Source organism: Sciurus carolinensis, chromosome 16 (assembly GCF_902686445.1).
Source record: "Sciurus carolinensis chromosome 16, mSciCar1.2, whole genome shotgun sequence".
NCBI classification, from domain to species: Eukaryota; Metazoa; Chordata; class Mammalia; order Rodentia; family Sciuridae; genus Sciurus; species Sciurus carolinensis.
The window spans coordinates 67,791,751-67,863,839 of NC_062228.1; the positions used below are offsets into that span (position 1 = coordinate 67,791,751).

The 72,089-nt window shown below is 43.9% G+C and overlaps 3 protein-coding genes and 1 non-coding gene across 4 annotated transcripts; 2 read left to right on the forward strand and 2 right to left on the reverse strand.

Annotated features, from left to right (window-relative positions):
* Positions 1–13,471: 13,471 nt before the first annotated feature.
* Positions 13,472–24,462, forward strand: LOC124967431 (MORC family CW-type zinc finger protein 3-like). The gene is given in 4 exon segments (XM_047529721.1): positions 13,472–13,715; positions 13,779–13,993; positions 13,996–15,795; positions 23,890–24,462. Coding segments are annotated over 4 exon segments (2,832 nt in total).
* LOC124967650 (U6 spliceosomal RNA) lies at positions 23,786–23,892 on the reverse strand. Its single transcript, XR_007105572.1, has one exon. It is a non-coding gene; the product is annotated as a U6 spliceosomal RNA (small nuclear RNA).
* A 16,122-nt stretch (positions 24,463–40,584) lies between the features above and the next one.
* On the forward strand, positions 40,585–41,454 carry LOC124966261 (vomeronasal type-1 receptor 1-like). Its single transcript, XM_047527292.1, has one exon. The coding sequence runs from the start codon at positions 40,585–40,587 to the stop codon at positions 41,452–41,454; it is 870 nt and encodes a 289-aa protein (XP_047383248.1).
* A 13,682-nt stretch (positions 41,455–55,136) lies between these two features.
* LOC124966262 (vomeronasal type-1 receptor 4-like) lies at positions 55,137–56,078 on the reverse strand. Its single transcript, XM_047527293.1, has one exon. It carries the CDS (start codon positions 56,076–56,078, stop codon positions 55,137–55,139), a length of 942 nt encoding a protein of 313 aa, XP_047383249.1.
* Positions 56,079–72,089: the final 16,011 nt, after the last annotated feature.

Below are 72,089 nucleotides of genomic sequence, written 5' to 3' on the forward strand. Positions count from 1 at the left end.
GGTCAGTTGCCGTCCTAGAGGTTCCCCTCAATCTACAACTACCACCTGGGCTGGGCTGTCTTCCTCTGCAATGATCCCAGGGGCCCGGACCTACGTCCTGGGCCTGGGAGCCTCACCCTTCGCAGGCGAGTCTCCTTAGGCTGCCTCTCCCAGAGAATCTGCCTGCCGCCCTGGAAACTTTGCTCCGCCCCTAGGCGTGTCTCTGTACGGCTCTTCCAGCAAGAAGCCACCTAGCTCCTGGGACCCTGCTCTGCACCAATCGCCTGGCTATGCAGGCCCTCCTCTGAACCACCACCTGGAGCCCCGTACAATAGCTCAGAGACCCAGAGACCCTCCACACACCTCCTCCTCTGGACAGCCACCCGGTTTCCGACGCAGTCACTAGGAGTCCAAACAACTCACTTCGGGTCTCCTCCTCCCGCCAACCACCCGTAACCCTAGGCAGTCACTCCAAGTCCATGTGACCCGCCCTGTTCCTCCTCCTCCTTCTTGGGGTAGCCCCCCAGGTGTTCAGGAGCGGTGGCTCCGAGACCAAGTGACTCACCACACTCCTCCTCCAAGCAGGCCACCAGTGTTCAGGAGCGGTTGCTTTTAGTCCAATCAACTCACCACTCGCCTCCTCCTCTGGCAACCACCTGTGGCTCTGATGCAGTCACTCCTAGACCAAGCGTCCCACCACTCTCCTCCTCCAGGCAGGCCACCAGTGTTCTGGAGCAGTTGTTCTGAGTTCAAACAGCTCGCCATGCAGCTCCTCCTCTGGCAACTCCCTGTGGCTCTGATGCAGTCACTCCTAGGTCAAGCAACACGCCGCACTTCTCCTCTTCCTCTGGGCAACCTCCCGGTGCTCAGGAGCGCTCGCTCTGAGTTCAAACAGCTCACCACGCAGCTCCTCCTCTGGCAACCACCTGTGGCTCTGATGCAGTCACTGGTAGACCAAACGACCTGCTGGGCTTCTCCTCTTCCTCCGGACAACTCCCCGGTGTTCAGAAGCAGTCGTTCTAGGTCTAAACAGCTCGCCACGCAGCTCCTCCTCAGGCAGCCGCCCGGAGCCCCAGTGGTTGCTTGAGTCCAAGCGCTGTGCTGAGCCGCCTCCTCTACGATGATCCCAGTTGTCCGTGTTTACCGCTCCAGCGGGGGGAGGGGCATCTTGCCGAGCAACTCCACTTCACAAATTCCCTGCGTTCCGGGGCTACCGCCCCATCTGGGACGCCTCCCCAACAGGAGAGACTCACCCGGCGGCTTTGAGTAGGTCCCAAGTCTCTCACTGTCTCCTCTTTTGAATCTTGCGTCCTGGAGCAACGTGAAATGCAGCCGCCCTCTAGTCTGCCATCTTGGCCCGCCCCTGTATTTCTTTTTAAATCCAAGTATGACTGTGTTTCAGTTATACCTGTTTTTCCTAGGTGTTCAAGATCAAGCTGGTGAAGTTGACCTTGTTCCTATCTGCTGCTAAGAGCCAGGTGATTTCCCACATGGGTTACTCTTGGGGAACTTGAGACCAGCTTCTTACCTCTTGTAGTGCCATCTGCAATGTAGGGTCTCCTTGATGATGTGGCTTCCCTTGGAAGCATCAGGGATGTCTCCCATTTCCAATGGCCTTTCTCTTTGCAGCAGGTGCACTGATTGTCTTTCTATTCTCCAGCAGTCTTATAAATCTCCCTGAGAGGGAGGTCATGTGACCGAGAGTTGTAAAGCTCCTTAGAGAAGTTCTCACATTCCCTAGATCAGGCTGACTCAGAGGCAAAAGACAAATACTGACTTTCTTGGCCCTTTTGTGTTAATCTAGATCTTAAACTTGATCTTAAACATCCAGAAAAGCAGTCTCACCAGTCTTAAAGGTACTGGGCTTCAACTTCAAGGTCTATAACCTTACAGTCATTTACCCTTTCATTTAACTGGAGTCTGTATTAGTACTGCAAGTTACCATTATGTACTATGTGTCCTGTAGGTGATGGCTTATTATCTCAAGTTAACCTAGGTTGTGTGTTCTGGAAGTAATGCCTCTGCAAATCATTAGCAGGTGACAGTTTTACAAAATGAAATTAGCAAGAATAAAATATATTCAGCTCCCTATTTGAGATTAGAACAAAAATAAATCTTTTGAATACTACTTTATGTGAGCTCGAGTCTCATCTACTTTGGAGTCATTTTAACATATAGTGAGGTGAGAGGCAGAGCCTTATCTCAGGTAAGGTGGGACTCCACAAATCTTAGGTAAATCATTCTAATTTTGAAGCTAATTCTCGCTTTTTTCTTAAATGTCATTTTTCAAGTTTACGTATATTGTCTCTTGAACCTATATGAACATTAACACAATTTAACATTACAATTAAAACACGAATCAAAGAAAGACTGAGAGAGCTTTTAGCTTTCTGTTTGTGTGTCAAGGTGGCAAAATGTTTTCCTGTTTCATGATATTAACCTTTAATCAGATCAGGCTCACATTAACTTTTAGAAATAGAATTACATTTTATCTCACTGCAGAAGGCAATATATAGCTCATGTCTAGTTACAGAACATTAAATGATATAAATAAATCCCCAATAAAATTTACTATTCTTACACATTTAAAATTACCATTACACAAAAGTTCAGTTTGGAGAATAGAAGGTTGATAAAAACATCCTTTAAAATTTTCTACCTTAAGGACCTTTATACCTGGAAGATATGAACACATTTAGTATGCCATACTGTTGTTTTTATATTGAACAAGCTTAATGTTTTTGAAGAATATGTTTAATTTATTAAAATAAGCAAATTGGAAATAAACATATTTTTTCATAATTTTAAATTGGATGAAATTTAAAATTTCATAGTATTTCATAGTATTTTTCATAGTATTTCATAGTAATTTCATAGTATTTTGGTGGAGAATAAAATTTTTTGCTCACTTGATGTTATAATGCAAAGTGAATAATTTAAAGGAAAGAGACAAAATCAAATTAGGAATTATTAACTGCAATACAAACTTGGAACAATGTGAAACAAAACAAAAACACACCATAAAATGTCACATAAACCCAGAACAATAACCAAGTCACCACCACCACGTGCCTGTGCTATAGAAACACTTGGAATAATAACAAAATAAACCAAGGACTAACATTCTGGGTGAATACTTAATTGTGGTAATGTAAGTGCAAGCAATTTTGAAGAAACTCATAAAAAAATCATTGGCGTTTCAACATAAGTAAGATTTTAATGCTTACTGAATTTCTTTGGTTTACTGGTAGAGAAAACTAATTTTGAGATTGAAAATGATTCTATTGTTTGAAAATGAGTTTCTCTTCCATTGAATAAATAAGTATAAGATACTGGACTATAGCAAACTGAGTCAAAAAGATTAATTTTTAAAGGAAAATTTAGCCTCTCTAATGTAATTTTTAATGGAAAATTTAGCCTCTCTAATGTAGCATAATACTCTTACCATTGTTGTTTAAGCATAATTGTACAAACCCTAATTTTTTTAAAGTACCTTTTTTTAAATTTTACTTTAATTTCTGAGGTAAAATACTTTTTTCTTTCAACTTCCATAACAAAATACAGAGCTATCAGATACCCCTGGGAAAAAAATATGTATATTACACATATATTTCTATAACATTACATCATATATATATAATATATATGCAAAAATTTGAAGACTTTATAGAAAGCGGAACATCTAAAAGGCACTGCACAATGGAGTTAAGATTACTTACATTTTATGTACATATACACATTTTATTCTGCTTAAGCGGATAACTATTGAAGTCATCTTTGACACGTGAATGTCTCATCCACAAATCCCTGCATCACAATTTTATAACTCAAAGAATGCCTAAATATTTCAAAACAAATTAACTGGTAACTTCTCCCCCACCCCCAAGAAGAAACTAAAAATGGAACAGTTCTTGAAAGACTGAATCAAGGTTTTCTTACAAAACACAGAAACATGTATGTTCCATTACTGCTTACGAAACAAAAAGCACAAATGTAATTATGGAATAAATAAATGACAAGAGATAAACAGCCTACTGATTCTAACCACTTGGTGAGAAGTGATGTACTTCAACTATTTTTTTAATGCTTCTGAAAGTTTCTTGGCCCATGGGTCACTAGGGTGCAATAATTCCCTATGTTAGTGAGCTGGGTTTAATGCAGCACAGCTGGATAATTAGGGTGGAGGGACTTGGTGAATGGTTTATATTTCACCCCTAACCATTCTTCAGGTTAAAAAAGGTGAGCTCAGCAAGGCTGGATGCCCTTAAGAGATCTCTACTGTTTTCTATAGCTACAAAAGCAATTTGTTTACATGAATAAGTTCTTAATGAAATTTCAATAGACTTATGTTTGTAGTTTTAAACATTTGGCACAGCAAAACTTGGAAAAAACAGGGGAGAGATGAAGTAGGTCTGGCTTTTGTCCCCCTTTCTTCCACCTGCTGTCGGTCAGTGATGAGATAGATGCTCATGGAAGAGAAAGGCCTGGCTTTGTACCAGGCGTGTGACAGGTGCTGCTAGGAGTGGGCTGGGGAGGAGAAAAATTCTTACTCCTTTGCCCCAGGAAATATCAACAATCTCCACATTCCCTGGTCCACTTCTTAAGCAAGCCCAAGATCGGCTCTATATAAGGACCCTCCCCCCACCCTCAACCCCAGTGTGCAGTGCAAATCAATCAATAGTTACTGGTGGAATGGCAATCAAAGAAAACAGTTAAACACCAAACAACTTCTTAAAGCCAAAAAACATTTTTCATGGAGTTGAACATTTTTCAAGTATGATTTTTCAAGTGTAAAAGCAGTGACTTTTTGTTCAAACAGAAGCAGCATCTAGGAATTAATTCTGGCACTTGGGTTCTAGGGGGTTACAGGTATGCATCATTGATTTTTTTCCCTCTCTTATTTTAAAGGCCTCGTGTTTCTATTCCTGAGTTCATATCGACACCTGCTGGCCCTCCCCTGTAGTGGACAGTGGGTGGCCAGCGCCTCCCTGGTTAGATGGGGCAATGCCAAGCAGAGAGCCCTCATCCATCTGCTTTCAGATTCAGTGGTAAGTCGAGGTGCAGAGAAGGAAGCTGACAAAAACACAACCACCAAAGGCAGCCTGACTGGGGAGACCTTTGCAGCCTGACCAAAGCCTGAGTCGTTAGGGACCACTCTCTCAGTTCCTTTCCTGGGCAAAGATGAGTCACTCATGGAATTTGGATCAAGTTCGATTGCATGCCAAGAAATAGCACACCAGACTCAAGTCATCCCAGGCCATCTCATGTCTCTCTCACCTGCTCTAACCTTTCCTGAGTCCCTGTCTTGTGCACACACTCCAGTTTTAAAAAGGGAAAACATCCCACTGTTAAAAGACAACTCTCAAAGGTTCCCTAGTAAAGTCTCTCAGGCCAAGGGGAAGTCAGAATTTTCTCCAATTCCTAGACACCACTCCTTACCCTCAATAGACATGCCATTGATTCTCTCCCTCTGCTTGGCTGCTAGGTGGATCTGAGTCACAGCCAGAAGTTTATGTTCATGTACACTGAGGTACATGTGCACACACACAGAAGGTTGGCTGCTGTTACTTTCTCTCTGCCCCTAGTTTTTTCTTTTCTTCTTATTTTGGTGCTGGAGATCAAACCCAGGGCCCCGTGCATACTAGGCAAGTGCTGTACTAGAGAGTCACATCCCAGTCCTAGTCTTTTGCTTCACATAAGATCAATACTTTCCCATTCCTTTGAAGTTGTTGGAAAAGACTTTCCCACAGAGATAATTCCTGTCTATCAACTGGAGTCTCAGAAAGATAGTTGATCAGGAGACTCAGAACAATCTGGGTAAATGGGATGGCCAAGAATGGCACCATCATAGGACAGACACCAACTTTCATTCACACCAGGCCTTGTGGCCTCTGGCTGTCTTCTGTCTTCTTTCTACCTTTTCCTTTGCTCTTAACAAACATCTGCTTGTTCCCCCAGCTACTTTCTGTGTTTCCAGGTACCATCTGCCCTTAGCTCCCACAATCCTGCCTTTACAAACCCTAATTTTTAAGACTAATTGCTCTAAAGAGTAAAACTTCTAAATATATAATCAGGTCATCAGTGAACAGGGATAGTTTGAGTTCTTCTTTTCCTATTCATATCCCTTTAATTTCTTTGGTTTGTCTAATTGCTCTGGCTAGAGATTCAAGGACGATGTTGAGTAGAAGTGGTGAAAGAGGGCATCCCTGCCCTGTTCCAGTTTTTAGGGGGACTGCTTTCAGTTTTCACCATTTAGAATGATATTGCCCATGGGTTTATCATAGATGGCCTTTACAATGTTAAGTAAAGTTCCCACTATCCCTATTTTTTCTAGTGTTTAGAGCATGAAGGGATGTTGTATTTTATTGAATGCTTTTTCTGCATCTATTGAAATAATCATGTGATTCTTAACTTTAAGTCTGTTGATATAGTGAATGACATTTATTGATTTCCAGATTTTGAACCAACATTTCATCCCTGGGATGAAACCCACTTGATCATGGTGCACTACCTTTCTAATATATTTTTGTATGCGATTTGCTAAAATTTTGTTGAGAATGTTTGTGTCGATGTTCATTAAGGATATTGGTCTGAAATTTTCTTTCCTCGATGTGTCTCTGTCTGGTTTATGTATCAGGGTGATATTGGCTTCATAGAATGAGTTTGGGAGGGTTCCCTCCTCTTATATTTTGTGGAATACTTTGAGGAGTATTGTAATGAGCTCTCTTTAAAGGTTTTGTAGAACTCAGCTGAGAACCCATCTGTTCCCGAACTTTTCTTTGTTAGTAGGTTTTTTATGACCTGTTCTATTTCATTGCTTGAAATTGATTTATTTCAGTTGTGTATGTCCTCCTCGTTCAGTTTAGGTAATTCATATATCTCTAGAAAATTGTTGATGTCTTCGAGTTTTTCTGTTTTGTTGGAGTATAGATTTTCAAAGTAGCTTCTAATTATGTTTTGTATTTCACTCGTGTCTGTAGTGATATTTTCTTGTTCATCCTGAATACTAGTAATTTGAGTTTTCTCTCTTTCTCTTTGTTAGTGTGGCTAAGGGTTTATCAATTTTGTTTATTTTTTCAAAGAAACAACCCTTTATTTTGTTAATTTTTTTCATTGTTTCTTTTGTTTCAATTTCATTGATTTCTGCTCTGATTTTAACTATTTTGTGTCTTGTACTACTTTTGGTTTTGGTCTGCTCTTCTTTTTCTAGGGCTTTGTGATGTAGCGCTAAGTCATTTACTTGTTGATTTTTTTCTTCTTTTGTTGAATGTGCTCCATGAAGTAAATCTTCTTCTAAGTACTGCTTTCATAGTGTCCCAGAGATTTTGATATGATATGTCTTTATTCTCATACTTCTAAGAATTTTTTTATTTCCCTCCTAATGTCTTCTGTTATCCATTCACCATATAATAGCATATTATTTAACCTCCAAGTATTGGAGAATTTTCTGTTTTTTATTCTGTCGTTTATTTCTAATTTCAATTCATTATGATCTGATAGAATACAAGGGTAGTATCTCTATCTTCTTGTATTTGCTAACAGTAGCTTTGTGTCATAAAATATGGTCTATTTTAGAGAGGGATCCATGTGCTGCTGAGAAGAAAGTGTATTCGTTCTTGTTGGATGGCATATTCTATATATGTCCATTAAATCTAGATTGTTGTTTGTGTTATTGAGATCTATGGTTTCTTTACTCAATTTTTGTTTGTAAGATCCATGCAGTGGTGAGAGAGGTGTGTTAAAATCACCTAGTATTATTGTGTGTGGTCTATTTGATTTCTGAAATTGAGAAAGATTTCTCTGATGTACATGGATGAACCAGTGTTCGGGGTATAGATATTTATGATTGTTATGTCTTGCCGATTTATGCTTCCCTTAAGCAGTATGTAATGTCCTTCTTTATCCCTTCTGACTAGTTTTGGCTTGAAGTCCTCATTATCTGAAATAAGGGTGGATACTCCAGCTTTTTTGCTGTGTCCGTGTGTATGGTATGCTTTTTTCCCATCCTTTTACTTGTAGTCTGTGTGTATCTCTTTCTATGAGATGAGTCTCTTGCAGGCAGCATATTGTTGGATTTTTCTTTTTAATCCAATCTGCCAGTCTAGGTCTTTTGATTGATGAGTTCAGGCCATTAATATTCAGGATTCATGATTATATATTTAGAGTTCTAAACTTTTAGGACTCATAAATGAATTGAGTAAAGTAGCAGGTTACAAGATCAATACTCCTAAATCCAATGCATTTTTATACATGAGTGATGAATCTTCAGAAAGAGAAGTTAGGAAAACTACCCCATTCACAATAACCTCGAAAAAAATAAAATAATTGGGAATCAATCGAACAAAAGAGGTGAAAGACCTCTACAATGAGAACTACAGAACACTAAAGAAAGAAATTAAAGAAAATCTTAGAAGATGGAAAGATCTCCCATGTTCTTGCATAGGCAGAATTAATACTGTCAAAATGGCCATACTCCCAAATGTGCTATACAGATTCAATGCAATTCCACTTAAAATCCCAATGACGTACCTTACAGAAATAGAGAAAGGAATTATGAAATTAGTCTGGAAGAATAAGAAACCCAGAATAGCTAAAGGAATCCTTAGCAGAAAGAGTGAAGCAGGGGGTATCACAATACCAGACTTCAACTCTACTACAAAGCAATAGTAACAAAAATGGCATAGGATAGGTACCAAAATAGACAGGTAGATCAATGGTACAGAAGAGAGGACACAGACACAAACCCAAATAAATGCTATTTCCTCATACTAGACAAAGGTGTCAAAAACACACAATGGAGAAAAGATAGCCTCTTCAACAAATGGTGCTGGTAAAACTGGAAATCCATATGCAACAGAATAAAACTATACCCCTATCTCTCACCCTCCACAAAACTCAACTCAAAATGGATCAAGGACCTCGGAATCAGACCTGAGACCCTGCATCTTATAGAAGAAAAAGTAGGTCCAAATCTTCAACATGTCGTCTTAGGATCAGACTTTCTTAACAGGACTCCCATAGCACAAGAAATAAAACCAAGAATCAATAAGTGGGATAGATTCAAACTAAGTAGCTTTCTCCAGCAAAGGAAGCTATCAGTAATGTGAAGAGAGAGCCCACAGAGTGGAAGAAAATCTTTGCCAATCATACTTCAGATAGAGCACTAATTTCCAGAATATATAAAGAACTCAAACAACTCCACACCAAGAATACAAATAACCCAGTGAACAAATGTTTTCAGGAAACGAACAGACACTTCACAGAAGATCTACAAGAAATCAACAGATATATGAAAAAATGTCCAACATTCTAGTAATAAGAGAAATGGAAATCAAAACAACCCTAAGATTCCATCTCACCCCAATTAGAATGGCGATTATGAACAACATAAGCAACAATAGGTGTTGGCGAGGATGTGGGGAAAAAGGTAAACTCATACATTGCTGGTGGGGTTGCAAATTAGTGCAACCACTCTGGAAAGTAGTATGGAGATTCCTCAGTAAGCTAGGAATGGAAGCACCATTTGACCCAGCTATCCCACTCCTTGGCCTATACCCAAGGGACTTAAAATCAGCATACTACAGTGATACAGCCACATCAATGTTCATAGCTGCTCAATTCACAGTAGCCAGATTGTGGAATAACCCTAGATGCCCTTCAATTGATGAATGGATAAAGAAACTGTAGTATATATATACAATGGAATATTACTCAGCCATAAAGAATGATAAAATTATGGCATTTGCATGCAAATGGATGAAATTGGAGAAAATCATGCTAAGTGAGATAAGCCAATTTCATAAAACCAAAGGATGAATGATGTTGCTGATAAGCAGATGATGATACATAATGGGGGGTGGGGGGGTTAGTGTTAGGGTTAGGATTAGAGTTAGGGGGGAGGCAATAATGGATGAAGGAAGGACTGTATAGAGGGAAAAGAGGGGTGGGAGGGGTGGCAGGGGAAGGGAAAAAGTAACAGAATGAATCAAACAACATTTCCCTATGTAAATTTATGATTACACAAGTAGTATGCCTTTACTCCATGTACAGAGAAACAACATGTATCCCATTTGCTTACAACAAAAATAAATAAATAAAATAAAAATGTCAACTAACTATAAAAAAAGAATAAAACTAAGTACGCAATGTTAAGAGTAATTAGTGTACTTTAGAAATCCTTGTTAGTTTAACATATGAATTAAGTCTTGTTTCTTGTAAGTACATTAAGTATTTGACCTTAGGGAAGAAACTTAAATAGCTTTCACTGTTGTCTCACATACATATAATGAACTTAGTTACACACAAACTTGTTGGAAAATGCGCTTTACGTACACACAGGCATTCTTAGCATTCATTTAGACCCTCATGTCACCAATTTATGAAAACACAAACAATGTTCAAGTACGCCACCCATGGAATTTAGGAATTTAAGAGTATTTTGTTATATCTAACAGAATTTTAACTTTGTAAATTAATCAGATGTTTTTACTAAACACATTTATGAAAATTAGTTCCACATATGTCAAATCCAATTTACTGATTAACTATAAGAATTAGGGTATCAGACAAGTGTATTGGACAGCATTTACCTCTTCCATGTTGAAGAAAATTAAATAGCATGAGAGAGCGAGAAAGAGAGAGAAGGCACAGAGAGGGAGGGAGAGGGAGGGAGAGAGACACAGAGAGAAGACTCTGAAAACCATTTTTTCTGTATTGCCACCCACAAGAACTTTAAAATGGATACATTTTTCTTCAGTCATAGGTTGGTCACTCCCTGGACCTGCTGTATATTACAGTTTACATTCCAAAGCAGACATCACCAAGGCTAGGCAAGGGAAATTGCTGCCCAGGGCTTTTAACCCTTATTTACCTGGTTGGTAATCAGGTCAATTTTGCATGCAGAAAATTATGAGGCTTTACTTCCCATATTTTGAAGAATGGGGCTGTTATATCATATTCCTTACTGAGACATGCAATTGCCTTTTGGACTGGTTAGGGTTATTTTTCTCTCTCTCTCAGTGACATGCCGGTTAAATTTTTGCTCCATAGGTTAAGATGAGGGTAAGTGCTTGAAATAAAGATTTTTACATGATTTTGGGCTGGGAACTCACCTCATTTGCCATTTTGCAATAAATGACTTTTTAACTTTTTGCACAATTTCTTAATCAAAGTTTCCATATTTGGGTCATTGGTGCAGATTATCTCATTTGTACTGTGGCCATATTTGAGTGCTGACCTTAATGAAGCTTTCAATTTAGATAAATGACTGGATCATTCTCATATTGTGGAGGGGTGAAGGACTGGAACAGACCTGGAAGATTTGTCCCTACTTAGTGAAGGTCTGTCTGAGTGAGGGGATGAAGTTGTGACTGAGCAAGCAAAGAAGCAGAGGGTGGAGGTGGAGAAAGTGAAGAGTGATCATTTAGGTCAAAAGAGGAAAAGTCATTAGGATTGGGAGGTGAAAGTGTTAAGGGAGAGTGAGCAGGGAGGACCTGGGTGGGGAAGGAGGACTGACTTAAAGAGGGGTGAGAGTAAAGAAAAGAGAAGGCTTGCTGCTGTGACAGAAGTTGTATAAATTCTGTATAATGGTGGGATTGAAAGTCCCATTCTTTGGACTGAGGAGTCATTATCTAATTTATATTGGGGCCAAACTGTGTAGCAACAGAATATGAGCTTTTGAGGTTTGAGATCTGGAGTCAAATAGAGAGGCTGATGGTTTTTGAGGAGACAACAAGGGTGTGGGGTCACAGAGAATTTTAGATTGTGCGGAGTCCTTGGCTAAGAGTTCTCAGGAGCCCAGGGAAGGGAAACAGGAGTGAAAGGGGTGTCCCCACAACCTCTCTGACTTCCCACGTAGAAGCAGACCACCAGTGAGGGTTGTCACCATCCCTGACAGGTCTGCAGCCAAGGCCAAGGGAGAATCTGACCCAGTGCTGGGATTTTTGTAGAGAGAGAGAGAGAGCACTCAGGGCCTCCAGAAGAGTTCTGAGGACACACTGCCAGTAGAGGAAAGACTGACTAGAGTCAAATTCCGTGGTGAGCGAGAAGGTTGGAAACATCGATTCATGAACCCACTATTGTGGATATTGGCCAGGGATGAGGGGGCACTGTCAAGATGGCTCAGATCCTGGTAAAGGAAGAACCAGCAGGCAATGATCATGGATCCCGTCCTGTGTTTCAGTACCAGAATATTAGGGTAGCTTGCACAAAAATCCATTGCAGACATACCTCAGAGTTCAAGCAATGGTTTATTGACACAGACAGTCTGCCAGGCTGTCCCTCTGTGAGGAGATGTAGCCTGCAGAAAAAAAACTTCTAAACTATATAGTCATGTACATTGGAGTAGTTAAAAATAACCGGTCTGGCCCTGTAATTCTTACTTGATGTCTTTGGGGTGGTTCTGGTTATTGGGACTCCTTGTGAGTGGGCCTACCAGGAAGGTAATTCCTGGGTGGGCAGGTACTGACTTTCAAAAGGGAGTCACTTTGGCCCGAAGTCTAAACACAGGCTGCAGGTCATGTGCAGAAGCACCCTTGTTAGACTGCTACTGGGAGCTACAGTCTGCACATCTTCCCTGATACAACTGTCATTCCAGTGAGGGGCTGAACTCCAGAAGTAGCTTTGCTATACCTTGGCAGGTGGGCATTTATGAACCTGGGTTCCTCATATTTTGAGGTGCTTTGAAGATACAGCTCACCAATAGCTTCAAACCCTCTAAGGCCTGGACCTGACTTGGTGACACCTTCCTAGAGTAGAAGGAAGCAAAACTGCTTAGAGAACAGGCTGGTTCTTCCCAGGGCGAGGAAGTTACAAATGAAGTCTGGAATGTGTTGTCTCACTAGAAGGATGAGTGACCAAGGAGTAAGGATGCCATGATCAAAGGACAAAGAAATCCATTTGGAGAATCTGTCACAGACCAGTCTGTGAAAACTAGAGCATCAGAGAAAATAAAGACCACTCCAGATTATGGCCCATGAAAGCCATGAATTCTTGCATACATGAGAAATGGTTTAGAAAAGGAGTGAATAAGGAGAAATGGGAATGTCCCCCAGGTGGGAGGTTGAAGGGGAAGGAGCCTGAGAGCTAGGTAAACAGTGGTGGCCAAAACACAGGTGGAAGACGGATGTGCATCAGGATACATGGGTCAAACATGTCCAGAATGCTTACTGAAGGAGAAAATGGTAAGATTACAGTAACAAACTGTGAAAGAATTAGTTGGAATTGTCGCTGTGATGACCACTACCACGTGCATCCTGGTGCACTATAAGTGCATAATAGTCCACATCTGTGGTTTCCCAGTAAAAGATTTAGAACTTCAATCTTCTGGAAACATTAGCACTACAGAGGAAGATTTTTAAAATAACTGGCTTCTCATCTTAAAAAAATAAGAAGACAGGAGCTGGGCTGGGTCCCGCCACGGAAGTGGGTGGAACGTCGCATCCCGGAGTCGGGTTGCGCTGGAGGCCGGTCCTGGCTTTGTAGCTCCCTCAAGATGGCGGCACAGCCACCCAGCAGGATCCGCCTCAGCGTGCTTTGCCCGAAGTTTTTACATATAAATTCTACTAGTCATACTTGTCCATTCAGTGCAATTGCTGAATTAATAGATAATGCTTATGATCCTGATGTGAATGCTAAACAGATATGGATTGACAAAACAGTGATAAATGACTGTATATGCTTGACATTCACTGATAATGGGAATGGTATGACATCAGATAAGTTATACAAAATGCCAAGAGATGGGAAAACACATCAAGATAGATTTAAAGTAATTTATCCAAGATGATACAGCCAAGAAGGCTTTGGCTTCAGTGACAAAGTCACCATGAATGGTCATGTCCCAGTTGGATTGTATGGGAATGGCTTCAAGTCAGGTTCTATGCGTTTGGGTAAAGATGCCATTGTTTTTACCAAAAATGGAGAAACCATGAGTGTGGGCTTCTTGTCTCAGACCTACTTGGAAGTCATAAAAGCAGAACATGTTGTTGTTCCAATAGTGGCATTCAACAAGCACCACGTCAGATGATTAATTTTGCAGAATCAAAAGCCAGCCTTGCTGCAATTCTGGAAAATTCTCTGTTTTCTATGGAACAGAAATTACTGGCAGAACTTGATGCCATTATGGATAAGAAGGGGACAAGGATCATCATTTGGAATCTTAGAAGCTACAAAAATGCAACAGAGTTTGATTTTGAAAAGGATAAATATGATATCAGAATTCCTGAGGATTTAGATGAGGCAACGGGAAAGAAAGGGTACAAGAAGTAATAAAGAATGGACCAAATTGCCCCCAAGAGTGACTATTCCTTGAGGGCTTACTGCAGTATACTATATCTAAAGCCAAGAATGCAGATCATCTTACGTGGACAGAAAGTGAAGACACAGCTAGTTTCAAAGAGTCTTGCCTACATCGAACATGATGTTTATCGACCTAAATTTTTAACTAAAACAGTGAGAATTACTTTTGGATTCAACTGTAGAAATAAAGATCATTATGGCATAATGATGTATCACAGAAATAAACTCATCAAGGCTTATGAAAAAGTCGGATGTCACCTAAGGGCAAACAACATGGGTGTTGGAGTAGTTGGAATTATAGAATGTAATTTCCTTAAGCCAACTCATAATAAGCAAGATTTTGACTACATTAATGAGTACAGACTTACAGTAACAGTGCTAGGAGAAAAGCTGAATGATTACTGGAATGAAATGAAAGTGAAGAAAAATTCAGAATATCCTCTAAATTTGCCAGTTGAAGATATACAGAAACGTCCTGATCAAACGTGGGTTCAATGTGATTCCTGTCTAAAGTTGTGAAAATTACCAGATGGGGTAGATCAACTTCCAGAAAAATGGTATTGCTCCAATAACCCTGACCCACAGTTCAGAAACTGTGAAGTTCCAGAAGAACCCGAGGATGAAGATTTGGTACATCCCACTTATGAAAAAACCTACAAGAAGAACAACAAAGAAAATTTCAGAATCAAACAACCAGAAGTGATCCCACGGAGTAATACTGAACTGTTTCGGACGACCCCTATTTCAAGTAAGAACTTTTCTCCTATGAGGGAAAGCATTCCAAGAGGATATCATTCAGAAGTAACAAATTCTTATCCAACAAGACCTATAAATAATCATCGGGTTTCACCCCAGTCTGCACCTGAGAGCAACAGCCTAAAACGGAGACTTTCTACTCGTTCCTCAATTTTGAATGCAAAGAATCGGAGATTAAGTAATCAAGCATTTGAAAACTCAACTCATAAAGATGATGATGATGATGATGAAGATGTGATCATCTTGGAAGAAAACAGTACTCCCAAACCTGCAGTAGATCATGATATTGAAGTTAAACCAGAACAGAGTCACACTGAACAAAGTGGTGTTCACATTGAGCTTGTGGGCAGTGCTAAATCTTGTGGCCACACTAGTTCAACAAGCACTGCATCACCCAGGTGTGATCGGGGCACTACTGCAGCCACCCAGACAGAAGCACCAAATGTAGTTGTTAAAAAGGAAGAAATGATCAAAGATGAGGTAGATGTAAGAAATGATATAGCAATACTGCCCTCCTGTGTAGATGCTGAAGGAAAGATACAGGAAACCCAGGAAACCTTTTCTAAGGCTGCAGATGATGTTGGCTGCCAGTTACAAGAGCTGAGAAATGAACTACTTTTAGTCACTCAAGAAAAAGACAATTATAAGAGACAGTGTCATATGTTTACTGACCAAATCAAAGTATTACAACAGAGAATATTAGAAATGAATGACAAATACATGAAGAAGGAAACTTGCCATCAGTCTACTGAAACTGATAATGTATTTTTTTTAGATTTACTTTTTTTCTATTGTAAACAAATGGGATACATGTTGTTTCTCTGTTTGTACATGGTGTAAAGGCATACCATTTGTGTAATCATAAATTTACATAGGGTAATGTGTTTGATTCATTCTGTTATTTTTTTCCCTTCCCCCACCCCTCCCACCACTCTTTTCCCTCTATACAGTCCTTCCTTCCTCCATCTTGCCCCCCTCCCTAACCCTAACTCTAACCCTAACACTAACCCATCCCACCCCCATTATGTGTCATCATCAACTTATTAGCGATATCATTTGTCCTTTGATTTTCTGAGATTAGCTTATCTCACTTAGCATGATATTCTCCAGTTTCATCCATTTGCCTGCAAATACTATAATTTTATCATTCTTCATTGCGGAGTAATATTCCACTGTATATATATGCCACATTTTCTTTATCCATTCATTAACTGAAGGGCATCTAGGTTGGTTCCACAATCTGGCTATGGTGAATTGAGCAGCAGTGAACATTGATGTGACTGGATCTCTGTAGTATGCTGATTTTAAGTCCTTTGGGTATAGGCCAAGGAGTGGGATAGCTGGGTCAAATGGTGGTTCCATTTCAAGCTTTCTGAGGAATCTCCATACTGCTTTCCAGAGTGGCTGCACTAATTTGCAACCCCACTAGCAATGTATGAGTGTTCCTTTCTCACCACATCCATGCCAACACCTATTGTTGCTTGTGTTCTTGATAATCGCCATCCTAATTGGGGTGAGATGAAATCTTAGGGTAGTTTTGATTTGCATTTCCCTTATTACTAGGGTTGTTGAACATTTTTTCATATATCTGTGGATTGTTTGTACATCTTCTTCTGTGAAGTGTCTATTCATTTCCTTAGCCCATTGGCTGATTGGATTATTTGTATTCTTGGTGTAGAGCTTTTGTAGTTCTTTATAGATTCTGGAAATTTGCGCTCTATCTGAAGCATGGTTGGCAAAGATATTCTCCCACTCAGTAGGCTCTCTCTTCACATTGCTGAGAGTTTCCTTTGCTGAGAGAAAGCTTTTTAGGTTGAATCTATCCCAGTTATTGATTCTTGCTTTTATTTCTTGTGCTATGGGAGTCCTGTTAACGAAGTCTGATCCTAAGCCAACAAGTTGAAGATTTGGACCTACTTTTTCTTCTATAAGATGCAGGGTCTCTGGTCTGATTCAGAGGTCCTTAATTTATTTTGAGTTGATTTTTGTGTAGGATGAGAGATAGGGGTTTAATTTCATTCTGTTGCATACGGTTTTCCAGTTTTCCCAGCACCATTGGTTGAACAGACTATCTTTCCTCCATTGCATATTTTTGGACCCTTTGTCTGGTATGAGAAAATTGTATTTATTTGGGTTTGTGTGCATGTCCTCTATTCTGTACCATTGATCTACCTGTCTATTTTGGTACCAATACCATGCCGTTTTTGTTACTCTTGCTTTGTAGTAGAGTTCAAGATCTGGTATTGCAATACCCCCTTCTTCATTCTTGCTACTTAGGATTCCTTTAGCTATTCTAGGTTTTTTATTCTTCCAGATGAATTTCATAATTGCTTGCTCTATTTCTGCAGGGTACATCATTGGGATTTTAATTGGAATTGCATTGAATCTGTATAGCACTTTTGCTAGTATGGCCATTTTGACAATATTAATCTACCTATCCAGGAACATGGGAGATCTTTCCATCTTCTAAGATTTTCTTTAATTTCTTTCTTTAGTGTTCTGTAGTTCTCATTGTAGAGGTCTTTCATCTCTTTTGTGAGATTGATTCCCAAGTATTTTATTTTTTTTTTGATGCTATTGTGAATGCGGTAGTTTTCCTAATTTCTCTTTCTGAAGATTCATCACTTATGTATAAAAATGCATTGGATTTATGAGCATTGATTTTGTAACCTGCTACTTTACTGAATTCACTTATGAGTTCTAAAAGTTTTCTGGTGGAATTTCCAGGTTCCTCTAATTATATAATCATGTTGAGAGCAAACAGGGATAGTTTGAGTTCTTCTTTTCCAATTTGTATCCCTTTAATTTCTTTGGTATGTCTAATTGCTCTGGCTAGAGTCTCAACGATGATGTTGAATAGAAGTGGTAAAAGAGGGCATCCCTGCATTGTTCCAGTTTTTAGGGGGAAAGCTTTCAGTTTTTCACCATGTAGAATGATATTGGCCATGGGCTTAGCGTAGATGACCTTTATAATGTTAAGGAATGTTCCCACTACCCCAATTTTTTCTAGTGTTTTAAGCATGAAGGGATGCTGTATTTTATCGAATGCTTTTTCTGCATCTATTGAAATAATCTTGTGATTCTTGATTTTAAGTCTATTGATATGGTGAATGACATTTATTGATTTCCTGATGTTGAACCAAATTTGCATCCCTGGGATGAAACCCACTTGATCATGGTGCACTATCTTTTTATTATGTTTTTGTATGCGATTTGCTAAAATTTTGTTGAGAATTTTTGCATCGATGTTCATTAAGGATATTGGTCTGAAATTTTCTTTCCTCGATGTGTCTCTGTCTGGTTTAGGTATCAGGGTAATATTGGCTTCATAGAATGAGTTTGGGAGTGTTCCCTCCTCTTCTATTTTAATGAGCTCTTCTTTAAAGGTTTTGTAGAACTCGGCTGAGAACCCATCTGGTCCTGGACTTTTCTTTGTTGGTAGGCTATTGAATACTTCTTCTATTTCATTACTTCTAATTGATCTATTTAAATTGTGTATGTTCTCCTCGTTCAGTTTAGGCAATTCATATGTCTCTAGAAACCTGTTGATGTCTTTGAAATTTTCTATTTTGTTGGAGTATAGATTTTCACAGTAGCTTCTAATTATGTTTTGTATTTCAGTCGTGTCTCTTTTTGATATTTCCTTGTTCATCCCGAATTTTAGTGATTTAGGTTTTCTCTCGTCTTTTCTTTGTTAGTGTGGCTAAAGGTTCATCAATTTTGTTTATTTTTCCGAAGAACCAACTATTTATTTTGTCAATTTTTTGTATTGTTCTTTTGTTTCAATTTCATTGATTTCAGCCCTGAGTTTAACTATTTCCTGTCTTCTACTACTTTTGGTGTTGGTCTGTTCTTCTTTTTCTAGGGCTTTGAGCTGTAGTGTTAGGTCGTTTATTTGTTGAGTTTTACTTCTTTTATTAAATGCGCTCCATGAAATAAATCTTCCTCTATGTACTGCTTTCATAGTGTCCCAGAGATTTTGATATGATGTTTCTTTGTTCTCGTTTACTTCTAAGAATTTTTTTATTTCTCTCCTGATGTCTTCTGTTATCCATTCATCATATAATAGTGTATTATTTAATCTCTAGGTATTGGAGAAATTTCTGTTTTTTATTCTGTCACTTATTTCTAATTTCAATCCATTATGATCTGATAGAGTACAAGTTAGTATCTCTATCTTCTTGTACTTGCTAACAGTAGCATTGTGGCATAAAATATGGTCTATTTTAGAGAAGGATCCATGTGTTGCTGAGAAGAAAGTTTATTCGTTCTTTTTTGGATGGTATATTCTATATATGTCCATTAAGTCTAAATTGTTGATTGTGTTATTGAGATCTGTTGTTTCTTTGTTCAATTTTTGTTTGGACGACCTATCCAGTGGTGAGAGAGGTGTTTTAAAATCGCCTAGTATTATTGTGTTGTGGTCTATGTGATTTCTGGAATTGAGAAGGATTTGTTTGACGTATGTGGATGAGCCGCTGTTTGGGGCATAGATATTTATGATTGTTATGTGTTGCTGATTTATGATTCCCTTAAGCAGCATGTAATGTCCTTCTTTATCCCTTCTGACTACTTTTGGCTTGAAGTCCACATTATCTGAAATGAGGATGGATACTCCAGTTTTTTTGCTGTGTCCGTGTGCATGGTATGTTTTTCCCCATCCTTTCACCTTTAGTCTATGGGTATCTCTTTCTATGAGATGAGTCTCTTGCAGGCAGCATATTGTTGGATTATTCTTTTTAATCCAATCTGCCAGTCTATGTTTTGATTGATGAGTTCAGGCCATTGACATTCAGGGTTATTATTGTGATATGATTTGTATTCCCAGTCATTTGACTCATATTTGTTTTTTGACATGATTTGGTTTCTCCTTTATTTGGCTATTTCTTTAGGTTAGCGCCTCCTGTTGCTGATTTGCATCATTGTTTTTCATCTCTTCCTCATGGAATATTTTGCTGAGAATGTTCTGTAATGCTGGCTTTCTTTCTGTAAATTCCTTTAGCTTTTGTTTATCATGGAAGGATCTTATTTCATCATCAAATTTGAAGGTAAGTTTTGCTGGGTATGAGATTCTTGGTTGGCATCCATTTTCTTTCAGGGCTTGGTAAATGTTGTTCCAGACCCTTCTAGCTTTTAGGGTCTGGATTGAAAAATCTGCTGATATTCTTATTGGTTCCCCTCTGAATGTAATTTGATTCTTTTCTCTCGCGGCCTATAAAATTCTGCCTGTATTTTGTATGTTAGGTATTTTCATGATAATGTGCCTTGGTGTGGGCCTGTTGTAATTTTGTATATTTGGAGTTCTATAAGCTTCTTATACTTGTTTTTCCATTTCATTCTTCATATTTGGGAAATTTTCTGATATTATTTCATTGAATAGATTGTTCATTCCTTTGGTTTGTTTCTGTAAGCCTTCCTCAATCCCAATAATTCTTAAATTTGGCCTTTTCATGATATCCCATAATTCTCATAGATTCTGTTCATGATTTCTTACCATCTTCTCTGTTTGGCCAACTTTTTTTCAGGATTAAATAATTTGTCTTCAATGTCTGAGTTTCTGTCTTCCAGGTGTTCTATCCTATTGGTTATGCTTTCTATGGAGTTTTTAACTTGGTTTATTGTTTCCTTCATTTCAAGTATTTCAGTTTGTTTTTTTTTCAGTATCTCTAACTCTTTATTGAAATGATCTCTTGCTTCCCGTATTTGGTCTTTTAACTGTTGATTGGTGCGATCATTTAATGCCTGCATTTGCTCTTTCATCTCCTCCTTCAATGCCTGCATTTGCTCTTTTATCTCCTCATTTGCTTCTCTGATTGTTTTAATTATGTACATTCTGAATTCCCTTTCTGACATTTCTTCTGCTGTGCTGTCATTGGGTTTTATTGATGTAGTACCTAGGTTTGTTTGGGACATTTTCTTCCCTTGTTTTCTCATATTGGTCAGATGTCAGTGGGAATCTGAGATATTGCAGATTTCCTCTATTGGCTTATAGTGTCCCGGTAGATTTCCAGTGTATCACCCTCCAGCCTTCAGTAGCCTGAAGTCTTGGAGGAACTTGATAATGCAGTGCTTCCAAGGAAAGCTGCCCCTAGCCCCCTACTGGTTCCAGGGCTTGGAGCTGGTTTTGTGCGGAAAGGCTCTCACTGGGACCTGCACTGTACAGCTGGCCGTGTGGGAGGAGCCCACTGCCAGAGTGTGGAAGTCTACCTGGGGAAGACTCTAGCTGCCCTGCCCTGCTCTGATAAGCCACCCCTATCTGTGCCTGCTGCCCAGGCCAAGTTTCGCCCAGTGGGGGAGACTCACCCCGTCACTCTTTTTTTTTGTCCAAGTCTCTCAATGCCTCCTCTTCTTGAGTCCTGAGTTCTGGAGTGCCTGGAGAATCAGTCACCCTCTAGGCCGCCATCTTGGATCGCCCCGTGGAAAGAGCCTGTGGCCAGAGTGGGCCGAGTTGCCTAGAGAAGTCTCTGGCTGCCCTGCCCTGATCCCAGAGGCTGCTTGCAGATCGAAGCACTCTGTTGGCTCGGGGACTTGTGGCTGGCTCTATGTAGAAAGACTGTCACTGGGCGGTCTGTTCCGAGAAACTAGCCTTGAAAGGCGCCTCTCACCGCAGGGGGCCAGGCTGCTTGGGTAAGTCTGTGGCTGCCCTGTCCTGGTCCCTGAAGCCGCTTGCGGGCCAGAGTATGCCGTGCTGGCTCCGGGACTTGGAGCTTGTTCTGATCAGAGAGGCTCTCAGTAGGGGGCCTGCTCCAAGAACCTGGAGAAGCTGGGTGTGTGGGAGGGGCCCAGTGCCGGATTGTGCAGGGCTGCCTGTCGAAGACTCTAGCTGCCCTGCCCTGATCCGATTAGCCACCTCTATCTGGGCCTGCCACCCGGGCTGAGCTTTACCCAGTGGGCAGACTCACCCGTGGCTCTATTTTGGTCTGAGTCTCTCAATGCCTCCCCTTCTTAACTCCTGGGTTCTGGAGCGACTGGGGATGCAGTCCCCCTCTAGTCTGCCATCTTGGATCGCATATCATTGGAATGTTAATTGGAATTGCATTGAATCTTTATAGCACTTTTGGTAGTATGGCCATTTTGACAATATTAATTCTTCCTATCAAGAACATGGGAGATCTTTCCATCTTCTAAGGTTTTCTTTAATTTCTTTCTTTAGTGTTCTGTAGTTCTCATTGTAGAGGTCTTTTACCTCTTTTTTGAGATTGGTTCCCAATTATTTTATTTTTTTCGAAGTTAATGTGAATGGGGTAGTTTTCCTAATTTCTCTTTCTGAAGATTCATCGCTTATTTATAAAAATGCCTTAGATTTATGTGCATTGATCTTATATCCCGCTACTTTACTGAATTCACTAATGAGATCTAAAAGTTTTCTGGTGGAATTTCCTGGTTCCTCTAAGTATACAATCATATAATCAGCAAATAGGGATAGTTTGAGTTCTTCTTTTCGTATTCATATCCATTTAATTTCTTTGGTTTGTCTAATTACTCTGGATAGAGTTTCAAGGATGATATTGAAAAGAAGTGGTGAAAGAGGGCATCCCTGCCTTGTTCCAGTTTTTAGGGGGAATGATATTAGCTATGGGCTTAGCATAGATGGCCTTTACAATGTTAAGGAATGTTCCCACTATCCCTATTTTTTCTAGTGTTTTGAGCATGAGGGGATGCTGTATTTTATCAAATGCTTTCTCTGCATCTATTGAAATAATCATGTGATTCTTGACTTTAAGTCTGTTGATATGGTGAATGACATTTATTGATTTTCTGATGTTGAACCAACCTTTCATCCCTGGGATGAAACACACTTGATCATGGTGCACTATCTTTTTAATATGTTTTTGTATGTGATTTGCTAAAATTTTGTTGAGAATTTTTGCATCGATGTTCATTAAGTATATTGGTCTGAAATTTTCTTTCCTCGATGTGTCTCTGTCTGGTTTAGGTTATCAGGGTAATATTGGCTTCATAGAATGAGTTTGGGAGCGTTCCCTCCTCTTCTATTTTATGGAATACTTTGAGAAGTATTAGAATGAGCTCTTCCTTAAAGGTTTTGTAGAACTCGGCTGAGAACCCATCTGGTCCTGGACTTTTCTTTGTTGGTAGGCTTTTGATGACTTCTTCTATTTCATTACTTGAAATTGGTCTATTTAAATTGTGTATGTCCTCCTCATTCAGTTTAGGCAATTCATATGTCTCTAGAAACCTGTTGATGTCTTTGAAATTTTCTATTTTGTTGGAGTATAGATATTCAAAATAGCTTCTAATTATGTTTTGTATTTCAGTCATGTCTGTTTTGATATTTCTTTGTTCATTCCGAATTTTAGTGATTTGGGTTTTCTCTCGTCTTCTCTTTGTTAGTGTGGCTAAAGGTTCATCAATTTTGTTTATTTTTTCGTAGAACCAACTATTTATTTTGTCTCTTTTTTGTATTGTTTCTTTTGTTTCAATTTTGTTGATTTCAGTTCTGAGTTTAACTATTTCCTGTGTTCTACTACTTTTGATGTTGGTCTGTTCTTCTTTTTCTAGGGCTTTGAGCTGTAGTGTTAGGTCGTTTATTTGTTGAGTTTTACTTCTTTTATTAAATGTGCTCCACGAAATAAATTTTCCTCTAAGTACTGCTATCATAGTGTCCCAGAGGTTTTGATATGTTTCTTTGTTCTCATTTACCTCTAAGAATTTTTTAATTTCCTTCCTAATATCTTCTATTATCCATTCATCATATAATAGCATATTGTTTAATCTCCAGGTGTTGAAGTAGAAAAATATGGAATGCTTCACAAATTTGCATGTCATCCTTGCGTAGGGACCATGCTAATCTTCTCTGTATTGTTCCAATTTTAGTATATGTGCTGCCGAAGTAAGCAAGATAGCGTATTTTTAATTGAGAGTATTAAAGGCACATCTGAAAGTCGAGACCATGTGAAATCTCAGTATTGGCAAGCTTTGGAGAAAATAGAAAGGCTGAAAAAAGAGTGTAGTGCTTTGCAACATGTAAAGGCTGAATGTAGTCAGTGTTCTAATAGGGAGAGTAAAAGTGAAATAAATGAAATGGATGTGCAGCTTGACAGTGTGTTTAGACACTTGGACAAATGCAGTGTTGAGAGGGACCAGTACAAACGTGATGTTGAATTATTAGAAATGGAAAAATCACAGATTCGTTCTCAGTGTGAAGAGCTCAAAACTGAAATGGAACAGTTAAAATCTGCAAGTCCTGTGAGAGGAACAGATGCTTCAACTTCAAGTAATATTGAGGAGTCTGTAAATTACACAGATGGGGAAAGCCTCAAACTTCGATCTCTTCGAGTTAATGTGGGACAGCTGCAGGCCATGATTGTACCTGATCTTGATCTTCAGCAAGTGAATTATGACGTTGATGTAGTTGATGAGATTTTAGGGCAAGTTGTTGAACAAATGAGTGAAATCAGTAGTACTTAAAGTATGTATCATGAATTAATAAAATACTTGCTCAGTTCTTTTCATTGTCTGGCTTTCAAAATATAAACAGTTTCATTCTATAATTTCGATAGGTAACAGACTGAAGAACCATTATTTTACTGTATTCTATGCATTCAATATTCAATATTCAATTACTATTTATTTTTACTTTTGTTTCTGAAAATTCAATACATATTCTTTTTGTATGTATGCTTAATTACATGTCTCTCATATAATATTGGATTTCTATTGTATTATTTCCTTCTTTTCCTTCTGAAAAGAGCAAATAAATGAAGATTGTTTTTATTTGTTTGATAAAGTAAATGAAAGTGTATTTTTGGTATGAAACTGGTTTTCTGTCTCAATTGTAACTGCCCAAATTTTTAAAATATATTGTAAAAAATACATTATCTCTAACTCTTCAAAAAAAATATAAGAAGACAAGACCAAGGTACCCAATGGAAGGCTGAGCAACTGTTTATCAGAGAAATCCACAGAGACGTGGAAACTAAATGCAAGGTTGTCATTGGTCCTGCACATTGAAAATGCCAAGGATAAATTGGGAGCAGTGGTTTCCAGGCATCACACACGGTTTACATAAAGATTCCCACCCATATAAAAATTTCTGATTTATGATAATACTGTCATTATATAAGAACCTACATTCTTTGGAATTGTGCACTGAGGTACTTATGGGTATACTCCCATGTTATACTCAAATTATTCAGTAAAATATTTTATGTATATACAAACTGTTGATTGTGTGCACACAGATGCTCACACATACATGTATATAGTACCTGTGTAGAGATGGAAGGGAAACGTAAAGAATAAATAAGTGAATGAAGCAAAAGTTAAACAATTGCTTTTCAAGTTTGCAAGTATATCCTTTTCTATTTTGCAAATTTTCTGTAAAATTAAAATGACATCAAGAAACTAAAATACAAAAATTAGTTGACACATTTCACTGCTTATTAGAAAAATGAGACATATCACATGGTCATTTAAATTAGTAAAAACAATTAGGGGATAGTAGGAACATTCTTCAACAGTGTAGAGGCTATCTATGCTATGCCTACAGTCAAAAACCTGAAAGCATTACCCCAAAACTCTGGAGCAAGGCAGGGATGCCCTCTTTTGCCACCTCTATTCAACATTGTTCTTGAAATTCTAGTCACAGCAATTAGACAGACCAAAGAAATTAAAGGGATATGAATAGGAAAAGATAAACTCAAATTATCCCTATTTCCTGATGACTTCATTCTATATTTAGAGGAACCAAAAAATTCCAACAGAAAACTTCTAGAACTCATAAATCAATTCAGTAATGTAGCAGGATATAAAATCAATGCTCATAAATCTAATGCTTTTCTACTCATAAGTGATTAATCCTCTGAAAGAGAATTTAGGAAAACTACCCATTCACAATAGCCTCAAAAAACATAAAATACTTGGGAATCAATCTAACAAAAGAGGTGAAGGAACTCTACAATGAGAACTACAGAACACTAAAGAAAGAAATTAAAGACAACCTTAGAAGATGGAAAAATCTCCCATGTTCTTGGATAGGCAGAATTAATATTGTCAAAATCACCATACTACCCAAAGTGCTATACAAATTCAATGCAATTCCAATTCAAATCCCAATGACCTACCTCATATAAATAGAGCAATCTATCATAAAATTCATTTGGAAAAATAATAGAGCCAGAATAGTTAAAGCAATCCTTAGCAGGAAGAATGAAGCAGGGGGTATTGCAATACCAGAATTCCAACTATACTACAGAGGAATAGTAACAAAAACAGCATGGTATTGGCACCAAAATAGACAGGTAGATCAATGGCAGAGAACAAAGGACACAGAGACAAACCCAAATAAATACAGTTTTCACATACTAGACAAAGGTTCCAGAAACATACAATGGAGAAAATATGACCTGCTATACAAATGGTGCTGGGAAAATTGGAAATCCATATGCAGAACAATGAAACTAAACCCCTATCTCTCACCCTCTACAAAACTCAACTCACAATGGATCAAGGGCCTTGGATTCAGACCACAGATCCTGCACCTTTATTGAAGAAAAGTAGGTCCAAATCTTCAACATGTCAGCTTAGGACCAGACTTCCTCAACAGGACTCCCATAGCACCAGAAATAAAAGCAAGAATCAACAACTGGGATAGATTCAAACTAAAAAGCTTTCTCTCAGCAAAGGAAACTATCAGCAATGCGAAGAAAGAGCCTACAGAGTGGGAGAAATTCTGTGCCAATCATACTTCAGATAGAGCGCTAATCTCCAGAATCTATAAAGAACTCAAAAAACTCTACACCAAGAATGCAAATAATCCAATTGACAAATGGGCTAAAGAAATGAATAGACACTTCACAGAAGAAGATCTACAAGCAATCAACAAACATATGGAAAAATGTTCAACATCTCTAGTAATAAGAGAAATGCAAATCAAAACCACCCTAAGATTCCATCTCACCCCAATTAGAATGGCGATTATCAAGAATACAAGCAACAACAGGTGTTGGCGAGGATGTGGGGAGAAAGGTACAATCATACATTGCTGGTGGGGCTTCAAATTAGTGCAGCCACTCTGGAAAGCAGTGTGGAGATTCCTTAGAAAACTTGGAATGGAAACACCATTTGACCCAGCTATCCCACTCCTTGGCCTATACCCAAAGGACTTGAAATCAGCATATTACAGAGATACAGCCACATCAATGTTCATAGCTGCTCAGTTCACAATAGCCAGATTGTGGAACCAACCTAGATGTCCTTCAATTGATGAATGAATAAAGAAAATGTGGTATATATATACAATGGAATATTACTCAGCCATAAAGAATGATAAAATTATGGCATTTGCAGGCAAATGGATGAAGTTGGAGAATATCATGCTAAGTGAGATAAGCCAATCTCAAAAAACCAAAGGAAGAATGATATCGCTAATAAGTGGATGATGACACATAATGGGGGGTGGGAAGGGTTAGTGTTGGGGTTGGAGTTGGGAATAGGGAGGGGGCAGGAATAGAGGAAGGAAGGACAGTATAGATGGAGGGGAGGGTGGGAGGGGAGGGGGGGAAGGGAAAAAATGGCAGAATGAATCAAACAACATTACCCTATGTAAATTTATGATTACACAAATGGTATGCCTTATGCCATATGGACAGAGAAACAACATGTATCCCATTTGTATACAATAAAAAAAAAAGAAAGTGTGGTATATATACACAATGGAATATTACTCAGCCATAAAGAATAATAAAATTATGGGATTTCCAGGCAAATGGATGAAGTTGGAGAATATCATGCTAAGAGAGATATGCCAATCCCAAAAGTCCAAAGACCAAATGATCTCTCTGATAAGTGGATGATGATACATAATGCATTGTTGTTGGGAAGAAAGAATGGTGGAAGGATGGATTGTATAGAGAAAAGAGGAGTGGGAGGGTGGGGTAATGGGAAAAATAACAGGTTGGGACAAACATCTTTACTCTATGTACATGTATTATTACACCAATGATATGACTCTACTTCATGTACAACCCGAGAAATAAGTTTCACCTCATTTGTTTACAGTGAATCAAACTAAATAATTTATTTTTAAAAGAAGAAAACAGAAAAATGATCCCAGTAATTGGAATCTGGGGATTTGGTTTCAAGTCTTCAATAAATCACATGATCTCTAAAAAAAATTGATATATTATCACCCATTCTACATAGTTTAAAAAGAAACCAGAAGTACAGGTGATCTTCGTTAAACTTCTAAAAGGTATCGAGCAAAATGTGAAAAGGAACACAAAAACATACTTAAGCACCATTTTTCTCACCTCCATTCAGGGGTGAAAGATGGGTCATGTCTGTGTGTCCTTCCACACCATCTCCAGGTACAAATGCTAAGTATATAGAAAAACATCCTGTGTGTGGGTGGGAAGGGTCAGACCACGTCCTCAGATCACTGGAGCACTTAATTGCAGCAGCTCCAGAATCCACTGCCCTGAACATAGCAAACATGAGGCACACTTCCATGTTCCCACACCTGGCAGAATGCTCCTCCCTGTGCTGCACCTGACAGAATACTTCTGCCTGGGCAGCAACTGGCTGCATACTCCCCCCTGTGCTCCCACCTGGCTGAATGCTCCTCCCTATACACACATATGGCCGAATGCTCTTCCCTGTGCTTCACATGGTGTAGACATGCTTAAAGCTCTTTGAGGAAGAGACCGTGCACACACGCGTGTGTGAGGACGTGGCCATCTGGTGGTGTGTGATTCCTCCTCTCCCACCCTTACACCCGCATGGTCCCCAGGCTGTGCTTGTGCCGTGGCCTCAGCAACCTCGCACATGAGGCGCCGGATGAGGGAGCACACAGGAACGACAGGCACCTGGGGGCGCCGCTCTACACGTGCCGCACTTGCCTCACTTCCACTCCTAGCTGTGGTGCCTTGCTGTTTTCTCTCTTCTCATGGTGTCAGGTGGAGCTGGTGTTGGCACCAAGGCATCTATTTGGGGAGAGAGGCAAGCAAGGAAGCAAGCAAGGTAGCACCCCTGAGAAAAATAAAGAAGTTGTTCATTTCCAGTCCGCCTCCTATTCTTTCCCATGGTCTCCTTGCTGCAGGTGGCAACAAGTGGTGGCCTGTATGGTGCATTTGGCACAGTGGGTAAGTACTGAGGAACCTTGTGAGAGTCTCTGGCCAGAGCGGTTTAGGGCGAGGGAAAGTGAGAAATGGGGTCGGAAATTTTAAAGACCCAAATGACTAAGGTAATGAAAAGATGTATTAAAAAGTAATGGCATGAAAGGTTTCAAGATGGCGGACTAGAGGGCGGCTGCATTTCATGTTGCTCCAGGACGCAGGATTCAAAAGAGGAGATAGTGAGAGACTTGGGACCAACTCATAGCCGTCGGGTGAGTCTCTCCCATTGGGGAGGTGTCCCGGATGGGGTGGTAGCCCCGGAACGCAGGAAACTTTGTGAAGAAGAGTTGCTCGGTGAGACGCCCCTCCCCCGCTGGAGTGGTAAACACGAACAACTGGGATCATCGTAGAGGAGGCGGCTCAGCCCAGTGCTTGTACTCCGAGCAACCACTGGGGCTCTGGGCAGCTGCCTGAGGAGGAGCAGAGTGGCAAGCTGTTTAGACTCAGAACAGCCACTTCTGAACACCGGGGGCCTGCCCAGAGGAAGAGGAGAAGCGTGGCGGGTCGCATGGTCTAGGAGTGACTGCATCAGAGCCACAGGTGTTTGCCAGAGGAGGAGCTGCCTGGTGAGCTGTTTGGACTCAGAACGACCACTTCTGAACACCGGGGGGACTGCCCAGAGGAAGAGCAGGAATGTGGTGGGTCGCTTGGTCTAGGAGTGACTGCATCAGAGCTACAGGCATTTGCCAGAGGAGGAGCTGTGTGGCGAGTTGTTTGGACTCAGAACTACCGGTTCTGAACACCGGGGGGTTGCCCGGAGGAAGAGGAGAAGCGCAGCAGGTCGCTTGGTCTAGGAGTGACTGCATCAGTGCCACAGGGGGTTCCTGGAGGAGGAGGCGAGTGGTGAGTTGTTTGGACTCTAAGCGACCACTCCTGAACACCGAGGGGACTACCCTGAGGAGGAGGAGGAACAGGGTGGGTCACTTGGACTTGGAGTGACTGCCTAGGGCTACGGGCGGTTGGTGGGAGGAGGAGACATGAAGTGATCTGCTTGAACTCCTAGTAACTGCGTTGGAAACTGGGCGGCTGTCCGGAGGAGGAGGTATGTGGTGGGTCTCTGGGTCTCGGAGCTATTGTACGGGGCTCCAGGTGGTGCTTCAGAGGAGGGGTGAAGATTAGGTGCAGAGCAGGGTCCCAGGACCGGCTTCTTGCTGGAAGAGCCGCACAGAGACACGCCTAGGGCCGGAGCAAAGTTTCCAGGACTGCGGGCAGCTTCTCTGAGGATAGGCAGCCTAAGGAGACTCGTCTGCGAAGGGTGAGACTCCCAGGCCCAGGAGGTAGGTCCGGGACCCTGGGAACATTGCAGAGGAAGACAGTCCAGCCCAGGCGGTAGTTGTAGATTGAGGGGAACCTCTAGGAGGGGAACTGACCAGTGAGACCTCCCCACTGGGTGAGTCTTCCCTGCTGGGTGAGGTTTTCCCACAAGGATGGTAAAACCAGAGACAGAGGCACAAACAGGCCTTGCCTCAGCCTGCAGTCTAGTTCCCCTTTGGATGACCATTGGTCAACAAGTGGAGGCACCTCTGCCCACTATCAGGGAATATACCCCACCTGAGTGTCTCCAAACCTAGAGAGGCAGCTTCCTTGTGGAGCACCGCATTATCAACTTCCTCCAAGACTGCAGGCTACTGAAGCATAAGAGGGGATATACTAGCAATCTTCAGGGACATTATAAGTCAATAGAGGTAATCTGCAATATCTTAAGGACCCACTGATTCCTGAACAATATGAGAAAACAAGGGAGGAAAATGCCCCAAACAAATCTAGATGTTACATCAATAAAATCCAACAACAGCATGGCAGAAGAAATGAAAGAAAGGGAGTTCAGAATGTACATAATGAAAATGATCAGAGAATCAAATGATGAGATGAAAGAGCAAATGAAGGCATTGAATGATGAGATGAAAGAGCAAATGCAGGCATTGAATGATAGCACCAATCGACAGTTAAAAGAGCAAATACAGGAAGCTAAAGATCATTTCAATATAGAGTTAGAGATATTGAAAAATAAACAAACAGAAATCCTTGAAATGAAGGAAACAATAAACCAAATTAAGAACTCCATAGAAAGCACAACCAATAGGATAGAACACCTGGAAGACAGAACCTCAGATATTGAAGACAAAATATTTAACCTTGAAAACAAAGTCGAACAAACAGAGAAGATGGTAAGAAATCATGAACAGAATCTGCAAGAACTATGGGATATCATGAAAAGGCCAAATCTGAGAATTATTGGGATTGAGGAAGGCTTAGAGAAACAAACCAAAGGAATGAACAATCTATTCAATGAAATAATATCAGAAAATTTCCCAAATCTGAAGAATGAAATGGAAAATCAAGTTCAAGAGGCTTATAGGACTCCAAATACACAAAATTACAACAGACCCACACCAAGGCATATTATAAGGAAAATACCAAACATACAAAATAAAGACAGAATTTTAAAGGCTGTGAGAGAAAAGAACCAAATTACATTCAGGGGGAAACCAACACGGATGTCCGCAGATTTTTCAATCCAGACCATAAAAGCTAGAAGGGCCTGGAACAACATTTACCAAGCCCTAAAAGAAAATGGATGCCAACCAAGAATCTTATACCCAGCAAAACTTACCTTCAAATTTGATGATGAAATAAAATCATTTCAGGATAAGCAAAAGCTAAAAGAATTTACAAAAAGAAAGCCAGCATTACAGAATATTCTCAGCAAAATATTCCATGAGGAAGAGATAAAACACAGAAAAGCAAATCAGCAAAGGGAGGAATTATCCTAAAGGAACTGTCCAATAAAGGAGGACGAAGTTGTTCCAAAAAAATAAATAAATAAATAAAATTTAAAAAATGAACCAAATGACTGGGAATACAAATCATATCTCAATAATAATCCTGAATGTTAATGGCCTGAATTCATCAATCAGAATACATAGACTGGCAGATTGGATTAAAAAGAAAGATCCAACAATATGTTGCCTGCAAGAGACTCACCTCATAGAAAGAGATAACCATAGACTAAAGGTGAATGGATGGGAAAAAACATACCATGCACATGGACTCAGCAAAAAAGGTGGAGTATCCATCCTCATTTCAGATAATGTGGACTTCAAGACAAAGTTAGTCAGAAGGGATAAAGAAGGACATTTCATACTCCTTAAGGGAAGCATAAATCAGCAAGATATAACAATCATAAACATCTATGCCCCAAACAGTGGCTCATCCATGTATGTCAAACAAATCCTTCTCTTCCCAGTCCGCCTCCGATTCTTTCCTGCAGTCTCGTTGCTGCAGGCGGCAAAAACATGGCAGAATGCTTCTCCCTATGATGCACCTGGCAGAATTATCCTGCCTGTGATGCACTGGCAGAATTCTCCTGCCTGTAATGCACCTGGCAGAATGCTTCTCCCTGATCCAGCACATGGGAGAATTCTCCTCCCTGTGTCCACACTTGGCACAATGGTGCTCCCTCTGCCCATTCCTGGGCAAATGTTCCTTTATATGCCCACACCTGGCAGAAGGTTTTCCTGTGCCCACACCTGGGAGAATGCTCCTCCCAATGCCTACACCTGGCAAAATCCTCCTTTCTGTGCCCACATGTGGCAGAAGCCTCCCCCCTCTTCTACACCAGTCAGAATGCTCCTCCCTGTGCTGCACCTGGCAAAATGCTCCTCCCTGTTCCTGTACCTAGCACAAAGACCCGTTCTGTGACCACACCTGGAAGAATGCTCCTCTCTCTACTGCACATGACAGAATACTCCTCCATGTGCTGCACTTGGCAGATGCTCCTCCTTGTACTGCACATTTCAAGATGCTCCTCCCTGTGAACTTAGATGGCAGAATGACACACCCTTTGCTCCACCTGGCCAATTCTCCTCCCTATAGCCACACAGGGTAGAGGTCTCCTCCCTGTGCTGCACCTGAGTGAATGCTCCTAACTGTGCTGCACCTGGAAACATGCTCCTCCCTGTGTCCACATCTGCCCGAATGCTCCTCCCTGTGCCCGAACATGGCAGAATGCTCTTCCCTGTGCCCGAACATGGCTGAGTGCTCTTCCTTGTGTGACATCTTGCAGAATGATTCTCCCTCATTTGATACTTCCACAATGTTCCTCCATGTGTCCACATATGGCAGGATACTACTCCCCATGCAGCATCTGGCAAAATTCTCCCTGTACTTACACCTGGCAGAAAGCCCTTCCCTGTGTGGAACCTGGCAGAAAGCTCCTCCATTTTCCTGAACCTGGTAGAATGCTCCTGCCTGTGCCCACACCTGGCACAATGCTTCCATCTGTGCTGCAACAGGCAGAATGCTCCTCTGTCTCCACCCCTGGCAGAATACTCTTCCCTGTGCTACACCTGGCTGAATGATCCTCCCTGTCCAGCACATTGCAAAATCCTCTTCCCTGTGCCCACACCTGGCAGAATGTTCCTGCCTTGCCCACACCTGGCAGTATGCTCTTCCATGTCCTGCACCTGGCACAATGCTCCTCCCTATGCTGCACCTAGATGAATGCTCCACCCTGTGCCCCACATTGCAGAATGGTCCACCCTGGGACCACATCTGTCAGAATGCTTCTCCCTCTCCTGAATCAGGCAGAATGCTCCTCCCTGTGCTATACCTAATAGAATGCTCCTCCCTTTGCCCGCACCTGGAGAATGCTCCTCCTTGTGCTACACAAGACCAGATTCTCCTTTCTCTTCTGCACATTTCTCCCTGTGCTGCACCTGGCAGAATCCTCCTGTCTGTGTTGCACCAGTATGCATGCTCCTCTCTGTCTCAACACCTGGAGAATGGTGCTCCCTGTGATGCACCTGGTAGAATGTTCTTCCCTATACCTGCTCCTGGCAGAATGTTCCTCCCTGTGCCCCAACCTGGCAGAATGCTCCTCCTTGTGACCACACCTGACAGAATATTGCTCCTCTGCTGAACCTGGTAGAACAATCCTCCCTGCTCTGCACAAGGCAAATTGCTCCTTTCTATGCTGTACATGTCACTAAGCTTTTCCCTGTGCCCACACCTGACTGTAAGCTCTTCTCTAAGCTCTGCACCTGGCAGAATGCTTCTCACTATGCTGCAAATGGCAGAATGCTCCCCGTTCTTCACCTGACTGAATACTGCCCTGGGAGTCCACACCTGGAAGGATGTTCCTCCCTGTGCTGCACCTGGCAGATTGCTCCTCCCTCTGCTGCACATGGCCAAATTATCCTTCGCGTACCCTAACATGGCACAATGCTCCTCCATGTGCCAGGACCTCGCAGAATGCTCCGCCCTGTGCAGCACATGTATGCATGCTCCTCTCTGTCCCCACACCTGGCACAATGATCCTCCCTGCGCTGCACCTGGCAAAATGTTCCTGTTCCCGATACTGGCAAGATGCTGCTCCCTGTGTCTGAAACTGGTAGAATGCTCGTCCCTATGCTGCAAATGCCAAAATGCTTCTCCCTGAGACAGCAACTGGCAGAATGCTCCTCCCTCTTCTGCACACGGCAGAATGCTCCTCCCTGTTCCCGCACCTGTATGCTTGCTCCTCCCTCTGTGCAGATCTGGAAGAATACATCCCGGTTTGTGCACCTGGCTGCATGCTCCTCTGCGTGCTGCACGTGGGAGAAAACTTTTCCCTGTGCCTGCTTCTGGCAGAATGCTCCTCCTTGTGCTGCACCTGGCAAAACGCTCCTCCCTGTGCTAAACATGAGAGAATACTCTTCCCTGTGGTGCTACTGCCTTCATGCTCCTCCTTGTCCTGCACCTGGCATAATGCTTCTCCCAGTGACCACAACTGGCAGACAGCTCCTCCCTGTGACTGCACATGGCCAAATGTTCTTCCATGTGCCCATATGTGGGAGAATTCTTGTGCTGCACCTGGCAGAAAGCTCCTCCCTATGCCGCACCTGGCAGAAAGCTCCTCCCTGTGCTGCACCTGGCAGAATGCTCCTCCCTTTGCTCTACATGACAGAATGACCCTGCCTGTGGCCACACCAGGCAGAATGCTACTTTCTGTGCTGAACATGGCAGAAATCTTCTCCCTGTGCTGCACATGGCAGAATACTATTCCATTTGCCCTCACATTGGCGAATGCTCCTCCCTTTGCCACACCAGGCAGTATGATCCTCCCTTTGCCCACACCTGGAAGAATGCTTCTCCCTGTGCCTGCACCTAGCAGAATATTCCTACCTGTGCCCACACCTTGCAGAATGGCCCTGCTGTGCTTCGACTGGGATAATTCTCATCCCTGTATCTACACCTGGCACGATGTTCCTCCCTGTACCCATACCTTGCAGAATTTTCCTCCCTGTGCTGCACCTGAGAGAATGCTCATCCCTTTGCCCAAACCTGGCAGAATTCTTCCCCTGTGTTGCACCTGGCAGAATGTTCCTCCTTTCACCCGCATCTTTTAGAATGCTCTTTTCTTTCCATGCACCTGGCAGAATTCTCCTCTCTGTGCTACACCTAGCTGCATGCTCCTCAATGTGCTGCAACTTGCAGAATTCTCCTCTGTACTCGAACTGGCAAAAGCTCCACACTGTGCTGCACCTGGATGCATGCTCCTCCCTATGCTGCACATGGCAGAATTCTCCTCCCTGTGCCCTCACGTGCAAGAATGCTCCTCCCTGTCCTGCAAATGAGAATGCTCCTCCCTGGCCCACACCTGGCAGAATGCTCGTCCTTAAGACCACATTTAGCAGAATGCTCCTTCTTCTGTCTTCACCTGACTGCGTGCATGTCCTGCTTGAACAAGATGTGTACCATTTGGTACCTTGCTTTTGTATATTTGGTCTGTTTTCCTCAACAGGAATTACTTTCCATGGGAAACATTCTTGTTATGTCTCCTGAATCCCAGCTGCACAGAAGAGTGCCTCACCTGCTGGGAGAGGGAGGGGACCTTGAAGCACTCTTGGAGCAGTAAAAGGATATGTCCTTGTGTCACTCTGCCCACTTGAACCACTCTGGTTTCTCTTTCCACTAAATTCACATGCTGTCCACTGTTCATTTGGGCATCCTAGAAGTCCCCACGGATTTGAGCATCATACTTTGAAGCCCAAGTTTTCCACGAGGCTGAAATCCAGCCAGAGCCTTGTGCTCCATGTACCCTCTCAGTAGGTAGGTCCCTGTGTGCTCTGATCAGCCTCCCCTGGGACCTCTGCTTATGCCAATGTGAAGCCTGTCCCACGTGCTTCTGCCCTTGAGGGGCTTCTCATGGGGAAGGGCTTGCAGAGACATCACAGTCCTCGCCTCGTGTTCCCCAGATGACCTCCAGTCCCCATGCAGGTGCTGTCACTGCACCTCAGGTGAAAGGACAGACACTTCCCAGCAAGGTGGTGAGGTCATGGAGTCCCTGACCTTTATCACCTGCCCTCCCCACACCTGCACAATGCTGCCTGGGAACACTGACAGACATCATCATTCAGTTAAGTGTCCATGCCTTCATATCACTCCCAGATTCTGAGAAGGAGTCTTCCCCAAATGCAGTATCAGACACAGAAGCATGGATCCAGAGGGGATTGGACATGAAACTATGACACTGCTCTCTCCCTCTCCCTCTCCCTCTCCCCCTTCCTTCCCCCATCCCTCTCGCCCTTCCTTCTACCGTCCCTCTTGCCCTTCCTCTCCCTCTCTCTCTCCTCTCCCAATCTCACTCTCCACCTCACACACACATTCACAGCAGCTCTTTCAGGAAACACTTCATCTCTCCTTCTTGCTCTGACCTCCCTCTGAGATGTCCTCCCTGGTCCCTGACTAACACTCTCTGCTCATTCTGTAGCTTTGCTCTGCAGACCCAGTTGAGCTTAAGGAAGGTGAGTCCCCAGTGGGCACTGGTGTCCAGGTGAAGGTGTGGTTATGGGCATGGGCACTTTCTTTCCTTCCTTCTGATCCCAGGGAGAGGAGGCAGAGCCCAGGGAGATCATAATGCTAAATCTAAAACTACTCTCCTCTCTAGAGGGACAGCAAACAGTTGGTTAGAGAAAAGTTAAAACAGTTGTTTCCTGTGTTGAGGATGAAAAGGCGATTGGGGAAATGTGTGAGATCTGTGACGGGGACAGAGGAAGGGAGAGGCCAGCCAGGGACCCTGAGTGTCTGGGTCTGACTGTAATAACACTTGGCATCCCAGGCTGTAGACAGATTATGAAGTGCTATGCTGCTTTTCCATCCCAGAATCAATCTGTTATTCTGAATATCCCCACAAACATTTTCTTATGAAATAGGAAAGAACACCCATTCTCACCATGGATGCTTTGGATGGGCAGGTGGGTGCCCTTCCCTGAGGACTCAGGGCACCTATTCTGATCCCGTGTATCCACTTTCCTTTCCCTGTGAATTTCAGCATCTATTTATCAGTCAGAATTTGAAAACACACCACAGCCTCACGGGCCCAGGCTCCTGTTAGGGACTTGACTTCATGCCAGTCGAAGACTCCTGCTGCAGCCTGACGCCCTGCTCCCTCGGATGCACTGCAGGCCTGGTCTCTCAGCCATCCCTATGTTCTCCCTTCTGTTGTGCTTACTCTGCCTCACAGTTTCAGCACTATCATGGGGCTGTAGTTCACTGATGAGTTTAAACTGCCTTCTGTCTTGCAGATGCTGGAAAGAGATCAGTTGTGACACTCTGCACAAACCCCCAAGCCTACAGTTGACTTGAGTGTGTGCTCCAACTGCACCTCCCACCCCAGCACTCCCAAGGCCAGTGTTTCTGGTGAGGCTCCTTCCAGATACCTTTTCCTCCATCTGGAACCTGCAGAAAGGTGTCTCCTTACTAACCCCTGCCTGACCAAGTAAGCAACATAATTTATTCCCCGCTGCCCTTTTAAAGCAACCAGCTGCTCTTCGTGGAATATCGCCAGACACAAGGTGGGTCTCCTCTGCCCACCTCCAACTTCCATTCCACACTGAGCAGCCCTTACCCAAGACTCCAGTGCATTTGTTCAGTGTTCACACGTGAGTGTGAAGAGAAAAATGTTTTCTCAAATATCGTAAATTGAATATTCAATAAAGCATATCATTACGCTTAAAGTACTACCAAGATAAAAATGGTTAAAGCAAGCATGTCGGATTAGTAGGTTACATTGTCTAGATGTCTTGCTGAAGAGAAATAGGAAATACAGATGTGTTCAAAACTTATGCACTGCCTGCATTAACTCCTCCAATATTATGTGGTTTTGAGTTACTTAAATTTTTATTCACATATTCTTGAATTATACTGAAAGGGTTGGTTGTCAGTTCTGTAAATAGACTTTTATATATTTCAAATGAATAATGATAAGACATTTGTAAACATGATTGTGGACCACAGCCTAAACTTCCTCTTTCAGGGCTGTAATTTTCATGTCTGTTTCTGTGTTTTATTTATCTGAAGCCTGGCATGGTGGTACCAGCCCATAATCCTGGCTACTTGAGAAACTGAGGCAGGAGGATCACAAGTTTGAGGCCCACCTGGGAAACGTACCCAGACAGTGTAACAATATTAAATTGTTGATGGATGGGTTCCTGTTGTCCCCATGGACCATGCTGACCCCAGAAAGAGGAAAAAACTTACTATTTGCACTATTTCAGGTAAGTACAAATAGAACAACATAGTGATAATCAAGTGATTTCTTCATTTAACTTTGAAAATTTTTGATTTTGATATGGAATGTGTATACTATTTTTAAAGAATCATGGGAAAATACATATGTGTCTACTACTAAATACAGATGAGAACACTTTACAAAGCCAACTTTTCTACCCTTCCATTGTGGCCAGTCTCTGCCCCAATATTTCTGTCCTTATATAGTTAAAAAAAATATGCTGCACATGTCTGTGTCTTGCCTCTACCTATGGAATATATGCTTGAGAACCACCCACTAAAGGCCAAAATGGTCTGCCTACTCTCCCTGTACACACACCTGCTGGGCACCCTTGAACCTGAAGACACCCATGTCCATGCACAGGCTTCCACCTCCTCTCCCTGTAGAGACACCTGCTGGGCACCCTCCATCCTGAGGGCATCCATGTTCCTGCACAGGTCTCCCCCACCTTTCCCTGCAGAGACACCTGCTGGGCATCCTCCGCTATGAAGTTGCACCCATGTACATGCACAGGGCTCTCTCTCCTCTCCCTGCAGAGACACCTGCTGGGCACCCTCCACCCTGAAGGCATCCATGTCCCTGCACAGGTCTCCCCCACCTTTCCCTGCAGAGACACCTGCTGGGTATCCTCCCCTATGATGGTGCACCCATATCCCTGCACAGGGCTCCCCTCCTCTCCCTGTAGAGATGACTGTTGGGCACCCACCACCCTGAAGGAACCCATGTTCCTGCACAGGTCTCCCCCTCCTCTCCCTGCAGAGACACCTGCTGGGCACCCTCCACCCTGAAGACACCCATGTACATGCACAGGTCTCTCCCTCCTCTCCCTGCGGAGACACCTGCTAGGCACCCTCCACCCTAAGGCACCCATGTCCCTGCACAGGGCTCCCCCTCCTCTCCCTGTAGAGACACCTGCTGGGCACTCTCCACCCTGAAGGCACCCATGTCCCTGCATAAGGCTCCCCCTACTCTCCATGTAGAGACACCTGCTGGGCACCCTCCACCCTGAAGGCACCCATATCCATGCACAGGGCTCTCCCTCCTCTCCCTGTAGAGACTCCTGCTGGACACCCTCCACCATGAAGGCACCCATGTCCCTGAACAAGGCTCCCCCTCCTCTCCCCACAGAGACACCTGCTCGCACCCTCCACCCTGAAGGCACCCATGTCCCTGCACAGGGCTCCCCCTCCTCTCCCTGTAGAGACACCTGCTGGGCACCCTCCACCCTGAAGGCACCCATGTCCCTGCACAGGGCTCCCCCTATCTCCCTTTAGAGACACCTGCTGGAAATACTCTACCCTGAAGGCACCAATGTCCCTGCACAGGTCTCCCCCTCCTCTCCCTGCAGAGACACCTGCTGGGCACCCTCAACCCGGAAGGCACCCATGTCCCTGCACAGGGCTCCCCCTCCTCTCCCTGTAGAGACATCTGCTGGACAACCTCCACACTGAAGGCACCCATGTCCCTGCACAGAGTTTCCCCTCCTCTCCCTGTAGAGACACCTGCTGGGCACCCTCCACCATGAAGGCACCCATGTCCATGCACAGATCTCCCGCTCCTCTCCCTGCAGAGACACCTGCTGGGCACCCTCCACCCTGAGGAGGGACACACGTCAATGCATAGAGCTCTCCATCACTCTCACCTTCACCTGGGAGTTGGAGACTGAGGTTTGTGAAGCTCAGGTTTTTATTATGTTTTGTTTGAGCAGGTGGGCAGAAAGTCATTGTCTCTTTCACGTGAGTATTGAGTGTAGGTAAGTGTTACGTTGTGGCTTGTCCTGATGGTCACACATTTACTCTCTTTTGTTTATCTCCTGACTTTAGGAACTACCCACACTCCAGTTGCTGATGTGATCCCTTCAGCATGGATATGTGGTTTATTTTTCTCACTCACACAGGAGAAGGAATCCTTGGAAATTTCTCCCTCCTCTGCCTTTATAACTTCACCTTGTTCACCAGACGTCACTTCAGACCCACAGATTTGATTCTCAATCAGCTGGTGCTGGCCAATTCCATTGTTCTTCTCTCTAAAGGAGTACCTCAGACTCTGGCAAGTTTGGGATGGAAACATTTCCTGGATGATAGGAGATGTAAGCTTGTCTTCTATTGTTACAGAGTGAGCACTGGTGTGTCCTTCAGCACCTTATGCCTGTTCAATGGCTTCCCCGTCATTAAGCTCAACCCCAGAATCTGTAGGTGGATCTCGCTCAAGATCAGATCCCTACAGTGCATCGGCTCCTGCTGTCTCCTCTGTTGGACCCTGCATCTCCTCATAAATTCATTTCTGCATTTAATAGTGAATGGCCCATGGAATAAGGAAAATCTCAGTGCAGATGGGAGTCATGGCTACTGTTCATGGTCAGCGGAATATAGTCACAGCACCTTATACTCAATCTTATACTTTTCCCCTGACTTGATGAGTCTGGTCCTCATGGCCTCATGGGCCAGTGGCTCCATGGTCTTCCTCCTGCACAGGCACAAGCAGCGAGTCCAGCACATTCACAGCCATGTCTGCAGCCCCAGACCTTCCCATGAGGTCAGGGCCACACGCACCATCCTGATCCTGATGAGCTCCTTTGTTTCCCTTTACTCCGTCTACACTGTACTGACCATGTGGATGACCCTAGCTGCAAACAGAGGCCATTGGGTGGTGAGCAGCTCTGTGCTGGTGGCCTCATGTTTCCCAGCACTCAGCCCCTTTGTGCTCCTCATCAATGACACCCAGGTCTCTTAGTTCCTCTCTCACTGCCGAGTGAGGACAAATTGTGTCTCCTAATCCACTCACCTGGCAAGGGATCTGTTCTCCTTGAGGTACTTGAATGTTCATGTCAGAATCTGCTCATATTGAAGAGCCATCAGTTCAGACTGACTGACCCAATGCACAGGAGGTGGCAATATCTCATCTAGCCTCAGCCCTAGGCCAGACTAAGCACAGACATCATGCACATAATTAAACAGGGATCTGACCCTGTTTCCAATTGGGGAAGTTTAGGATATTTTAAAATGTGTCTTAGAAGAAATTGTTGAGATTACAGATAAGGAAATTCTTTCTTTAAAGTCTTATGAAAACTCACTGAAGATTTTTTGCCATTTTGTTGCTAGTGTTTCAGTATCATTTCTTTTTAAATTAATTATTTTCCTTGGCAAATAATTATGTATATTTCAGAGATACCATTTGATGTTCTGATCTCTGTACACTTTATATAAAGAGTCAATCACCTACATGCCCAACATCTCAATAGCATCATTCATTTCTTGTATGTTAAAAATCTTTTGTTTCAAAAATCTTGAAATACACATTCCATTTTTATTAACTATGGTGATAAATAGTTTTCCAAAGAAGTTTTGAGCCAACATTTTTGGCAGAGGGAAATGAAGTGCATGATTGGTGTGAGGAAGTCAAGTGCAGCTCACTGTGTGGGCTGATTCTCATGGGATTGGAATGCAGACAGATGTAGTGAGCAGGGGAGTAGGGCCAGCGAAGGTTCTGGGCCTTCACCTAGGATAGCTGAGAAAATCTGAGTGACTGTTTAAGTGACAGACAGTGCAGGAATCCAATCAGGGTGATGGAAATCCCAGATCTCCTCACTGAGCAGTGCTCACTATGCTCTGTGTGTTGGGGAGGTCTGCAATCCTGGCATCCTGACCAGTCACCTGAGTGCCAGGTTCAAGCCAGGCTGGGCAACTCAGCCACACCCTGTATCCAAATGAAAATTTAAAGAGCTGGGGGAGCAGCTCAGTGGTAGAGCACTCTGGTCATATATATATAATTAAAGTAGTTTCACTTGTTTCTGCTAATAACACTGAAAATCTTGAAGGCTGGTTTTATTCAAGTGCAGCGTGTGTTACTTAGTCCTTAAAAGCACGATCAGTTTGTAATGGATAACATCGAGTCTCTAAACTCTTACAAAATGTCCCTTGCCTATTTTCACCCACATGAGAATTCTCATGCACAAAATTACATAGAATAAAGGCTGCTGTTTAAAGTCTATCTGAAGAAGAGCAATCTCCTGTCTCTTAAATATATAAAGAAAATAAAAGAAAAAGATCCCATATTTAATATTTTATACCTTTAAATTTATGAACAAACATCTGTAAATATAGTTATTGAAGTGCCAAGAGTTTTTATTTAGTTAATATCAGTTATGAACTTTTGTATCTTACAACATCATCACACCCATTTTTATGCATCATTTGTTTTTTATATAAAAACACATATTCTATGACTATTTCTTGTTTACTCTAAAGTAACAGTGTACAAGGGAAAATGTCATTCTTGTTACCCTATCTTACCAGATTTGAACTCGGTATACACTTTATTGCTTTGCATCTCACATTTCTGAAGTGCAGACAAGGATCTGCATTGAACAAGGACACACCAGCAAACCTCGCCTGAGACCCCCCAACCCAGGGCCCAGGACCTACCTTCCTTGCTGCACCCTTGCTGGTGTCACTTCCCAGTGTAAACAGAAAGCACCTGTGAAACAGTTCCGACACCCCAGGTCTGACCAGGGAAACTAAGGGAAAGTCCCTGCCTAAGACACCACACCTATCATGGGTATCTAAAACCCTGGAAGAAGCTTTGGCCATGCACAATCAGCACTATGGGCAAGTCCAGGGACTTCCATCACCCTCACTCTGTCTAAGCCCCTCTGCACCAAGCTCACCCAGGTGGGGCTCAGGAGTGTCTTGGGGACACCCTGGTCTGCCACTTCTCCCTGCAGCATGTATGGCTAGTACCATGCCTTCCCTGCTTCTCCTCACCTGGTGTCCCTGACCTGGCGCAATGGAACATTGCCCTGTCACCCAGTACCCACGACACTGAGTGTTCATCTGAGGGGAGACTCCTATTGCCGGGTCTGTTTGTCTTGGTCATTTCCTTTCTAATCCAGCATTCCTGAACACTGTGTTGATCCTTCAGAAGGGATTCTGTCTGCACTTACAACTAAACCCTTTTCCACCTTCAGTTCAGTGCATACATCTTGAAAAGCAGTTTATAAATTGCTTCAGGAATCCCACAACCCCCAGGACACTGTTCCTTCCTCTGGGTGCGTTTATGTCCTCCCGGGAAAGCTTCAGACTTCATGCCCTTCCTTACACAGGTGCCACTACCAACATGGGGCCAGTGAGCCTGGTAGTCCCATTCACTCCTCAGCACTTGGTTTTTCCTTTTCCTGCAATATTTTGTTGGCACTCCAAGGGGAGCATTGCAGCCTCACTGCAGTCCCTGACCTCCTGCACCTTCCACACTCTCCACATCTGATGCACCAGGTGGTCAGAGTGGGAAGGGGATGCCCAGGTCACACCCTTTAGTGGGGATTCCTCAGGAGAGGCAGAGTAAGGGTTGGGATCCACTGGTGTGGTTTCCAAGGCTCTGGGGTTGGAGGCTGTCTCTGGTTATCTGACAGCATGCTCATTCAGAGCAGAACCATATTGGATGTACAGAGTCATGACATGGATCTCCAGTTGGCATCTGAAAGGCAGCTCCTTGGGAGCTCACCTGCAGGAGACGAGGAAATCATCAACTGTGGTTTTTCCCCATTGTTAATGGGCAACAACAACAGACTCTAAAAACAGCACACAGGAAACTATTGTGTCATGGTTATTTGGCATCATATTGGGGAATTTTTGAGGTGATGACTGTGGAGATTTTAAAGAGCAGGACATAATTTCCCCACAGCAGAGAGAAAAGTTTGCTTCTCAGGGCCAGGGAGAAACACAAAAGAAATAGACAGAGTCCTTGGTATCCATCCTTCAAATAACTTTTGAAATCGCAGAGCATTAGCCAGGAAAATAGAGGTGAAAAGTGGGGACCTGCAACAGTGGAGCTTGGCAGAACTACAAAGGTCTAAAATATGGTTTGAGCTGGCCACGCAGTGATCCCAGCCGCTCAGGAGACTGAGTAGGACCCATTTCAAGACATGCCTGACACCTTACCATTTAGATTCTGCTTCAAAACTAAAAAATAAATGTGCTGGGGATGCTGGGGATGTAGCTCAGTGGTAGATCATCCCTGAGTTCAATCTCCAGTACCAAAAACAAAAAAAAGAAGAAGAAGAAGAAGGAAGAAAGAGTCTGTAGACAGTTAATATCTACAGATCGAAATATAAGAGTTGATGAGTTGACCAATGATGGAGACAGAAGTGTGATTTTGCAGTGATTGCTGGTTTCTTGGGTCAAGGCACAGGTCCACACAGGTGTTCTGGAGGTGCACGGCCTGATGATTGGTCAAGGCTCTACAATGATTGGTGCTATTTGTGTGTAACCAAGAGGATGCAGAGGTCCTGGTGAGAGATGCAAGTGAAGAGTTTGTGATGGACACCTGAAAACCACCAGGGAGTGAGTGGTCACTCCCTGGGGACTGAGAGGCTGGCACCATGAGCACGTGTCTCTGGAAGCACAGAGTTGTACCCCTAATGCACTTGCCTTTCATCCTGGAAGAGTGGGAGTAAGCCTCGGGCAGGGAGCCCATCAGGATCCTGGGATAAGCAGATGAGACCTAAAACCAATATCTCCTCAGTGTCAAAGGAAGAATGTCAGAGCCTCATTCAGTACATCAGGGACACAGAGGGGTGTGGTGGGTTTTACCTGGTGTAGGGTCATCTGCTGTGGGAAAATCCTGCACTGGGGAGTTCTCCTCTGGGTACAGGACTTGGAGCATATCTCCAACATGGACGTACATCCAGGTGGTGGGCCTGGGGCACTGGGAATGTGGGTCTCAGGACTCACCTGGAAGATGGCTTACCCAGAGGTTTGAACCTCTATTAGAAGCCAAGACAAACTCCCCAGTCAACATGGCAGGACTACTGGGTCCAGAACGTGTGCAACTGAACTTTACCTGTGTGGTATTTTTAACTTTCTTCTGGAGGTTTAGGCTCAAACCAGTCATGTGTCAGAGGAGTAGCTATTTGGTCCATAGGATGTCCACCTTAGTTGATCCCAGGACTCCAGAGTTCCTCCTTCTCCAGCCCTTAGGAGGTGGGGGCATGATAGAAAATATATTAAGTTGAAAGCTGTAGAAAGATGTACACAAGTGTGTACATCTGCAGAGATTACACGACCAGAACACCCCAGGACTGTCGTCCTTGGCAGTTGTGGACAACAATTCTGATAATTGAGCACACATCTCAACTTTCCAAAAGGTCCCAAACAGCCTGTGCATCCAACGTATATCATGGTTTCCATGTGTATTTTTGTGTCTATGAGGAAGAGACTCCCACAGTCCTTTTTCTTACTGGGGATATTTCAGATGATGTCCCATCAGTTTATAATAAAGAATATGGGTCTACTTTTTGGCTGGATGCATTCAAAACTAGAATACCTGCCTGGAATTTGGCAAGTCTGTTGTTGCTTGGGTCCCTTTTGACTAGTGAACTCCTCATTTGGAGAGACATTGTCAGGTTAGATATTTGGGAACGAGGTATTGGGGATTGAAACCAGGGGCATCTTACCACTGTGCCACATCCCCAGTCCCTTTTAATTTTTTACTTTAGACAGCATTTTGCTGAGTTCCTGAGGCTGGCTTTGAATACAGCAATCCTTCTGCCTCAGGCTCCCAAGCCAATGGGGCTACTGGTGTGGACCCACACTCCTGGGTCAGGTTGGAATTTTGAAAGGACTTGACCTTTTGGAAAGTTGAGATGTGTGTGCAATTATCAGAATTGTTGTCCACAACTGCCAAGGATGACAGTCCTGGGGTGTTCTGGTCATGTAGTCTCTGCAGATGTACACACTTGTGTTTCCATGTGTATTTTTGTGTCTATGAGGAAGAGACTCCCACAGTCCTTTTCCTTACTGGGGGTATTTCAGATGATGTCCCATCAGTTTATAATAAAGAATATGGGTCTACTTTTTGACTGGATGCATTCAAAATTAGAATACCTGCCTGGAATTTGGCAAGTCTGTTGTTGCTTGGGTCCCTTTTGACTAGTGAACTGCTGTCTGGGGGTGGGAAGTAGCAATCTTCTACCAAGCTCTGTCACGTATGAGGTTAGCAACCCCAAGTTCTCATTGCTGTTCACCCAGCTAATCTCAGGGGATTTCGAAGCCAGAAAAGGTGTCCTGGGACAGGTTTGACCTCCCACAAACCAGGGCAATTGGCAAGAAACTGAGACCAGGGTAGGCCAGCCATTCTAGAGGTGTGGGTCTAAAGGTACAGCTGGTGATGCTGCACTTGTGGCCTCTTGCCATGACTTACAGCCCTGCAGGGAGTTTGGATTCAGGGTCACAGGCTCAGGATCCATGGGATACTCTGTTCTCCAGAGTCCAGTGTTGTGGCCAGGGATTGCTATTGCCATGGTATGTAGCATGAGGCCAACTACGGAACATGTTTTCCTCAACAGTGGCCAACACCAGTGGCCAGAGCCTCAAGGAGGAGGAAGGGGATGCTGTCATTGTCTACAGAGAAGAAGGCTCAGGGGTCACTGACAGGTGCCTGTTGAACTTAGTTAAGGCAGAATTTAGAGTCACATTGGAGAGAGCCCTGTGAAGCTAGGTTGCTTTGTAGGTAGTGACATCATTGAAATCATATCTAAACACTTAATAAGGAGTATGTTGCCACCAGAACCCAAAAGGAATGGGAAGATGCTGTACCTGTGTGCCTTGAGGAGCATGTAGACACACCTCCTTGGAGGATAGTATGTGGAACTCTTGATGTTCCCCGGTGGAGTCCTAAGGGAGTTGGGCTGCAGGACAGAAACTGTCCAAACAAACCCTGGACAGAGCCCAGGGATCACAGAGCTGGAACATACCTACTGGTGTCGATTGGCTATATCAGTGACCAGGATCACTCCTGAGCTAAGGAAAGCAGTCATCACTGTTCTATTTGAAATGAGCAGGGCTCCATGGCACTCCTGCACCTGTCCTGCCTTTTTCTCCCTATTTTTCTGGCCTTGAAACCACCCGAGTAACAGTCTTTCTCTGTTCTTTGGAGTTGTTCACCTGCAGTCATGGTTTCCAGTGTCTGCCTACGAGAGGGAGGAAGCCGGGTGCATCTGGCCAGTAGTTTGTCCCTGGGAATCTCCTGTGGAGAAGCTCCAAGGGACAGCACATTTTCTCTTCTGGATATTTTTAGAAGAGATGTATCTTTAGGGAGGCAGCGTTCTGAGACTTCCCCCACCCTCGTCTTTTCAGATAAGCTCCTGCTTGCTCAGATGACCTCTGCCCCTGGCAGGACCTCCCTTCCTAGGGCTTCTCAACCTTCCTGTTGTGGTTAATTAGCTTACAAGTGAAAACCTTTACTGTCTTGAATTAGGGAGTAGTTTGAGAATACACATGCGGAGGGGCTGGGGCTGTAGCTCAGTGGCAGAGTGCTTACCTAGCATGTGCGAGTCACTGGGTTTAATCCTCAGCACCACATATAAATGAACAACTAGAAAAAATATTTTAAAAAAAGAATGAGATGTGGAAAGCTTCATCCAGAATCTATTCCCAGCCATAGCTCTGCATCCTCTGCTGCACAGGTTATGTCTTGACCAGAAAGTAGAGAACCAGATGGCCTCACTCTTCATCGCCAATGGAGGCCTGCATTCTCTCTTCCTCCCTTCTTCCCATTTCTGCCATATTTTATGGACCTGTGCTCAGCTGAGCTCTTAGATCTCAACATTTTCCTGGGACATACACCTAGCACACAACTCCCTGTCTGCCTCTGTGGCTTTCTACCTATAATTTCAGCAGACAAGCAGGGTCCTGTGAGTCTGCACTGCCTTCTGTAATGCTGCTTCTTACAGAGTCCCTGCTTGACCAAGCAGACCAATCTCTCCACCCTCCTCTATATTGCATTTACCCTTGTAAAATCTAATTTTAGTGTAGAAAGAAAGCCTGTGAAGTTCATAAGATGCCCTTCTGAAATATGTGACCATACTTAATATCTGAAGGGATCCCTTATCCCCCAACACATCCAAGAATTGTCTGATAACCATGTGGCATTGTCCATAAAAAGAAGGGTGCAACAGCTCCGCTTCCTGGTGCCATGTTGTGAGCTGCTTCCCTCTGCCACACCCTTCCACCATGATGCCCTGCCTCACTTGGGCCCAGAACTATGGAGTCAGCTGACCATGGACTGAACCTCTGACTCCTAAGAGAGTTTCCAGGAGCCCTGCAGTGGAGTGAACGTGGGCATATACAGACCAGTGAGTGCCTGCCAGAGCACAGGAGACCCAAACACGTCTGTGCATGAACACAAGGAGAAAAGCCCTCAGGAAGTCAGAAGGAAACTATTTCTTTAGGGAGGCAGAAGGGTGGAGCTGGGGCACAGACTTCATGGATCAAAGGCAGATGACCAGAAGAGCAAGGACTGTAAAAATGAGCAAAATGGAAGTAACACAGCTCAAGGCTTCTGGGGCCCATGGTCCTGGCAGTTCATTAGCAGGTGGTTTCCTCTGAAGTTCAGGGAAGAGCAGATGCAGGAGGGTCTCTCCAGGCACTGAGTTGGGGTTGAAGAGCCAGAGCTGAGACTGCTCTGGACCCACAAATTCTCCCCTGTTTACCAATTTAGAGTTTAACTGGCAGTGGTAGCCAAAGTATTTTAACTGTGTTTGTGGTTTGATTTCATCTGTTTGATGACTTGATGGAGTTGGCCACCTTTGCCTTGGAGTACTGAGGATCTCATGCAGGATCCACCTTAGGAGGTATATCTCACTGACAGCATGGCCGCACACTGCACACTGATGATCTGCCTAACCACAGACCACAGAGGACAGTGGTCTACAAGCTATGTCACCTACTGACACCACGGCCCTTATGACCAAATTGCCTGAGGGCACAGGAGTAGGACTGATTGGTTGTCATGCAAGGTGTGACTGCACATTAACTGAAATCCTGATCATGCCATTGAGGGTCTCTCAGGTCATCCTTGGGATAAGTTTGCTTATTTTTTTTCTATAGCTGGGAAGGGATGGGGACAGTCCAGGTTGACAGCAGAGAACATGCCTGCTCATTCTAGTACAAGTTCATTTAGAACTCATCAAATTGGATCAGAGGCATGAGGCCACATGGGCGTTGTGTCAAACACTGTCAGAGTGAGCCAGGAGCTCTTCAAACCTGCCACCTCCTCACCTGAATCATACAGTAGGGGCACCAATGTTGGTGGTATGTGGTGGCACATGCTGACCTGCACCTCAATCCAGCACTTGGTGAGTCTGTCAGGCCAGTTACAGGCTCCTGACGCTGTCCCAGGATCAGCTCCACAGGAGTTCGCTGCCTGCTCTGTGCTGGAGAGGAGCAGAGCACCTGCCTTGCAACTGGAGGTCTCGGGCTCAATCCCACAGCACACACAGTCGCCTCTCTGCTGTCTCAGTGGTGGACAAGTCCGCTGACCTCATCTGACCCCTGCAGTGCTGTCATGCCTCTGAACCAACTCCCATCTTTGCTTAAAGCTCTGGATTTTGAAACCCTGCAGCCTGTGGACCCATCCCAGGCCTCCAGTAACCCCTACGTCCGTGTGTGCACATGTGTGTTCATAATCCTCTGCTCGCCTTCTGTGAGAGCCTTTCTAAACATCTCCCACTTCCCTGGGCCTTGGCTTCACCACCTGTCTTCTTACATCTGCTGGCAGCCTTTGCTCTTTGATTTTGACAGAGCTCAGGACTGCACTCCATTCCTCTGCTTTCACAGATGAGCTCTGTCCTCATGCAGAGTGACACTGCAGTTACAGGTGTAGTGACATTCACTTCCAGCAAGGGGGATGGCCACAGATCCCATGCTTTATCCTGAGGTTCGCTTGTTGGGCAGACACTGCTGGCCAGCCTCTGCCCGCTGTCCTGCCAGCAAGTGCCCACTGGGTGAGCCGCTCTGCTTTCAAGTTAGCGACCTTCTCACCAGTGAGTTGCACCCAGAAAATCCAGAAAGAACTCTTCTGTGCAAAGCATTCCTGCTTTGGGGGCTGGAGCAACACACACTGTTTATTGGCTGGAGGCCCCTGTCCCCTCCTGCCACTCAGTGTCTCCCTCTGTCCTCCAGGTTGCCCTCTGTGTAATCTACCCCTCCTCCCTGATTCCTGCTGACTGAACACCAGTCACCTCTCCAGGTTAAAGCCACAGCTCATGAATGCACCAGTGAAACTCCACATCAAGTATGACCCATGATGGGATCCTGATTAGAGCAAGTCATACTCCATGTATGAATTTGTCCAAGTACACGCTACTATCATGTAGGTCTGAAAGAACAAAGGCATCAGTATTCAGTTAAGAAATTGATAAAAAAATTCACTATGTTTAATTTTAATTTTCTTAAAATGGCAGAATTGATCCTAAAAGAGGAATTATTTTCTATTTTATTGGTACTGGGGACTGAACTGTGGGGTGCTCTCCCACTGAGCTCCCTCCCTAGACATTTTTATTTTTTACTTTGAGACAGGGTCTCACTAAGTTGCAGAGACTGGACTCTAACTGATAATCCTCCTTCCTCAGCCTACAGATTGAGGATCTCAGATGGGCACCATTACTCCCAGCTCCCAGTCTGTTTCTAGGACGCTAGTGCTAGTTTTGTTCTGTGGATCTGTATTGTGACATTGGGTATTGCGGTGCCTCCATCATTGCCCTTTTAGTTCAAGATTGGTTTAGCTATTTGAGTCTTTATGCTTCGTTTGACTGTTAGGATTTTCTTTTCAGTTCGCTGAAGAATGTCCTTGGTATTTTGATGGAGATTGCATTGAATACCTGTATTGTTTTGGGCGCATGATCATTTTAACAGTATTGATTGTGTCTATGGCCATGGATGGTCTTTCTGTCTTCTACTAAAGAAGGGCAGAAACTTTTAGTCAGCTCTTCTTCCAACACAGGATAATATACTGAACACATAAAGAACTAAAAACACATCACCAATAAAATTTAAATCAACCAATGGGCAAACAACCTGAAAGCATTTCTCAAAAGACATATCAAAGGCAATAATCACATGAGAAATATTCAATATATTTAGCCAACAGGAAACTGGAAATTAAAACTACATTGAGATTCCATCCCACCCCAGTCGGAATGGTAGCTATCAAGATTACAGAGAACAATGATTGCTGGTGAGATGAGGAGTTTGTGGAAATGTAAATGAATGCACCCATACTGAAATCACTGTGGAGGTTCCTCAAATACTAAGCAGAACTACCATATGATCATCTAAGCACTGCTGGGCATGTACCCGAAGGACTACAGCCAGCATGCCATGGAGACAGGAGCACACCTGTATCCAGTGTGTCACAATTCACAGTAGCTGAGTCATGGACTCAGTCCAAGGTCCCATCAGCACATGAGTGGATTAAGACATTTTGGAACAAATACACAATGGAGTTTTATTCTGTCATAAATAATAACAAAATCATGTTATTTTTAGCACGATGGTGGAATTGAAGATCATCACATTAAGTAAAACAAGTGAGACTCACAAAGACATGTTTCCCACATTTTCCCTCATGGGGAGTCTAGAGAGGGGGAAAGTTAACATGAACGTAACAGGGAGAATATTAGGGAAGAGGAAGGGGATCCGAGGCTGGTAAGGAAAAAATCATGGAGGGTAACGGGGGTGGATATGGTCCACATATGCACCAGTGTGTGGCATGAAACCCGTTATTCTCTATGATTTAAGTGTATTAATAAGAAAGAAGCATGTGCTTTTCATCACAGACATTTAAAAACCGCCACTAGTCAGCAAAAGGCACAGTAAGTTCCAAACTCTCATCCTGGGGTCATTTTCTAACCCAGTATTTTTGTGGATAGCTGAGGACCAGGAGGGCAGCAGACCCGGGTGCAAAGTCCTGACCATGGGAAAGGAGGGGACATGAGACTGACTCAGCAAGGAAGGAGAGCAGGGCTCTTCCACAGATACAGGTGCTCCACCCGGGTCATATCTCTCTGAAACCTGTGCCTGGGCACCATGAACTGGCACAGCATGGTGGCCAACTAACTGAACACCTTTGTTCATCCAAGGGAGTCTGGGATGTGCCAGGTCAATTGGTAGGCAGGCTAGGTGGAAGTGCTGACCAGGTGATCAGTAGGGCAAGAGGGCCCCAGCGCTAGGGCAGTTAGTGCTGCTTCTCGTAAGTGCTGACCACATGACTCCTCAGCTGGGTGGCCTTGAGAAGAGCTGGTATTTGTCTCTCTCTGTGTCTGGGGGAACCCAGGGTGGCAGTGCCAATGCTGGGCTCGCATTCTTCTTCCCTGCAGATCCAATCCCTTTCCTGGTACAGATATCCAGATCCACTGCATCTGTTCAAGTCAATCTCCAAGGTTCTGCTGCTTCAGGCCTTTGAGTCTCTCACTTGGGCTGCCCGATCTCTACCCTGTGACCGTCAGGATTGTGTTTGCATTTCTGTGCATCCTTAGTGACCTTCCTGCTCCTATCTGATCTTAGTAACTCGAGACTTGTTTTTCCTTTGATGAGTTTAGAGTTTTGTTCATTTTCTGGATCCTTCCAAACATCTGACATGCCCTCCTGCTGACGATCTATGTTGATTTTCCTTCCACATTTCCTGTGACTTTTCTCTTTACTTGTAACTCAGCCTCAGGTTCAGCTAGCTCTTCTTTTTCTAGCTCCCTAAGGTGGACTGACAGCAGGTTAACTTGGCTTCTGTACTCATGTTTACATGGGCTGCTGCAGATTCAAACTTCCTTCTGATCACTACCTTCAAGTTGCCCCCATACTTGAAAGTATTGCATTTCTGTCTTTGTCTCAAAAGACAATCATCTCACGCTGCTGCCAACTATTGCATCCTAATTGGAAAAACACTCATGAGAGCAGCTGACAGGGTCGCAGCTCTGAGCTTGCAAAGGGCCATCAGAAACTGCGTGGGTTCTGTGACACCAGAGTGCAGTGTCCTTTCCGGGAATATGGTTGCAGGGTAACTGGTGACTGCAGAGCTACCGTCTGCATGTGAAATTGAGGGCATCACAAAAAGCACATTGTGTAAAGGGCTGACAGATGCCAATCAAGGATTTATTATAAATCAGGAACTGAGGTGGAGAAGCAATTACTCAGGTTGTACAGTGTAAATGTGCAGGTTTTAGGGAAATTTGAGAGAGATTCTGAGGTTAGAATGTGAGGATGAAGCCCAGGACACCCTGTGCTGAAAATTCAGTCACATTGGAAGTCATTTGTCTTTAAAATCTGCTTCCTTTTCTTTCTGAGAGACCTGAAGCAGGCCCTACTTACAGAAAGAGAGATTTAGATAGATGTCATGGTGTGGACATGCACAGCAGGTCACTGGAAGGCTCCCAGGCCAGGGAGGGTGTGGAGCAAGGTGGATAGGAATTGCCACACTCTCTCTAGCTCTGGTTCAGCAGGGACTCACCAGGTCCCTTCTCCTCTGCCCAGCTGTCAGGCTGAGGCTCAGACCCTGGGAAACAGATTTGGGTTCCTGGCAGTTGGAGGTAGATGTGAGGAACAGTCAGGAGAGAAGACATGCTTTATTTGGAGGCAACACCAGCCCCAGCCCCAACCCAGCCCAGATCCAGCACCACCACCAATCCCTACCCCAGCTCTATCCACAGCCCAGCCCTGGTCCCAGTCCAACCACAGCCCAGCCCAGCCCCAACCCCAATGCTGCCCCAGATCAAGTCCAGCACTGTCCCGGTATAATCTCAGACCAGCCCCAGCCCCAGCTTCAGGCCCAGCCCTGCCCCATCCAAATGTTCTGGCCACCAGATACTCCCTTCCCTGGAGGCCATAATTTGATTCATGTCTGGCCTCATGCTGGGGCCTCTCACGAGCCCACAACCCTCTGCTGCTGCTCCACTCCACAATCAGCCTCACCTGAACCCATCTTCCCCAGGACTGGGTCTGAAGATTCCCAGCACTTCCTGTCTGACCACTTTCTACCCTTCAATTCTGACCATTGTTAGCTCACAGTTGTCCTATGGATGACTCAGCAAGGTCACTCCATCCTGACATGGTGTCCTTCTGACTGAGGTCTGCCTGGCCTCTGGGATGGAGAAATGCAGTCTCTCATCTGACAGGAAACCCCTGCAGTATCCAATGCTGGCATGGCTTCAGGCTCTCCAGGCCACTCTGGCCCTTGCACGTGCTCTCCAATCCCACTTCTTCCTGTTTTCTGTGGGATCTGGCAGTCCGTCCCACCTCTAGGACACTGATCTAGTTGCAGGACCATGATGGTTAACCTGTGTCTAAAGAGGAGAGCTTTGTGGACACCCCAGCCCATGGAAGCTCACCACAACTGCTACCATTCAGGTAGCCCCAGAGCTTCGATATCTAGCACTGTGATGTTCATTCTCCAAGGAGACAATGGAGAGAAATTGCATCAGTGTCTGCATTGTGACTCAGGCACTGCAAGGATCCCAGACTCCTTCACAACCAGTGATGGATGGGGCCTTCTGCAATGGGCACATGTCCTGAGGAGCTCTTGCTGGGAATATGACACCATCCAGCAACCAGAAGAAACAGGAAATGGAAGGAGGTCAGGAAGCATAACCCTTAGAGCTCTCTGACTGTGCCTGGACAGATTGTCCACTGACAGCAGCATCCAGAGTAGAGCCTGGAAACTGAGGTGTAGTGACCAAGGAGCAGAAAGGGACAGAAGGCTGGCAAACATGCGGCCATTGCCACATTGGTGTGGACCAACCACCTCATGGATTCTTCCAGGAGAGCCATGTATGTGCTCAAGATGGCGGAGGTCAAGTACGAGAGCACAAAGCTGCTCACCAGGGCGAGGATGCTGTGGGTGGCCCTGCTCTCAGGAACAGACCTGGAAGGCAAGGACCTGTGGATGTGCTGGACCCTCTTCTTATGTCTGGACAGGACAACTACCATGGAGCCACTGGCCCACATCATGAGTCCCAAACACAGGATATCAGTGGAGGCCAACAGGGCTGAATAAAATGTAGCAAATTGTCTCCTGGGACTTCTGACAGCACAATAACCAAAATCCCTCACCCCAGTGAGATTTCTCCCGCCCCTTATGTCCATCACATTGATGGGAATCCGGGCGTTCACCAGCAGGTGCAGGACCCAGCACAGGCACAGGGAGGGCCGGATGAACGTGGGGGCTCTGACCCTGAGCTGCGCCCACTTGGAGTTACTGGGGCTGATGGTGATGGCCTGAAAGATACTCAAGAGGCATGTGGAGCCAAGCGATACCCCCCTGGCCACTCTGTGGAAATAGAAGACAAGTTTACAAGCGACGTCATCTAGGGAATTATCCAGGCCGAAGGCCGCCATTGTCTGAGGGACTCCTTTACAGAGGAGAGCCATGAAGTTGGCCCAGGCCAGGTTCCTGAGAATCAGATCTGTGGGCTTCACCCTGTTCCCAGCGAGGTCACTGAGCACAGCACAGCAGAGGAAGGTAGAGTTGCCCAGGATGCCCACTGCAGTCTGGAACAGGAAGACGAGTCCAACAGCCAACTCTCTAGAAGCCATGTGTCACATTCCTGGGGAGCGTCCCTCACTTCCAGGGTCAGAGATCCCCTGACACACTCACAGGGTGGTTTTCTTGGCAGTGTGTGCACCACTGTTCTCCCCAACATCCACAACCTCTCAGTCACCATGAGGCCTGTCTTTCACAGGAGCTGCCTGTTACAATGTGCCCTGCTATGTGGATACAGCTGACTGAGTGGGCACCGTGGCAAAAGCCCCATCTGCCGCTCTTACCAGGGGCTGACAATTCCCCCAGTGCTGCTGGATAACCCCCAATTGGAATCTCACAGCAACTCTGAATGAGAGTCCCATCTGGTGAGACCTCCTTCAGGTGAATGTCCCTGTATCCACAGATGCTGAAGATTTTCCAGTCCTAGCATTGCACTGTCCAGAGGCCAGGACTTGGCAGAGCCCAGGTTGTCCAACTCAAGGAGCACAGTTACCCCTGCACACATGAGGGCAAGTGACAGTCCCCTCTGCACACCCTTGTCACAGCCAGCATGTGGAAAACATGTCTGTCTTCCATTTTCCTATGCAGTCTATCTTCTGTTCTGATCTCCTGCTAATTAATTTCCCATTAATCCAACTTAAAGTTGTATAGGCCTATATTATGAGTGCACAAAATATGAATAAAATCTAAAAATGAAAGAAAAGAGCAAACTTACCTTAATATTGAAATACTGGATGATGTAGATGCTCTGTGTTAGGATGGCATTAGAAGACCCTTAACCAATTCATCATGAAATAAAGTATAATTATTAATATCTAGAAAATAGTCAACAATATTTCATCTGTCTGAACATGCCAGGCATGGAGTGGAGCTCACGTGAATCCTTGTAAGTAGCATGCTTCATATGCAGGTAATGTAATCTCTGCTGTACTACTGTTTGCTAACTGATAGGCCAACCATGGAAGGGACAATTCTGTCAGATACCCAGTCTCCAGGTAAGCCCAGAGGGACCTGGAAGAAATGGGCTTTCTCTTCTGTGCAAATGCAGCAGCAGGGATGTGGGTGAATTCTGGGAGACATTAGAGAGACCTCATTAGGGCCTCCTTAATTGGAACTGCAGGTATCTGATCCTTCTGTGTTTGATGCACATAATAATGAGAAACACCTCCTATTGCTCCTGACTTCTAAGAAAGAAAAACAGCCTCTCACTAGCCACTGGTGCATCGAGTAGAGACAGAAACTATCACCTCCCTCTGAACACAGAATCACAGATGTGAATATGCACATCATGAGAATGTCCCTCAGCTCTGTAGATATTGCCCTCGAGATTCCCTACATTCTGGGATAAGTGACAGTTTCCCACTGAGCAGCCTGAGTTTGCCGTGGGAGGGAGGAATGGAGAGCTGGCGAATTCTGAGATGGTCAGGGGCTTGCTGGGAGGAAACCACAGTCAACTGTGGGCAAGAGCCCAGGAAAAGGACTCAGAAAGCCTCTCACCACAGGTGCCCTCCAGCCTGCCCCAGCCTCAGCAAGGGTCCTCCCCATGTGTGCACTCAGCCCCTGCTGCTCCTGGGCCCTGAAAGGGAGTAGACCCCTGCAGATAGCAGCCTGACCCAGACTGCAGGACACAATCCTGCCCTCTGCATTCTGTGGACGTGCAAGAAAAGAACTCACCTCTGCACACAGCTTGCCTGTGTGGCACTGGTTACCAGGCAGTTCATGGTCAGAGGACAGAGGGCAGGCCCAGAGGTTGGAAGGAGGCACAACCTGAGGGGAAGTCTTGATATCCTCCCACCTCACCCCCCAAGAGAGCAGACTGAGCCTGCTCAGGATCTGGGCTGACAGGGTCTGCTCAGGGAGTTGAGGTCATCCCTGAAAAGCACTTGCTCCTGTCAGCAAGCAGGACAGACTTGTAGCTGAGTCTGAGCCTCCCCAGAGGGCCAGGCTGGAAGTGTGGAGTGCTCCCCTCTCCTGGGAAGTGTGGCTGAGTGGAGCCCAGGGACAGGCATGGGAGCACTGGGGTTCTGAGGAGAGAGGCTGAGAGCAGAAGGCAACTGCTGCACTGCCTTCCTGAGAATCCCCAAGGTTCAGCTGAGGATCTTTCCAAACTCCCTGATAGATGCACATGCTGGGAAGGAAGGGGAGGGAAGGGAGACAGCCATTCCATGGTATCCTGCAGAACCCACCCCTGCCTTGAGCAGAGGGTCTGAAAGTGACCACGGCTGCCTTGTCCAGGGCACGTGGGATGGGGTGGACTGGCACTGCAGAGTGGGAAGAGGATTGAGGGAGCCAGCCAGTCAGATCTACAGCAGGGCTGGGGTGGTCAGCCTGCTCACTCAGGGTCCTCCCTCCCTCTGCCTTTGAGCACTGCTGAGTGGTGGGTCTGTGCACAGGCTGACTCCCTCTGAGGCCCCTACAGAGCCGAGGCTGTCTGGCCTCAGGTCTCCTGAGTCCTAACAGACCTGCCTTTAGTGCCTCAAGTGACTTCACCTTTGTGTGCCTCAGTCTCCCCTGCAGCAGTACTGGGGAGTGACCCAGGTGTGGGAGCCCAGGGTCCACTCCTGGCACAGAGCAAGTTCTCTGTACATGCAGTGCCTTTCAGCTGGGAGAAGCCTGCAGGCCCAGAGCTTGCTGAGCTGGACTGTGTGAACGAGTCCCCCACCTTCCATGGTGCAGTGAGCTGGAGCTCATTACTTACCCTTGGGTGTCCCAGGCATCCTCTGCAAAACAGGAAACAGTACAAGTGGCATAGAGAGACACCCAGACCCAGTACCCACAGCACGTAGGTTGACCCTGCCCTGGGTAGGTGCCTGGCCTGGAGGGACCACCATCTCTTAGGACAGACAACAAGTACATTCCTGAGAAAGAGCCACCCCCACGCACACTGGCACCACCCTCCATCCTGCCTGGATGTGTCCTGCCATCATGATATAGTAACATCAGTGTGGGAAGGAGCTATTATTTCATTGAAGATCACCTTTTGGAAGGAGTGGCCTCCTCCTGGGATTTCAAGAGGATTCTGTGGATGAACAGTCTTGCACGCAGGGTGGAACGTGGAAGCCAGCAGCAGGAGCATCGTGGCCTGGACTGAGAAGTGCCCTGGCACGCGTCACACTGTCTGGGGCCTGGCCTTCCTCCCAGCCATCCCTCAGCACAGGAGCCTCATCTGCAAACTTCTCACAGCTGTGGGAGGGCAGGGAGGTGACACTGGCCTGCTCCCAATACCAAGGCCTTGGTCAGCTCGGATCTCCATCTCAGGGAGCTGGCTGTGTGTGATCACCCTGCAGTAGAAAGGCTTACAATTCCACTGAAGGACCCCAGTCTCTGTGGCAGCAGGAGTAAGGGTGGTATGGGCACACGCTCTCCTGGGTGGCTCCAGACTCACAGCTCAGCTAGTGAGCATTCACCTGCTCCCAGATCTGGGCCTCCCTGTGCTACCTTGCCTGACAGCCATCCTGGAGGGAGAGCACCATGCTTCCCTCTCTCCCCAAGGATTCACTGCACCAAGGAGGAAAGTCCTCTCTAACCCTGTGAGCAGGCTCAGTTGCCCCTTAAATCTCTCCAAGTAACTCAGTGCTTGAGGAAAGAGGGCACAGCACTCAGGGTAACCAGGACTCTGGGTCCCATTGAGGCTGAGACTGTGACCTCTTAGGTTCACTCCAAGTGGGTCGAGCAACCTGCCCATCCTCTCAAATCATTTCATGATTCATCTGTGAAACATCTGGACTCCTTCTTTCACTCAGTTGGCCTCACAGATCCATTTGTCATCTGATATCCTCCTGTGACTCCCTTCTTTCCTTTTATTTCAAGTGCTGCTGTGTACACTGGGAAATATGCAGGTCTACATGCTCTGCTTCTCACCTCTTCTCTGCAGAGGACACTGCACCAGGAGTGGACCCCCCCAGGTCGTACTGCAGCAGGCAGTATCCACTGCCCATCTGGCTGGGCCCTCACCCCTTCCCTTGGCGAGACTCACTGCCCCAGGGTCCTCAGAGCCAAGGAGTTACTGCCTGGAGGCCTGCTGGCACCCACTTACTTGCCTACCACAGCCAGGGTCTTATTTTTCCAAGTCAGCTGATTTTCCCCAAATTCTTATTCCAGCTTCACTTTTCAGTTTTAACTACATAATTTATTTACTGTAATGCAAAAGCTTGAAATCTGATTGCAAAATAATAGTTATTTAGAAGCACCCTCATCTCAAAGCTATGGAAAACACTAAGGTTCTTACAATCGATTTCACATCATGTAAACGTGAATGTCATATGATAAGACTATAGCATACGTCTACAAGGCTCACTACACAAAGTTCTAATATATTGAATTATTTGGGTGCTTAAAGAACTCTAAAACATTTATTTCATTTAGTATTTTTATAGAGAAGAAGGAAGAATCTAAAATACTTATTATGTGACCAATAATAAAAAATTAGAACACATGATGATTATGGAAAATTTTGTATTTTGTGTTAGAAAAATGCCATTTACTATTTGGTTCATATTTTTATACAGATAGTGAAAGGAAGTGGAGAGGATGGAGCCAAGCAGATGTTGTCTCACACAGAGATGAGCCTTCTGCATGTGCATGTGTGTGTTTTCTTCCTAGAATGTTTGCTGACATACCAGGCTGAGACGTCTGTCTTTTCCCAAACTGGTACTTAAATGAGACAGCTCCTCTGTTGACATGTTTTATATATGAAATACGTCAATTCACTTTGTAAGCTCACGGCCACAAATGATGGAGGCAGGAGATGGGAAGCAAACCTCAGATCAGGAAACTTCCTTCATTCTGCAGTGAAGTCCAATGATCAGGCATGGGAGGGCTCATTTTCTGGGAATGGAGATGCCACCCTCAGGTTACAGAAGAAGTCTGGGTTTCTGTAGTTTCAGTGCAGATTGAGGATGTCTAGTTTGGACCCTTGGGGGCTGGTTGTACAGGTTAGAACTGTAGCTTAGGAAGGTAGTTGTAAAAAGGTTGAGACAGTCCAGATCCTGAAGGACGAGTATTCGAATCTTGCCCACTGATTTTCTTTCTCTGGCATCCACTGTTTCTCAGAGTTTCAATATTTTCTGTGCCTCCATTTAGTTTGCGATGGGGGAATGTCAAAGTTCAGGAACCAGCCTTCAGTATTTGCCTCCTTCCTTCTAGAGGCACTGGGGTTGAGAAGGGGTAAATGCTTGCTTTGTGTGGAGATGATGGGGATCAGCCTGGGAAAGGATGAAAGTTTGCTTTATCCCTGCAGGACCCATTGTTATTTGGAAAGGATTCACTGGGAGAAGTTTAGTGTTTGGTCAACTTCCCCTTCCTCCTCCTGAGCCACACTATCCCTCTGTTTTTCTTTGGGGGCTGTCTTGCAGGAATATTATCTTCCATAGTCATTCAGGGTTGTATTAGAATTTTTTGGTATCCTTCATTTTACAATATATTTTTTATGGACTCAGATCTGTGAAAATTATCTTCTAGGCTAATGGACTCAGAAAGGCATGAGCTGAAATTTTCTCATTTATGGGAATAGTCCTCATCAGCTCACCAGTTGGCCAGAAAGACAGTCTGTGCTGGAAAGTGGGACCAGTGTTTATACCTTCACCTATGTAATGAGTCCTTAGAATTGTTTTTCCTGAAACACTCTAAGGTTATCCAATGCCACATTATTCTTTTTGTACTTTCATGAGGGACGTGAGTTTTTGACTAAGTGATGTGTTTCAGTCTTGTATGAAACTGTCTCACCTGTGGTGCCGAGAACCCATTCTGACTGGTCCCAGCATTCTTCACCAGTTCCCAGCCTACCTGTGCCCCTTGGCCGAGTCCTGCAGTGTTTCTCTACAAGATGGGTCAGTTCACTCTGCACAATGTCCTCAAGGTCCATCCATGTTGCAGTGTACTGCAGAATGGCACTCCTTGTTAAGCTGAAAGGATGTTCCTCTGTGTGAGATTCTATCCACTCACCACTCGGGCGACACCGGGTGCTCCCTCCCCTCGGCTGTGGTTCTGCTCTGAACAGGTGTGTGGTGCCTCTTGGAGGTCCTACCTTTGTTGGTCCCAGTGGTGTCCAGATATGTGATGTATGTGTTGGTTCCATCTTGGTTTTGGAGGAGCTACCACACTGCTTTCCACAGAAGCCACACCAGCAACCTTCCTCACTGGCACTCGCATTTTTGTTTTGTTTGTTTGGTTGTTTGTTTTCTCCAATAGTGGCCATCCCTATGTGCACAGGGTGGTCTCCATTTGGTTTTTTTGTGTGTGTGTGAGAACCTACATATCAGATTAAGAATTGAGGAAATTTTCTAAGAAGAAGATTTCACATTTTCCCTTTCTTTTCCGATCTTTCTGACTCCAGTTAAAATCCATCCTTCAGGCATTGCTGTTATGTGATGGTTTCAACCAACTCAAGCTGGGTGATGGGGTGATCAACTTTCCACTCTGAAAGGAGTCAGTTCCTTGTCAGGAGTGAGCCTCCATCTTTCCTTCGGGACACATTTTTCATCTGGCTCTCTTTTCTCCTCCCTGTTTATTCTCAGGGTTCAAGCTCCTGTTATTTTCCATAAGTTATTTGATTATTCATTTATCCTAAAAGTAACTTGAGGACACCCATGACCCTGCGTGCTGTTGGTTTGCATTCCACTGCTCAGTACTAACTGCTACCTCACACTATTTTGCTGTTAATTTGGAAGTTTTCACAGTAAAATATAAAACAGTCAATTGTAGTGATTTTCTTCTTCAGTGGGAAAGACTCTGGATAGACATCCTTCACATAAACAGAAAAACTCCATTTCTTATTAAGAGTGTAAAGGTGTCCTGACACCAAGAGTTTTGAGAATCTTTCTGGCCTAGAAAAATATTTTCCTTTGTGAATAAGAACACATGTGGAAAAATGTTGAAGGAAAAACAACAATGCTTAGACAGTAGCATTGTTTTAACTCCCTCAGACCAGAAGCAACCAGAAACTCCACAGCAGGAGAATGGTCTACAACGTATCACAGAATTCTCGGCAACTATAGAAACAAGGAAGACAGAGAAAGGGAACCACTGGGTGATTCTCAAAGTCATTTACTGTGCCAAAGCTTACGTGGAGCCCACAAGATAGTATCCTACTGACATAAAACAGGAAATCTTAAATCTCTATACTGGGGATTTATATACTATAAAAAAAAACTATCAGGAAAACCCAGTAAATGCTCCGTTAAAAAGAGAGAATAGTAGGGTCTCTCTTGTGCCTCTTGGGGCCACTTGTGATGCAGATGGTGCTGAGCACCATCTCTCTAGACACCATGAGAAATAGAAAACTGCCTCCTTTATTTTCTAGGAAGTATTTGAATCCAAAAGCTGCCAGTCTGTGGGATGCTTGCTGCTGTGTATGAGTAAACCCTCTACCTAGAGAGGATTCCTGTACATCCATAAACACACCTTACTTTGCATTCCTTTTAATGTAAATCATGTCAGTACACTCTCTGAAATAATTTGACACATCATAGAATTTGTCTTTTCTTTACAGTTCATTTTATATGAAACTCAGACACTTTAAGTGCACAGGATTCAAGTGAGCCTGGAAATGAGAAAAGCAGGAGGGTAGGAGCTTCTACGTAGGAACCTCCAGACTGTGCCCTCTGGGGGAGGGGCCTCTGAGGAAGGGGCCACTGAGCAAGGACCTCTAGAGGAGGGGCCTAATGGGCAGGGGAATCTAGGTAGGGACCTCTGGGTTCTGCCCCATAGGGGAGGAGATTCTAGGGGAGTGTGTTCTAGGGAAGGGATGTTAAGATGAGGACCTCTAAGGGAGAGATCTCCCTAGCAATTTTGGGTGACCATAGGAGTGTGGCCTGTTCGTGAGAGAACTCATGGAGCTAAGCCCTGAATGGATCACATTTTGCCCCTTTCCCTCCTGATGATCCTGGGAAATCCTTGGTGCCTGGAATCACTCAGGAGGCCTCTTTTGGAAGATACCATAAGCCAGAAGGCAAGTGACTGCTGCCACGTCCTAGGAAGACCTCCATCCACAAGCTGTAGTAAGTGAGGTGCTGTCCAGCAAGGAGCCAGCTATGAACCAAGACTGGTGTTAGTAAGCCTTTGGGTCTGTGCTCCCCTGCATGGGTCTTTAGGGGTTTCATCCTCAATGAGCAAGGAGGCCACACCCAGAATACAGCTGGGAAGATCCACCTCCTAGGCAAAGGAGATTCACCTATAAAAAGACCTTTGGTTTTGTGTCATGAGTATATCGTGTTGTCTGTCTACTGTGTGTTCAAAAGTCATGTATATGATATCATAATTGACATAAATAGGGAGCAGTCAAGAAATTAAAATTGAAAAATGGATCCAGATACCTTTAATTCACATGATTGAAAAAGGTTCAATTTAAATTATGTAAACAAATGAAAGTAAAATGTCTTTAAAATTACCTCACAGTCTCCAGTGCATCAAATTAATAAAATGTTAATTGATATTAATCAATTGTTTCTAGGACTTTTCTTCGACAGAAAAGAGATGGCAGATACTGTAAAAAACATGAGATATTTCATCTTATTAAAAAGGAGTAATTTATCTAAATCAGAAAATTTCATGACAGTTGTTTCAGAATGTAAACAAAAAGTATCATCAGATAAGAAAGAGAAAATAAAATGTTCTAGGCATGGAAATATATTCAAGAGAAGGATGTGTTTCTGGTTAAGAAAGTGCTCAAATGCATGAGGGTCTAAGTAAGTGTTAAGAAAGTCTGAGTGGGAGTTAAGAGCAAATTTCCACAAGTTTGTATGTAATTAGGTTGGCTATATATGTATGAGAGAACAGCGATTAAAATCTCATTAATATTTTTCCTTAAGGTCAAATATTAATGTGCTGATATAAACCAGAGTTTAATCTATATGTTAAAATGACAAAGATTTTGAAAATTGGAGTTTATACAGTTATGGCTAAACAACAGTTAAAGTATTGTATTACATTGTGGAGTCTAAATATTTCTTTAAATGTTAAAATTGGTTAAGATAGAAACATCAAGATAATTATGCTATTACTTTTCTTGTATATTAAATGTGTTCATATTTTCAGGGTATATTTGAAAAAAATTTTTTTGTTGTAAAATTACTGTTATCTCAAACAGGGGATATAATGAATAGCTCAGCAAAAATTCAAGATAGCTATTACACAAACTAAATGTTTTACTGTTGTTGATTCCATTATTTTCCCTGTAAACTCTAAATGTTGCCTGATTATTATTTTCCATAAGTACTACTTTATGAACAAACAACCTAAATTAGACATAGTAAGTCTTCACGTATAGGACATATAACATGCACCCCAGTAAATGAAAGGGGATAAATAACTCTAAAGTCATAAAGATTAAAATTAAAGCCCTGTACTCTTACTTTATGAGTGGTGAGACTGACTTACTGGATGTTTAAGATCAAACTTAGAAATTGAGATTAAAAAAAGGGGGCCATGAAAAACAGAGTATTTGTCTCTTGCCCTCAGATTCAACCTGAATCCAGGGAACAAGAGAGCTTCTCTAAGGAGCTTTACAACTCTGGGCCACACGACCTCCTGATCAGGGAGACTGTAGAGACCATTAGAGGATGAGAAGCCAATCAGTGCACCTGGTGCAGAGGAGGGTCATTGAAAAAGGGAGACATCCCTGATGCTTCCAAGGGAAGCCACCTCATCAAGGAGACCCTATGTCGAGAATGGCACGAGAGGAGCTAGGAAGCTGCTCTCAAGTTTCCCACAAGTGACCCCTGTGGGAACTCAACTGACTCTCAAGAGACAGGAACAGGTCAGCTTGACCAGCTTGATCTTAAACACCTAGACAAACAGCTAAAACCAAAACAGCCATTCTTGGGTATCTAAAAAAAGAAACAATAGTTAAATGTAACTTAAGATGCACACTTGTGTTTACATTCCTGATAACTCTGACAATGTTAAAGTTCCCAAATAAAGGCCTTGTCCTCTCCAGCCTTTGTTAGGCCTTGTTATGGGAACAACTTCTCAGTTCTTCCACCTCCTGGTGAGACATTGACTTGTGTCATATTCATGATATTCATTGCCATGTTCAAGATGCTGCGACATTTATTCTGTATTAATCGCATATCAGTTCTCATGTCTTTTTGTTTCTCTCTCTCAAAAAGCACCCACCCCCAGATGATTTTACAATGGGCTATTTTCCTACGGTGGTGGTCAGACACTCCCTAATCTCCTCACTCATGGCCTCCAGGTTGGGGGCAGGAGGACTTGGTTATGCAGTCACTGCCACCCAAAGGCTAGAACAGCAACTCCAAGAGGCAATGGAGGCATCTGCTGCCTCCTGGCATCCCTACAAAGACAAATAACATTTATTGCTAAAGTCTCCTGACAGAATTGCCAAACACTAGATCTCCTGAGAGCAGACAGAGGGGGAACATATCTGTTCCTAAAAGAAGAATGCTTCTACTACATCAGTGAAACTGGGCTTGTCAAGAAAAATGTCAAAACTCTCAGACATCTGAGTGAAAGACTGAAGCAGCATCAATCAAATGACCCTTGGCCAGGATGGTTAAACTGCACTCTTGTCACCTGACGGACCCCTATCCTTACTTACATATTAGTGATAGCATTCCTACTAAGGAATGCTCCCTGTCTTTTCAGGTTCATCTGGCACCACATGAGTGAGGTTGCCAGAGAAAATACAACCAAATGCTCTTGCACGCTTATCGCTGCCTCCCAAACAAACTCACACTGGAGTCATCTCCACATGATGCCCCCTAATGAGCAGGTTATCCAGTTGGATTTCAGCTCACTATGTCATCAAAATGTGCAGAATATTAGAGTGCTTTGAAGTAGCTGAATGGGGGCAGGGTATAAGGCCGCCCATGGGCAAAAAACAACCAATCAGAAGCTGATAGATAAACCCTAGTGGCATCTTACAACCACCCATCAATCAACAGAGTCCCCAGCCAACCCAAGGGGGACACAAAAACCTCAAGCCGTCCCCCACCTATACCAGACTACAAATGCTGCCCCATTGTAGGCTACAATGTAACTTCTCCAGCCCTTCACTCTGGTGGCCTGGCAAATCTCACCCGAGAGCAGATCCCAATAAAGTTTTGTTCAGCCGCTTTTGCTCTGACTCCTTTTGTGGCTACCAGCATCTGACCTCACACTGATCCCTGATAGGGATTAACTGAGTGGGAACAGAGGTGGGGAAGGTGGCTGGAGGAGGTGAGCATCAGGGTTGTGCCTATGGGTAGATACTCATATCTAGCAAGTGAAGTCTCTCCTTGCTGTTTGATCACCATGTGAATTGTTTCCTTCTGTCACACTCTTCCTCCATGATGCTAAGCCTCACCTCAAGGCCCAAGGAATGGAGCTGCCCTTGGGTGGACTAAGGCCTCTGAAAGCATGAATCCTCCTCTGCAATTGTGCTGGTTGTGTCCTTTATTCATATATATAGAACTGTCTGTTTCATGCTGTCTTTCTATCCTGACCCCCTCCCACCCCTTTTTCCTCTACATCATCCAAAGTTCCTTCATTCTTCTCTTCCACCCACCACCCACCATCTTTATATATTTTCATGCACTTATTAGAGAAAACATTTGGTCTTTGGTTTTTTTGGGGCTTGGCTTATTTCACATAGCATAATATTTTCCAACTTCATGCACTTACCAGCAAACGCCATAATTTTACTCTCCTTTTTGACTGAGTAATATTCCATTTGTCGCGTCCCCTCTGCCCGCAGAGAGAGACATGGCAAACGTCTGAAGCTTTGGAAGTTTATTGTGCACAGTTTCTTCCCTACGCTTCTCTTACCCCTAGCTTCTGCGCACTCTCAGCTTCCCTTTTCCCAGCTCCTTCCAGCTTCCAACTCTGCTCCAGTCTCCGCCGCCGCTTCTTCCGCTTCTTCCGTCCCTTCCTCAGCTTCTGCCCCCTACTCTCCCACCCACCAGGCTTATATACACTTCAACCAATCAGGGGAGAGTACACGAGATAAACGCGGACAGCTGCAGGCGCGGGATGGGTACACGAGGGGGGGGCATGCTCTAATCACATCGTTAACTAGCCAATCATTGGAATTCGCTGGTTGTTTACTGTGTAGCTGGCCGCTTTTGGCTCAGCATCAGGCGCCATCTTGACCATGTCCAAGGCTGGGGGCTCTAGAAACCCCGACAGATCCCCCTTCTTTAATATTAAACTAAGGCTCGGGACCGTGTCTGTCTTAGGCTGAGTGGTCAGCATATGTCCTTACCCGTCATCAGAGCCTGCAGAGCATGCTGCAGCTCCTGTCTTAGGTCGGTACACAGCCACCTCCTTCATTACCCGTCCTTGACTACCGATCCAGCATCAGGAGCCATACTAATGGGGGGCTGTCAGCCTTTAGGGTGGTCATGGCCTGATGAAAAATAATTTGATCTCTCTATTGGCTAGCTTGCAGATGCATGCCAAAACGAATGAAGAGAAGAAGGCCAAGGCAGAGGAGTACCACCATAGCTCCTAAGCTTGCCCACTGTTTGACAAATCTATAAACAGAAGAAGAACCTTATAGCCATATTAAATACAGAAACAATATACATCCCAATAGAGTTACAATATGGGTAACACAAACAGCTCTTAGGGAGTAAACGCATCCCAGTCCCAAAAGTTCTTGCAAGGCATCCACTTGTTCTTATAATGAGTCCATTCTCTGATAGAGTCTCTATGGTCTGTAAGGCTGCAACTGCATTCTCGGCCGAATGATCGTTGTTGTGGTTGTGTCAATGCTGCTACTGCAAGGACTGTGGTGGCAATGATCACGGCTGTTGCAATGTCAAAGCCTCCTCTGTTTCTTGATAATAGCACTGGCAATTCTATATCTGCAACAGAAACCAGGACTGGCAGGAAGATAGAAATGTGCAAATTGCACAGGTGGCAAAAGAACCATTCCAGTATTGTGAAAGACAGCACACAGTTAGTGAACAGTTAAGAGGTATTATTAGAAATGTTAGTTGGTAGAAACATAAAAAAGAGAAAATACACAAGCTGACGTGGGAGGAAAAGCAATATCACAGCTAGGGTCAGCAGAATGAGTTGCTCTACTCTGGGTCTGATCTGTAGTATGATTCCAACGGCAAAGTACAGAAATTCCTCCTGTTAAAGCAAAGAAAGGCTAGAAATATCCTTGTCACCAAAAATAGCACGACCTGAAAAATCATCAGTAGAATTGACAGACTTGTAGAGAAATTGGTGAAAAACAAGAAAAGGAAGGATAAAAAATATGTTAGTCAGAAATGGAAAATATGGCCAGGCTAACAATGGCCCATAGGTTCCGGGTTTGCCTTTCCGTCTGAGTTTTCGTTATTGGAGGAAGGCTCAGACTCGCCATTGTGAGGAGGAGCAGCATCACTTGCATGCTGTAAAACTCTGATTAGCCTTTCTGGAATCCAGACTGGAGTCTGTTGATCCTGTGGGAAAATACAAACAGACCCTCGGACCCAACGAAGGACTGGATCCGGTCCTTTCCAACAACCTGTCAGGATATCTTTCCATTTTGCCCATACTTGAGAAGTATTATGGGGATTATAATGTCAATCAGCTGCAGAATGGCCGTCCCTATCCAAAGTTAAGAAATTTAGAATGAAAAGAACTAAATTAAGTTTATCTTTAGGAGACTTGTAGGAGGCTCCTATTCCCCCTTTTTGTTTATTTAAACAATTTTTTAAAGTAAGATGTGCTCTTTCCACAATGCCCTGTCCCTGAGGATTATAGGGGATGCCAGTGACTGATTGGATGTTAAATGTTTGTAAAAACAACCGGAAGCTTTTGGAAGTATAAGCAGGACCATTATCTGTTTTAATAACTTTAGGTATGCCCCAGCCAGCAAACGCTTGTAGGCAATGTTGAATGACATCTTTTACCTTTTCTCCAAAATGAGCGGAAGCCATAATGACTCCTGAAGCAGTGTCTACTGACACATGTACATACTTAACAGTACCAAATTCGGGAATATGGGTTACATCCATCTGCCAAATATGACCAGGTAGCAGTCCCCTGGGGTTAATTCCAAAGGATTGCACTGGGATTAAAGGAGCACAATGTTGACAATTTTTTACTATTTGTCGAGCCATACATTTAGATATAGGAAATTTTCTGCTCAAAGTAGTGGAATTTACATGAAATTTTTCATGAAAGAGTTTTGCCTGTTCCTCTATGGAAAAAACAAAAATTGATTTGGTGGCCATATCTACCAAGTCATTAGCATTGGCCAAAGGTCCTGGTAAATTAGAATGAGCTCTAATATGTCCTACATAGAATAGATGTTTACGCTGTAGGATAAGGTTTTGTAGCGTAGTAAAATAAGAAGCTACCGTGGACATGGAAGAAATATTGGGTACCGTTTCAAGAACCTGTAAAGCGTTAACGATATATAAGCTATCAGATAGAAGATTGAATGGCTGATTATCTGCTAATTTAAAGGCTAATATTACAGCTGCAAGTTCAGTAACCTGTGCGGAGTTGGGTGGAACTATTATGGTATGAAGTTGTTTACCGATAAGTACTGCACCTACTCCATTTTTGGAGCCATCAGTAAAAATGGTTACACAGTCTTTAAGAGGCTGGACACTAGTCACTTTTGGAAAAACTATGGGAGTATTTTTACAGAATTGAATCCAGGGATGTTGGGGATAATGGTTATCGAACTGAGCTGAAGTGGAACAATATAATACTGACCAATCATCATCATTATTAATTAACCATTTAATTTGCTGAGTGGAATAAGGAGTTATAATAATAGACGGATGGATTCCAAAAACAGTAATGCAAGATTCTATTCCCTTGAATATTACCTGGGCAATAGCTTGGGGATATGATTGCAATGTTTTAGCCGGAGAGCTAGGGAGATTTATACTTTGCAGAGGTCCTCCTTGCCAAACTATGCCAAAAGGGGTATGCTTCTCTGAGATTATGATTAAACTTAACGGTTGAGTAGGATCACAACGATCAACGTAACACTGCTGAAGTCTATTCTCTACTAGCTGTAAGGATATCCGTGCTTCAGGAATAAGTTTCCTAGGGGAATTCAAGTCAGGATTACCTTTTAATATATCGAATAAAGGTTTTAATTCCCCTGTGGATAATTTTAAATAGGATCTGATCCAGTTAATGTCACCTAAGAGTTTCTGAAAATCGTTCAAGGTATTCAATTGATCTGTCTTGATGGTCAACCTTATTGGTCTGACTGTAGTAGCAGTGAGCCTTGTACCCAGATATTCTTGGATCTCCTCTAATTGTAATTTTTCAGGGGCTATCGTTAGTCCTCTCTTTTCTAATGCTTGAGTTATAAATTGTAATGCTTCTAACAAGACTTCTTTTTCTGGATGGCAAATAAGTATGTCGTCCATATAGTGATAAATCAACAATCTCTTAAACTTTTGTCTAGTAGTTGTTAACGCTTTATCTACGTATATTTGACATATAGTAGGACTGTTAGCCATACCTTGAGGCAACACAGTCCATTCGAATCTCTGGTCAGGCTGAGTGTGATTAAGAGAGGGCAAAGTAAAGGCAAATCTCCAACAATCATTTTTGTGCAAGGGTATAGAGAAAAAGCAATCTTTTAAATCCAGAATAATAGTAGGCCAATTTTTTGGTAGTGCAGTGACAAGAGGGAGTCCACATTGGACGGGTCCCATAGGGTACATTTGTTCGTTTATGGCTCTTAAATCATGTAATAACCTCCATTTTCCTGATTTTTTCTTTGTTAAGAATATTGGAGTATTCCAAGGAGAGGTAGAATGTTGTAAATGACCTGCTTGTACCTGCTCTTGTACTAACTTATGAGCTGCCTCTAGCTTTTCTTTTGCTAGGGGCCACTGTGGAATCCAGCGAGGCTTATCATCTTTCCATATTATAGGGATTGATGGTTTATCAGTGGCCCCTAGGAAAAACCCAATCCATGAGAATCATTTTTTGGTGGGGGTAAAGGCAGTGGTTGGGTAGATCCTTGGCTATGTCTTCCTAATCCTTTTTTATCATCATAATCCATATTTTGTAACATATTTCTTACAGGAGTCCCTTGGTAAATCTGGTCAGTGGTGAGTTTCATATCCATTTGCTGCAGGACATCTCGTCCCCAT

What these genes read in the sequence shown, in the direction of transcription:
- LOC124966261 (XM_047527292.1), top strand. Translation starts at nt 40,585, where the DNA reads ATGGATATGTGGTTTATTTTTCTCACTCACACAGGAGAAGGAATCCTT.
- LOC124966262 (XM_047527293.1), bottom strand. Translation starts at nt 56,078, where the DNA reads ATGGCTTCTAGAGAGTTGGCTGTTGGACTCGTCTTCCTGTTCCAGACT.